General features: G+C 42.2%; 1 non-coding gene and 2 pseudogenes across 1 annotated transcript; all 3 read right to left on the minus strand.

Moving 5' to 3' along the window:
- Nucleotides 1-23654: 23654 nt before the first annotated feature.
- On the minus strand, nt 23655-23738 carry TRNAM-CAU (transfer RNA methionine (anticodon CAU)). Its single transcript is given in 2 exon segments — nt 23655-23690; nt 23701-23738. It is a non-coding gene; the product is annotated as a tRNA-Met (tRNA).
- A 206-nt stretch (nt 23739-23944) lies between these two features.
- Nucleotides 23945-25356, minus strand: LOC123080046 (photosystem II reaction center W protein, chloroplastic-like; annotated as a pseudogene).
- A 2464-nt stretch (nt 25357-27820) lies between these two features.
- LOC123095946 (cortical cell-delineating protein-like) lies at nt 27821-28171 on the minus strand (annotated as a pseudogene).
- Nucleotides 28172-72089: the final 43918 nt, after the last annotated feature.

Here is a 72089-nt window from a genome sequence, read left to right on the forward strand (position 1 = left end):
ATTTTCGGATTTAGGAAGAAATCAACAAAATCAAGCTAGAAAACACGGAGTAGGGGCTCCAAAAACGTGATCAACGTGGCTCATGATACCAAGATGATGTATGGTGGAACCCTAGGGGCCGATCTTTCACGTTTGGAGTGGATCCTACGGGGAAACACGAAGAACACACGAAAGAACACGAGGGAAATCACGAGGACAAACAAGATAAACACTCAACCGACAAGTGATTGATCACACAAGGGCTAGATCACCGAAAGCACAAAGTGACACGAGATCCAAAGCCAACAAAGGAAGATACAAGAGTAACCGTTCTTCTCCGTGAGGAGGTCTTGATTGTCTTCTCTGGATGGAGGCCTTGAATCCGGATGGATCTTCTCCGAAGAGGCGCGGTCCCTCACGTGGAGTAGATCCGGTACGGATGAGCAATGCTCTATCTCAAATGAGCTATCACAATGCTAACCCTATCTAGGAGGTGGGAGTGGTCTATATATAGTCTTAGTGCAAAAGAGGGGCGAAGTGAAGGGGTACATGGGCCTCAACCCGTAGCTGGACGCAGCCAGGGTCCGGACGTCCGTGGGGCGCCGGTCGTCCGGAGGCTTGCGGGGTCCCGGACGTCCGGGCTTCCTCGGATGTCCGCAGATTCTGTTCTGTGGTCGCTGGCACAGTCGTCCGGACGCCTTTGGATTTTCGTAATTTCCGTTCTGTGGTCGCTGGCACGGTCGTCCGTAAGGGCTCGATCGTCCGGAGCCTGGGAGTGGCCGGTCGACCGGGCTGGGCCGGTCATTCGAGGCTTGTAGCTCTGGCCTGCCTTTCTCTTCTCGGCTGTAGCATCCTCCAGGGGTCGGACGTCCGTGCCTGGCCGGTTGTCCGGGTCCTATAGCTTCCAAAGCAGTCCTTCCTCTTGATCTTCACACTTGGTGTTCTCGCCATCTTGGCCATTGAGTGTAGCTGTCCCATGGCTCTCCTCCAAGTACCTGATCACACACAGAGTCTCCGCATGAGGTAGTAGCCATGTCTCATGAGTAGAAAGCGGAAGTTCAGAGAGGAGCGAGTTCACCTTATCTTCGATAGCCTTTGCTCGAGCTCTTGTCATGGGTCCAAGTGGTGTTGAGGGAGATGTAGGTACGTCCATGAGGATGAGCGAGGGATGCTCTGCATCAAGATGCCTCAAGAAAATATCAAATTATGTGATTTTTCCAATACTAATAATAGTGATTTTGTTAGTATTCCGATTGCTCCTCCCGCCACTAGTGCGGAGTCTTGTGATACTAATGCCGCTTTGTTGAATCTTGTTATGAATGACTAATTTTCCTGTACTCCTAATGAGGATGCCGCGTCCCATCTAAACACATTCATAGAATTGTGTGACATGCAAAAGAAAAAAGATGTGGACAATGATATTGTGAAATTCAAATTATTTTCTTTCTCCTTGAGGGATCGTGCAAAAAATTGATTTTCTTCTTTGCCTCGCAATAGTATTGAGTCTTGGGATAAGTGCAAAGATGCTTTTATTACTAAGTATTTTCCACCCGCGAAAATTATTTTCCTAAGAAACCAAATCATGAATTTTAAGCAACTTAAGCATGAACATGTTGCACAATCTTGGAAAAGATTGAAATTGATGCTAAGAAATTGTCCTACTCATGGTTTAAATCTTTGGATGATTATACAAAATTTTTATGCGGGATTGAATTTTGTCTCTAGAAATCTTTTAGATTCCGCCGTGGGTGGTACTTTTATGGAGATTACTTTGGGTGAAGCTACTAAATTGCTAGATAATATTATGGCAAATTATTCACAATGGCATACCGAAAGGGCACCTACTAGTAAAAAAGTTAATTCGATTGAAGAAATTACTACTCTGAATGAAAAAGTTGGTGCTCTTATATAATTGGTTGCTAGTAAAAATGCTCCTATTGATCTTAATGATATGCCTTTGTCTACTTTGATTGAGCAAAATAGTGATCCCGTAGATGTGAATTTTGTCTCGCGAAACAATTTTAATAACAATGCTTATAGAGGTAATTTTAATCCTAGGCCTTCTCCTGAAAATTCCTCTAATAATTATGGCAATCCCTATGGTAATTCTTCTTACAATAATAATAGGAACCCCTCTGATCTTGAGAATAATATGAAAGAATTTATCAATGCTCAAAAAGTTTTCTATACTACGATAGAAAAGAAAAGTTGAATAAGATTGATGATATGTCTAGAAGTATTGATATAATTTCGCATGATGTAGAGATCTCAAGATTAAAATTTTTCCACAAGGTTGATGTGAATGAATCAATTAAAGTTTTATATGTTTCTGTGGATGAAAGTAAGAAAATAACCGCTATGCTTAGAGCGAAAAGAGAATTTTTAGAAAGATTGTTTTCTACTGATTGCTTTCATAACAATGATGAAGATCTTAAAATGATTGGTGTTTCTTCTATTGATTCCTTGTTTATTAATATTAAACTTGATGAAAAGAGGACTGAAGAAGAGTCAACTTTAGCTAGAGGGCGCCCTCATAATTCGGAGGGTGAAAATCTTGTTGAAAATATTGATAAAAGTGGGTTTGGAGAGGTCAAAACTTTATCTAGTGATGTGCCCACTCTTTTGGATTACAAAGACTTTAATTATGATAGTTGCTCTTTAATTGAATTTATTTCTTTGTTGCAATCCATGATAAATTCACCCAATGCCTATGAACAAAATAAAGCTTTTACTAAACATATTGTAGAAGCGATGATGAAAGGTTTAGAAGAAAAGGTGGAATTAGAGATTTCAATTCCTAGAAAATTATATGATGAATGGGAACCTACCATTAAAGTCAAGATTAAACATCATGAATGTTTTGATTTATGTGATTTGGGTGCTAGTGTTTCCACAATTCCAAAATCTGTATGTAATGTGCTTGGTCTTACCAATATTAAAGAATGTTCTGTTAATTTGCATTTGACAGATTCTACTATTAAGAAGCCTTTGGGAAGAATTAATGATGTTCTTATTATTGCAAATAGGAATTGTGTGCCCATAGATTTTTATTGTTCTTGATATTGATTGCAATTCGTCTTGTCCCATCATACTTGGTAGATCAGTTTTTTACGCACTATAGGTGCCGTGATTGATATGAAAGAAGGCAATATTAAATTTCAATTTTCACTAAAAAAGGGTATGGAACACTTCCCTAGAACAAGAATTAAGCCACCATATGAATCAATCATGAGGGCAACCTATGTACCAAAAACGAAAGACGACAATACTTGAATCTATGCATTATGCCTAGCTAGGGGCATAAAACGATAGCGCTTGTTGGGAGGCAACCCAATGAATAAAATTATTTTTACCTTTTTCTTTCTGTTCTTTAGTGTTTGCACAATTATGCTACTTTTATTACTGTGTTTTTATGTATTAATTAGTGTTTGTGCCAAGTAAAGCATTTGAGATCATGTTGGGTGATAGTTGAGTTGATCTTGTTGAAAAACAAAAACTTTTGCGTCCAGTATCTGAATTATTAAAAATCACGGAAGGTCCGACAAATTCTGAACTTTTTACACAATATTTATATACAATTTTCCTACGTTTTCCTAATTTTTCATAATTTTTGGAGTTACATAAGTATGGTCAAAGTCCAGATTACTACAGATTGTTCTGTTTTTGTCAAATTCTGTTTTCCTTGCATTATGTGCTTATTTTGATGAATCTATGGATTGTATCGGGGGTATTAGCCATGGTAAAGCTAGAATAAAGTAGGTATAATACAATGATAAAATATGTATGGGTTTGCAACAATACTTAAAGTGGTGATTTCCTTTATCATACTAACAGATCTCACAAAGGTTTTATTAAATTTTGTGTGATTGAATTTTTCATGTTTTGGGTGAGATCACGATGGATGAAGGAACAAGAAGTGAAAAGAGCGTAAGCTTTGGGATTCCCATGGCACACCAAGTTAATATTCAAGGATAACCAAGCAACTAAGCTTGGGGATGCCCCGGAAGGCATCCCCTCTTTCTTCTAATAACCATCAACAGTTTTACTTGGCGCTATATTTTTAATCGTCACATATCATGAGTTTTGTTTGGAGCGTCTTGTATTATATGAGTCTTTGCTTGTTTTGATATTTAGTTTGTCGCAATTATCCTTGCTGGACACACCTATTTGAGAGAACCGAAATTATGCTATGATTTGTTAGAATTGCTCTATGTGCTTCACTTAAATTTTTTGAGCTATGAAATTGCTCTAGTGCTTCACTTATATCTTTTTGAGCACGATGTGCATTAATTTTTTTTGAAGAAATACTCTCATGCTTCACTTAGATTAATTTGAGAGTTAGTAAATATTTGAAGAAATTCTCTCATGCTTCACTTATATTATTTTGAGAGATGATTTTTTATGCTCATGTTCTTCACTTAAATTTATTTGAGTTGTCAAAAGCAATTGCAACATATGAAATTAGTCCCAAAGTGATAGATATTCAAGATGGATATAATGAAAACTTTCATGAAGATCATTGTACAAAATAAACTTTATTCTTTGTAATAGTTTTGAGATATGATGATAGTAATATGTGAGTCATGTTGGTGAGTAATTATGCTTTAGTAAGAATATTGGTGTTAAGGTTTGTGATTCCCTATGCAAGCACGAAAGTCAATATTTATGCAACGAAATTACATCCTACTTGTGGTGCATTATTTGGTGTTAGTTATGCTCAATGCTCGTTTATGTGAATTTTCGTTTCTTGGTTGGTTGCTTCTTAATCTATTTGCTAGCCTCCATTTGTACTAAGTGGGAATACTACTTGTGCATCCAAAATCCTTAAACCCAGTTATGCCATATGAGTCCACCATACCTACATATATGCGGTACTTCCGTGCCGTTCCAAGTAAAATTGTACGTGCCATCTCTAATTTTCAAAATGAATTTCCTTTTTGTGTGTCCGTACCGCTCATCAAACGGCAGGGGGTGGCCAATATTTTTCCATGCTAGATGTGTTATTCTCAAGATAAGTGTTTATTCACTTGTCACTGCACAAGAGTATGGCGGTAATAGGGATGCACAATCCTGAAATGAAAAAGAAATTTACTTTATTTTGTCAAATAATAAATTCTTTGAAAAGTGTTGGTATGGAAGACACCCGTCGATACAGCTAGCCATGGAAAAAGGAATACACTTTATGTTATGTTTGGAAACCACCTATGATGTATCTAGCATGGAAAGTATTGGGAACTACTCGGTCATTTTCGTTGACGGGAAAAGTATGCCTCCCAAAATTTTTTATCTCTCAATTTAAGCTTTGAGTTCTGGCACCTCTACAAATCTCTACTTCCCTCTATGAAGGGCCTATCCTTTAACTTTATGCAATTTTTATTTTTATTTTGAGTCTCCATATTCTCTTATAAAGCGCCAACTAGGTAGCACTACGATCATACTTGTGCATTGGATGTAGCTAATATTCGGGTGTATTTCGTGAATGGATCAATGATTGAGCATGATGGTCTAGGGATAACTTTATTTAGTGTTGATATTTTGAAAGACATGGTTACTTGTTGATATGCTTGAGTATTGAATGCTTCATGTCAAATATAGACTATTGCTTTGAACCATCTAAAAGTCCAAATGTCCATGCTACAAAAGAAAATAATATGTGATGAACATGTTAGGCAGCATTCCACATCAAAAATTCTAATTTTATCATTTACCTACTCGAGGACGTGTAGGAATTAAGCTTGAGGATGCTGATACGTCTCCAGCATATCTATAATTTTTGATTGTTCCATGCTGTTATATTATCATTCTTGGATGTTTTACATTCATTTTATAACAACTTTATATCATTTTTTGGGACTAACCTATTGACATAGTGCCAGTGTCAGTTGCTGTTTTTGCTTGTTTTTTACTTCACAGAATATCCATATCAAATGGAGTCCAAACGCAGCAAAACTTTTTGGAGATTTTTTTTGACCAGACGACAACTTGGGAGCCAAGGAAGTGGACGAGTGAAGGCCCGTGGGTCCCATAACCCACTAGGGCATGCCAGGAGGCCCAGGCGTGCCCTGATGGGTGGTGGGGCCCATAGAGCTCTGTTGCACCGCCTCTCAGCTCTATAAATACCCAAATATTCCAGAAGCCATAGGAGAGCAATCAAAACCCAATTCCAGCCGCCGTAAGTTCCAAAACTATGAGATCCAATCTAGGGGCCCTTTCCGGCACTCTGCCGGAGGGAGCACGATCACAGAGGGGGTTCATCACCCTCATTGGTGCTCCTCCGATGACGCGTGAGTAGTTCACCATAGACCTATGGGTCTGTAGGCAGTAGCTAGATGGATTCTTCTCTTTGATCTCTTATATGCATGATTGTTATAGCCTCGTATTTCTTCTCCGAATCTTTGGTTTAGTTAAGCCAACTCGATTGATTTTTCTTGCAATGGGAAGAGGTTCTTTGTGATTGGTTCGATCTTACGGTGTCCTCACTGCTACCTCTTGAGCATGCATTGGTTTTCCCTTGAAGAGGAAAGGGTGATGCAACAAAGTAGCATAAGTATTTCCCTCAGTTTTTGAGAACCAATGTATCAATGCATTAGGAGGCTACACTCAAATCCCTCGTACCTGCACAAACAAATAAGAGCCTTGCAACCAACGCGATAAAGGGGTTGTCAATCCCTTCACGGCCATTTGCAAAAGTGAGATCTAATAGAGATAATAAGATAAATATTTTTGGTATTTTTATGATATAGATTGGAAAGTAAAGATTGCAAAATAAAATAGATCAGAAACTTATATGATGGAAAATAGACCCCGGGGCCATAGGTTTCACTAGTGGCTTCTCTCAAGATAGCATAAGTATTACAGTGGGTGAACAAATTACTGTCGAGCAATTGATAGAAAAGTGCATAGTTATGAGAATATCTAGGCATGATCATGTATATAGGCATCACATCCACGACAGGTAGATCGAAACGATTCTGCATCTACTACTATTATTCCACACATCGACCGCTATCCAGCATGCATCTAGAGTATTAAGTTCATAAGAACAGAGTAACACATTAGGCAAGATGACATGATGTAGAGGGATAAACGCAAGCAATATGATATAAACCCCATCTTTTTATCCTTGATGGCAATAATACAATACGTGCCTTGCTGCCCCTGCTGTCACTGGGAAAGGACACCGTAAGATTGAACCCAAAGCTAAGCACTTCTCCCATTGCAAGAAAGGTCAATCTAGTAGGCCAAACCAAAATGATAATTCGAAGAGACTTGCAAAGATAACAAATCATACATAAAAGAATTCAGAGGAGATTCAAATATTGTTCATAGATAATCTTAATAATAAACCCACAATTCACCAGATCTCGACAAACACACCACAAAAACAATTACATCGAATAGATCTCCAAGAAGATCGAGGATAACTTTGTATTGAGATCCAAAGAGAGAGAAGAAGCCATCTAGCTAATAACTATGGACCCGAAGGTCTGTGGTAAACTACTCACACTTCATCGGAGAGGCTATGGTGTTGATGTAGAAGCCCTCCATGATCGATTCCCCCTCCGGCGGAGCACCGGAAAAGGCCCCAAGATGAGATCTCACAGGTACAAAAGGTTGCGGCGGTGGAAATAGGGTTTCATGGTGCTCTTGGATGTTTTCAGGGTATATGAGTATATATAGGCGAAAGAAGTCGGTCAGGGGAGCCACGAGGGGCACACGAGGGTGGGGGAGCGCCTCCCTGCCTCGTGGCCACCTTGTTGCTTCCTTGACGTCCACTCCAAGTCTCCTGGACTGCGTTTGGATTCCGTTTGGTATTCCTTTTCTACGAAACACTGAAATAGGCAAAAAACATCAATTTGGACTGGGCCTCTGGTCAATAGGTTAGTCCCAAAAATAGTATAAAAGTGTATAATAAAGCCCATTAAACATCGAAAACAAATAATATAATAGCATGGAACGATCAAAAATTATAGATACGTTGGAGACGTATCAAGCATCCCCAAGCTTAATTCATGCTCATCCTCGAGTAGGTAAATGATAAAAATAGAATTTTTGATGTGGAATGCTACCTAGCATAATTCTCAATATAATTTTCTTTATTGTGGCATGAATGTTCAGATCCAAAATATTCAATATAAAAGTTTAATATTGACATGAAAATAGTAATACTTCAAGCATGCAAACCAAGTAGTTTATGTCTTATCAAAATAACATAGCCAAAGAAAGCTTATCCCTACAAAATCATATAGTTTGGCCATGCTTCATTTTCGTCACACAAAATGCTCCCATCATGCATAACCCTGGTTTCAGCCAAGCAATTGGTTCATACTTTTTAAAGCGCTTCAGCCTTTTCAACCCTCACGCAATACATGAGCATAAGCCATGGACATAGCACTATGGGTGGAGTAGAGTATGATGATAGAGATTATGTGAGAAAACAAAAAAAGGAGAAAATCTCACATTGACGCGGCTAATCAACGAGCTATGGGGATGCCCATCAATTGATGTCAATATGAGGAGTAGGGATTGCCATGCAACAGATGCACTAGAGCTATAAATGTATGAAAGCTCATCAAAAAGAAACTAAGTGGGTGTGCACCCAACTTGCCTGCTCATGAAGACCTAGGGCATTTTGAGGAAGCCCATCATTGGTATATACAAGCCAAGTTCTATAATGAGAAATTCCCACTAGTATATGAAAGTGACAAAATAAGAAACTCTCTATCATGAAGATCATGATGCTATTTTGAAGCACAAGTGTGGACAAAGGATAGTAACATTGTCCCTTCTCTCTTTTTCTCTCATTTTTTATTTGGGCTTCTTTGGCCTCTTTTTTTTTCCTTTTTTTATTTCGTCCGGAGTATCATCCCAACTTGTGGGGGAATCATAGTCTCCATAATCCTTTCCTCACATGAGAAAAATGCTCTAATAATGGAAATCATCACACTTCTATTTATTTACAACTCAAGAATTACAACTCAATACTTAGGACAAAATATGACTCTATGTGAATGCCTCTGGCGGTGTACCGGGATATGCAATGAATCAAGAGCGACATGTATGAAAGAATTATAAAGGTGGCTTTGCCACAAATACGATGTCAACTACATGATCATGCAAACCAATATGACAATGATGGAGCGTGTCAAAATAAACAGAACGATGGAAAGTTGCATGGCAATATATCTCGCAATGGCTATGGAAATGCCATAATAGGTAGGTATGGTGGCTGTTTTGAGGAAGATATAAGGAGTTTTATGTGTGATAGAGCGTATCGTATCACGGGGTTTGGATGCACCAGCGAAGTTTGCACTAACTCTCAAGAGGGCAATGCACGGTACCATAGAGGCTAGCAAATTGCGGAAGGGTAAGAGTGCGTATAATCCATGGACTCACATTAGTAATAAAGAACTCATATACTTATTGCAAAAGTTTATTAGCCCTCGAAGCAAAGTACTACTATGCATGCTCCTAGGGAAAGGGTTGGTAGGAGTTAACTATCGCGCGATCCCGACCTCCACTCATAAGGAAGGCAATCAAAGAACACCCCATGCTTCAAATTTGTCACACAACATTCGCCATACGTGCATGCTATGGGACTTGCCAACTTTAACACAAGTATTTCTCAATTTCATAATTACCCAACTAGCATGACTCTAACATTACCACCTTTATATCTCAAAACAATTATCAAGTATCAAATTTATCATAGTGTTCAATGCACTCCATATGAAAGTTTTTATTATACCTATCTTGGATGCTCATCATATTAAGACTAAATTTTTTAACCAAAGCAAATTACCATGCTGTTCTAAAGGACTCTCAAAATAATATAAGTGAAGCATCAATGATTAATAATTTCTATAAAATAAAACCACCGCCATGCTCTAAAAAGATATAAGTGAAGTACTAGAGCAAAATTATCTAGCTCAAAAGATATAAGTGAAGCATATAGAGTATTCTAATAAATTTCGATTCATGTGTGTGTCTCCCAAAAGGTGTGTACAGCAAGGATGATTGTGGTAAACTAAAAAGAAAAGACTCAAATCATACAATACGCTCCAAGCAAAACACATATCATGTGGTGAATAAAAATGTAGCATCAAGTAAAGTTACCGATGGACGAAGACGTAAGAGGGGATGCCTTCCGGGGCATCCCCAAGCTTAGGCTTTTGTTTGTCCTTGAATTTTACCTTGGGGTGCCTTGGGCATCCCCAAGCTTACGCTTTTGTTTGTCCTTGAATTTTACCTTGGGGTGCCTTGGGCATCCCCAAGCTTAGTCTATTGCCACTCCTTATTCCATAATTCATCAAATCTTTACCCAAAAACTTGAAAACTTCACAACACAAAACTCAACAGAAAATCTTATGAGCTCCGTTAGCAAAATAAAACAAACCACCATTTTAAGGTACTGTAATTAACTCATTCTTTATTTATATTGGTGTTAAAACTACTGTATTTCAACTTCTCTATGGTTCATACCCCCCGATACTAGCCATAGATTCATCAAAATAAGCAAACAACACTCGAAAAACAGAATCTGTCGAAAATAGAACAATCTGTAGAAATGTGTAACTTTTGAATACTTCTGGAACCACAACAATTCGACCAAAATAGGAAGTCCTATATAATTTGTTTATTAATATTCTTCAAAAAGAATCAACTGAAATAACGTTTCTGTGATTTATGAAAATTATTCTCGTGCGTGCGAAAGTTTATGTTTTTCAGCAAGATCAAACTAACTATCACCCAAGAAGATCCTATAGGTTTTACTTGGCACAAACACTAATTAAAACATAAAACCACATCTAACCATAGGCTAGATGAATTATTTATTACTAAACAGGAACAAAAAGTAAATAACAAAAATAAAATTGGGTTGCCTCCCAACAAGCGCTATTGTTTAACGCCCCTAGCTAGGCATAAGATTTCAACGATGCTCACACGAAAGATAATAATTGAAACACAAAGAGAGCATCATGAAACATGTGACAAACACATTTAAATCTAACATACTTCCTATGCATAGGCATTTTATAAGCAAAAAAATTATCAAGGCAAGCAAAAACTACCATATGCAAGGAAGAATAGAGAAACAATAGCAATCTCAACATAACGAGAGGTAATTTAGTAACATGAAAATTTCTACAACCATATTTCCCTCTCTCATAGTAATTAAATGTAGGATCATAAGCAAATTCAACAATATAGCTATCACAAAACATATTCTTAACACGATCCACATGTATGCAAAGTTGACACTCTTCCAAAATAGTGGGATTAACATTAACTAAAGTCATGACCTCTCCAAACCCACTTTTATCAAAAACTTCATAAGATTAAACATTCTCCAAATATGTGGGATCTAAAGTTGACACTATTCCAAACCCACTTTCAATATTATTGCAAACATTATTATCAATCTCATATTCATCATGGGGCTTAAATAAAATTTCAAGATCATAAGAAGAATCAACCCAATCATGATCATTGCAACAAGTAATAGACGTAGCAAAACTAGCATCCCCAAGCTTAGGGTTTTGCATATTATTAGCACAATTGACATCAAGAGAATTTATAATAACATCATTGCAATCATGCTTTTCATCGAAGGAACTATCAAGTATGGGTGCAATAGCAACGATCTCATGTTTAACATAAGGAACTATAGCAAATTCATCTTCATAAATATTGGCATCATGGCCACAAGAATAGCAAGCATCATGTTCATCAAGGGATATTTCAATCAAATCATCGGAATCATAATTATCTATAGATTCATGTATATCATTATTTTCTTCCAAAGCAACGGTCATTCTCTCAATAAATTCCTTAACATAGGCATTATGAGCATAGTTTTCATAGCAATATTTAAGTATGTCAGAATTTTCAGATTTGTAGAGAGTAATATCATACTTTTCAATCAAAGAAGCAACTTCATGAGCACCCTTAAATATGACAAATTCTTCAATTTGTTAGATATCATAGTAACTATAAAACCCCTTTCCAAAAGAAGATAACATTTCATTATCATTAAACTCACATAGGTAGGGAAGGTGTTTTTTAGGGTTCTTAGAGCAACAAGTAAAATCATAAATTTCACAAAGATTCCAAGCATAGCATAGCAAACTATTTATTTGATACCATAAGAGCTTCCCCTTTTCAGACAAACGGTGACGCACAAAATGAGCATGCTCATCTAAAGATTTCCAATCAACTAGGCTAGTTGGGGTTTCAGCACGAGCGCATAAGGATCGAAGATGATCCAAGTAGAACACTTTAAGTGGATCCATATCAATAGATTTTAGCAAGCAAAGATGCGAGCAAATAGAAGGCACGTGGAAACACAAACAAAAAGACATACGAGAAGAAGGCGAAGAAAAGGCAAATGTGAAGTGGGGGAGAGGAAAATGAGAGGCAAATGGCAAATAATGTAATGCGAGGGATAAGAGTTTATGATGGGTACTTGGTATGTCTTGACTTGTGCATAGACTCCCAGGCAACATCGCCAGAAATTCTTCTTGCTACCTCTTGAGCATGCGTTGGTTTTCCCTTGAAGAGGAAAGGGTGATGCAACAAAGTAGCATAAGTATTTCCCTCGGTTTTTGAGAACCGAGGTATCAATCCAGTAGGAGGCTACACTCAAATCCCTCGTACCTGCACAAACAAATAAGAACCTTGCAGCCAACGCGATAAAGGGGTTGTCAATCCCTTCACGGCCACTTGCAAAAGTGAGATCTGATAGAGATAATAAGATAAATATTTTTGGTATTTTTATGATATAGATTGGAAAGTAAAGATTGCAAAATAAAATAGATCAGAAACTTATATGATGGAAAATAGACCCGGGGGCCATAGGTTTCACTAGTGGCTTCTCTCAAGATAGCATAAGTATTACGATGGGTGAACGAATTACTGTCGAGCAATTGATAGAAAAGTGCATAGTTATGAGAATATCTAGGCATGATCATGTATATAGGCATCACGTCCGCGACAAGTAGATCGAAACGATTATGCATTTACTACTATTACTCCACACATCGACCGCTATCCAGCATGCATCTAGAGTATTAAGTTCATAAGAATAGAGTAACACATTAGGCAAGATCACATGATGTAGATGGATAAACTCAAGCAATATGATATAAACCCCATCTTTTTATCCTCGATGGCAACAATACAATACGTGCCTTGCTGCCCCTGTTGTCACTGGGAAAGGGACACCACAAGATTGAACCCAAAGCTAAGCACTCTCCAATTGCAAGAAAGATCAATCTAGTAGGGCAAACCAAACTGATAACTCGAAGAGACTTGCAAAGATAACAAATCATACATAAAAGAATTCAGAGGAGATTCAAATATTGTTCATAGATAATCTTAATCATAAACCCACAGTTCATCGGATCTCGACAAACACACCGCAAAAAGAATTACATTGAATAGATCTCCAAGAAGATCAAGCAGAACTTTGTATTGAGATCCAAAGAGAGAGAAGAAGCCATCTAGCTAATAACTATGGACCCGAAGGTCTGTGGTAAACTACTCACACTTTATCGGAGAGGCTATGGTGTTGATGTAGAAGCCCTCCGTGATCGATTCCCCCTCCGACGGAGCACCGGAAAAGGCCCCAAGACGGGATCTCACGGGTACAGAAGGTTGCGGCAGTGGAAATAGGGTTTCGTGGTGCTCTTGGATGTTTTCAGGGTATATGAATATATATAGGCGAAAGAAGTCGGTCAGGGGAGCCACGAGGATCCCACGAGGGTGGGGGCGCGCCTACCCCCTGGGCGCGCCTCCCTACCTCATGGCCGCCTCGTTGCTTCCTTGACGTCCACTCCAAGTCTCCTGGATTGCGTTTGTTCCAAAAAAGACTCTCCCAAAGGTTATATTCCATTTGAACTCCGTTTAATATTCCTTTTTTGCGTAACACTGAAATAGGCAAAAAACAACAATTTGGACTGGGCCTCTGGTTAATAGGTTACCAAAAATAGTATAAAAGTGTATAATAAAGCCCATTAAACATCCAAAACAGATAATATAATAGCATGGAACAATAAAAAATTATAGATACGTTGCAGACGTATCACTCACCCAGTGACAGAAGGGGTAGCGACACATGTATGTATTGTTGCTATTAAGGATAAAAATATGGGGTCTATTCGTACATGAATAGATCTTGTCTACATCATGTCATCGTTCGTATGGCATTACTCTGTTTCTTTATGAAGTTAATACACTAGATGCATGCTGAATAGCGGTCGATGCGTGGACTAATAGTAGTAGATGCAGGAAGGAGTCGGTCTACTAATCTTGGACGTGATGCCTATATACATGATCATTGCCTTGGATATCTCATAATTATTTGTTATTCTATCAATTGCCCAACAGTAATTTATTTACACACCATATGCTATTTTCTCGAGAGAAGCGTCTAGTGAAATCTATGGCCCCCAGATCTATCTTTTTATCATATTGTTTTCAGATCTATTATTCCAAAACCCAAAAATACCTTGCTACATTTTTTCTTTACTTTTTTTGTGTGTTTTTGCAAGATCTATTTATCCATTCTACCATAATTTTATTTATTTATTTATTGTAGAGGGATTGACAACCCCTCTTCTGCGTTGGGTTGCAAGTATTTGTTCTTTGTGTGCATGTATCATTTACATAGTGTTGCTTGGTTCTTCTACTGGATTGATTACCTTGGTTTCACAACTGAGGGAAATACTTACCATAGCTATGCTGCATCATCCTTCCTCTTTGGGGAAATACCGACGCAGTCTACGCCACGTTATGGTGCCAGTTGCATTGTAGTGCATGTCATACAAACGAGGAACTACATGCTCCAGGAATGCAAAAATCATGCGTCAGCGAGACGTCACTCACATGCACATCGGGTGCATCATGGTGGTATCAACTCATTGGGAACTGATACGTCCTCAACGCATCTATAATTTTTGATCGTTCCATGATGTTATATTATAATTCTTGTATGTTTTACAATCATTTTATATCATTTTTTGGTACTAACCTATTGACATAGTGCCCAGTGCCAGTTGTTGTTTTCTGCTTATTTTTTTACACCACAGGAAATCAATACCAAACAGAGTCCAAACACAACGGAACTTTTTATGGCTTTTTTCTGGACAAGAAGACACAAGTTAGGCCGAAGAAGTACCAGAGGGGTGCCCCGAGGGGGGCACAACCCATCAAGGTGCGCCGCCTCTTTGCTCTATAAATACCCCAATATTTCAGAAACCCTAGGGGAGTCGACGAAAATTAATTCCAGCCGCCGCAAGTTCCAGAAACACCAGATTTAATCTAGACACCATCACATAGGGGTTCATCATCTCCATTGGTGCCTCTCCGATGATGCGTGAGTAGTTCTTTGTAGACCTACGAGTCCATAGTTAGTAGCTAGATGGCTTCCTCTCTCTCTCTCTCTCTCTCTCTCTCTCTCGATTCTCAATACAATGGTCTCTTGGAGATACATATGATGTAAGTCATTTTGCGGTGTGTTTGCTGGGATCCGATGAACTTTGAGTTTATGATCAGATCTATGTTTTTATCCATGAAAGTTATTTGAGTCCTCTTTGATCTCTTATATGCATGATTGATTATAGGCTCGTACTTCTTCTCCGATATTTGGGTTTTGTTTGTCCAACTTGATCTATTTATCTTGCAATGGGAAGAGGTGCTTTGTGATGGGTTCGATCTTACGGTGCTTGATCCCAGTGACAGAAGGGGAAACGACACATATGTATCATTGCTATTAAGGATAACAAGATGGGGTCTATTTCTACATAAATAGATCTTGTCTACATCATGTCATCGTTCTTACGTTTTTTCCATGAACTTAATACACTAGATGCATGCTGGATAGCGATCGATGTGTGGAGTAATAGTAGTAGATGCAGGCAGGAGTCGGTCTACTAATCTTGGACGTGATGCCTATATAATCATCATTGCCTGGATATCATCATGATTATTTGAAATTCTATCAATTGCCCAACAGTAATTGTTTTCCCACCGTTTACTATTTTTCTCGAGAGAAGCCACTAGTGAAACCTATGACCCCCGGGTCTCTTCTTTATTATAATTGCCTTCGCGGTCTATTTTATTTGCTTTTATTTTCAGATCTATTAAACCAAAAATACAAAAAATACTTTGCTGCACTTTATTTCATTGCGATCTATTTATCCAATATATTACAACTTTATCCCGTTTCCGTGCCAATTTCTGGCGCCGTTACCCGAAAGGGATTTTCAACCCCTTTAACACGTCGGGTTGTGAGTATTTGTTATCTGTGTGCAGGAGCTGTTTACATTGTGTTGCATGGTTCTCCTACTGGTTCGATAACCTTGGTCTCATCACTGAGGGAAATACCTACGGTTGCTGTGCTGCATCATCCCTTTCTCTTTGAGGAAATACCGACGTAGTTCAAGCAAACATCAGGAACACATGCGTGCACTGTCTCCCTAGGGTGTAGTCAACATGTTATTTGTAGATACAAGACTGATCTATATTAGGAAACTAGGGCCAACACCTCCTTAACCCTATCCATTTTCATATACGAAACCTAGGAGCAATTAACTGTACACGGGATCAATTATAAATAAGAAAAGCTCAGGATTTCATCCTTATTTCTTTGTGTGTCAAATTACTTTCTTTTTACGTTGGCGTGATCGACTATTTCCACCACAAGCTCTGACTCCTCAACCCTTGACCGTATTAAATGCCGACAAAGCTTGCTTATGAGTATGTCATCCCAACTAACTCATCTCTGAGCCTTCGTCGAGTGGGCTCTCTTCAATCTTTCTAGTACAATGCATTTTCTTAATTCCCGTGTCTTTTGTATTGTTGCCTATGGCGTAGACTTTTCATTGCAGTTCATCGTGGATTTAATGCCGTCGTCGAGTTTTTTTCCCACCTACTGAAAACAAGCATATGTTGTTTTAACTTGGTCGCCGCCTACACTTCTTCTTTTACCTTTTCTTTGTCCTTCCACTCCCACCCGTGCATGCTAACCTTGTCTCCTCCTACGGTAACTAGACTTCTTTCTGGCCCATGTTCTTTTAATAGACCGTTCATCGCTACTCCACCGCACCTCTCTCCTTGACTACTGTTACCCCCTTGCGTTCCTATCTTAGTGTACCCTCCACGCGCCTCGCCTCCAACCATGGCCGTGGGGATCTCTTTCCTTGAAGAGTCCCTAATTTATACCAAACAATTTTACCTATTTACAGTTTATTCTACAACTAAACCTTAATTAGTATTTTTGTTGGTGCATTTTTCAACATACAATTTAAGCTAGTATAATTATATCTTATTTAACAACTTTTACCATTGAATTATTCAAATGCATATAAATTAATTGTTTATCATTACACAATTACATATGTAACATCATGAATATCCTGGTTTTTAAGTACATGCAAATTGCATTATTTTTTCAGAATTGAGTATGCAACATTCGAAAGAATCTTTTGTTAATATGGCTTTAATATAAACGTAAGGGGAAAAGGTCACAACCGTACACGTTTCCTCTGAAAACACAGCTTAATCGCAGAGGCTCACATACATGTTCTAGTTAGTTTCACTATCATGTTTTTTTTAGAAAAGGGGTGACTCCCCGGCCTCTGCACCAGAACGATGCATTCCACATTTATAGATAAAAAAGGTTCAACAAGGTCTCAAAGTCTAGAAAAGTAAATAAAGGCGAGCTCACACAGAGCCTCAACTCTAAAGACAAAAATGCCACAGAGCCACAACCGGCTGGCAAGAAAAAGATAGGAAAACTAATCGCCTATCCTATTACATGACCGCCATCCAAACCGGTTGAAGATATCCCGCGCTACCATCTCCCAGCGGACAGATCCAGTAACCAAACGCTCCTTGGCCTCCGTCGGAGTGAGTAAGGACCACAAACGGATCAGCGCCGTAGCTCGGAAAAGAACCTGCAAAAAATGAATAGTTGTTGTTCTGTTAAAAGCCAAATCATTCCTGCAGTTCCAAATTGCTCATAACAACGCACATAGTCCAACACGAATGTGACTAGCTGTATCGGACTCTATCCCAGCAAGCCACATTCCAAACAACGAACCAACCGTATTCGGAGGAGTAATGTTAAAGGCAATTTGCACAGTGCGCCACAAAACTCTCGCCAACGGGCACTCAAAGAAGAGATGCTTAATGGTCTCGTCCCGATCACAGAAACTACACCTAGTAGAGCCTGTCCAATTGCGCTTAACCAGGTTGTTCTTTGTCAAAATGACTTGTTTATGTACAAACCACATAAACACTTTAATCTTCAAAGGAACTTTAACTTTCCAAACATGTTTGGAACTAGGAATAACACTAGAGTTAATGACATCGATATACATCGACTTAACCGTGAACACTCCAGACCTAGTAAGTTTCCAGCACAACTGATCGGGCTGATGATCTAACTGAACCTCCATCAGTCTAGTCACCAAATGAAGCCATGCTTCCCACTATCACCAACAAGCACCCTCCAAAACTGGATATTAAGGGGGAGTATAATGTGAGTACGTGTGTGTTTAGTATTAATAGAAGTTTTGCTACATGGTTCTACAATGTTTGAGTCTGACGGACATACTCACCGTGATTTGGAGGATATTAATGTCCGACTTAGTTATAACTAAATAGAGGATTTTATTATATGCCATGTGTCTATTGGTTGTTTGCTCTTGTCTTCCCCTGCCACACTCACTCCTCGTGTTTTGGTCAACATGTTATCTATGGTTCTTAGGGCCGACAATTCATACATGCATGCTTCTCCATGGACTTGAAATGAGAATATTTATTACTTACATGAGTATCTGTTAAATGTTCCTACGTTGGAGCATTGTTCGCCTAGTTTTGATTTAGTTCACATAAAGCCAGGGTACCCAATGTCATTACCTTGTTGTAGGTGTTGTCTCCGTGCTGATGTTTTGACCTTGATTTGTGGTGGTTAGTCTCAACATTCCTGATCAAAATCATTGTCTTGTTTGTTTGCTGGACGCGATGGTGGCAACCCGAGTGTGTTCATCTCTTCTTTAAGATTTGCCACGGAAGAAGTCCGACTTATTCATAGGCGTGACTTCATATTTTAATGGTTCTGGATAGTTATCCTCGTCTTGCAATCTGCTAGTTGATAATTTTCATTTCATTGTCTTGCATCAACTTTAATGAAGATGACTATGTGTATCACAATGACCTTGATTTATGGTGGTTAGTCTCAGCATTCATGATGAAAATCATTGTCTTGTTTGTTTGCTGGACGCGATGGTGACAACCTGAGTGTGTTCATCTCTTCTTTAAGATGTTGCCGCGGAAGAAGTCCGACTTATTCGTAGGCATGACTTCATATTTTAATGGTTCTGCATAGTTATCCTCCTCTTGCACTTTGCTAGTTGATAATTTTCATTTCGTTGTCTTGCATCAACTTTAATGAAGATGACTATGTGTATCACAATGCTGCTGGCGGCTTGCAGTGCCAGCTCACTTGTCCTAGGTACTGTGAGTATTATTTTATCCTTTTGAAAGGTAGCCCAGTTGGAGAAATGCCCTTTGGTTCCTAAATATATCCGATATGAGGAAAACATATTAATAGTTTTAAAAAGTCAAAGAAGTTAAAAAGTTATTTTTGAATAAACTTGACTTTCTTTTGCACTACTACAAAAAATTAGCCTAATGTTTTTTATTTTTTGCCCTAAAGTCAATGGCCTTTTTCTTTCATGGATTATTTTATGGATACAATGGTAGGTCAAATTTATTTCAAAAACTTTTTCAGAATTTGTATTTTTCTGATTATTAATTCTTTTTCCATATATGGTGTATACACACCCAGCAATCGTCCGCCCAGTTGAATGTTACACGTGTAAAGATACATGTTCCCTCACTCAAAAAAAAAAGTCTGGGAATATTTGTTACTTGAACCACCAATTTAGTATACGCACTGCTTCGTCCAATCATATACTGTATTTAAAACCAATGAAGTAATAAAGTAACTAAATCACCCACGAGTATCCATTTCCGAACCCGGGCTCATCTGCACCCGGTGAACAGTAAATTTCTAAAAACACTAAAAGTATTCAAAAAAATCTGATTTTTTTTGCATGTAAGTTGATTGAGTGCGTGATGTGCGTGCCAAATTTCAAATTACTTGGACATCTCAGTTGTTCTCGGCAAAAAAAGAACCAGGTCCAAACCGTGCACAAACAATAATTCTTTTAACATACCTTAAATTTGTTTTTTTTTGCTGAGAGCTACTCAAACCTCCAAATGCTCTAAAAATTGACACAGACATCACGCACACAGTGATCTTTCTCCCCAATTTATTTCGGAATTTTCAATATTTTTAATGATATTATTGTTCACTCCTGAGCCTGGCACCCAGGGGAATCGTCTGAACAATATACCCCGTTCTCTTGGAGTTAATTGCTACAGAGTCCTAGCTCCTCTCCCCCAAAAAACTTAGGGTTCCTCTGCCTCTTGCCGGCGCCGATGCCGGTCCGACTCGTCTTGGTTTTTAGATATTTCTTTGAGTTATGTTAGTGTTTTTTTCCTGCTCAGGAAGGCGAGAGAACGACGACTCTTCGAAGATGGAATAAGGTTCTCCCCACCTAGCCCCGTTCCAACGACACATCTAGCATAGTGTGTTGGCGTGTGGAGGTGTGTCTCCAGTGGATCTGTCTTTGGTGGATCTACTCCGATCTGATCGTCGGTCGTCTATGTTCATCTGTCTTAAGGTTGGATCCTTCCGATCTATGCTACTCTTCATTGACGATGGATGCTGTTCTGGTGCGCTGGTCCTATGAGGTCTTAGCACGACAACTTCCCGACTGTTTACTACAATAAGTTTTGCTCTGCTTCGGCGAGGGAGGGGCGATAACGGTGGTGAACATTCGTCTTGCTTCAGTGGTTGTAGTCGTCGCTAGATGATCTATGGATGCGGATGTAATTTTTATTATTTTCGGTGTTCGTTGTATTAAGATGAATAGATTGGAAGTTTTCTGGAAAAAAGTTGATCAAACAACACATGATACAAAGTGAGGTTCCATGAGAACGTTGCAGTGACTATTTTGTTTTGCTTCTTCTTCCAAATGATAAGATCCACGTGGAATATAACAATTGGAAAAAGTTGGAACATCAAAATTACCGAGCTTATATGAGCACCGCTAAAACATAATAACTCTAAAAAACCATGATAATCATGTACAGCCCCTCAATAATAAAATTACAGAGTAATAGTAATCATGTAGCACTGTTTTCGCTTTTTATTTTTTGGTCTCTTTTCTTTAATAGGAAACTGATAAGAGAATTCACATATGGTAGTCCCCACTTAAAGCAGCAACAATTTTTACAGTCTCCCCCGGCTGCTTGAAATGCATACACAACTCATGGCCGTGAGTAGCCATATTAAGAAAAGCGAGCTTCTAATAGGCATCTCGCTTGAATGAATTCTGCAAAGAAACCCAGATGAATTGTTTACTTGCAGAGTTGCAGGGCGGTAAAGAGGGACGCGCGTAGTAGTAACACAGCATTTGAGAAGGCGATTCAGTTTGAAAGGCATGCGTTTTATACAGCAATAGAGCCGTCAGAGAGCAGGATGTACATATTTGGCACTTCCAAGGCCGGGAGCTAAGTGAACTGAATACTTGTTCGGATCATGCACTTCAAAACAAAGATGCATAGTTTTCCTAATCTACAGTATTGAGCATGGATGACGATTTCAAGATGCGTAGACTTGTTCTTATTGCAGTCAAAATTCGATTGGACCGTGCTTGCGCATACAACGCACGGCCGTACAGTTAGCACTTCAGAGAACATATACTTCTGCTGTTACACAACATCGCATCATTGGGCAGGATTCAACTGAATCATGAGGATCGAGCCAAAGTATATCCAATGCTGAATCATGAAGATCTCGACAAATATTGGACACAACACAAATACTACTCAGTAGCAATGGTCAAATGAGTCGTCAGAGCTCACCCCCCTTCCCCTCGCGTGACCCTCGCGTGGTCTCTCTGAGGCGACTCGAGGGTTCCCAACCCTAGCGCCGCCACCCCCCTTCCCCACTCCTCCTTCCACTCCGCCGTTGCCGCCTGAGGTGCGCCCCTGGCTCGCGCGCGCGTCATCTATGATGGTGGCGGCGGGGATCTGGCTGCTCTGCATCTCGTGGAGGGCCTAGGGCACCGGGGCGGCGGCCCTGGATGGTGTGCCCGGCGTGGATCCCTCGGAAGGTGGCGCCGCTGGGCGCTGGATGGCTGTCCTCTTGGCTGCGTGGGTAGCAAGGGGGCAGCGGACGTGGGTCGCGACGCGGTGGTCTCCTCGCGGACCGCATCGGCGTCTTGTGGAGAAGGCCCGCCTCATCTTGCCCGATCTGCTCGATCCCCTTCTGATTCCGGTGGCCGGCGTCCCTCTTGGTGCTGTCCTTCGGCTCGGGTGGTTTGGAGTTCGAGGTTGTGAGTTGGAACCGGGGTAACCCCTCGGCCAGCGTGGCGGCCACAGCGAAGTCGACGCCTTTGGCGCCGATCCCCTCCTTGGAGGCTTCGGTGAGGTTCCCCTCCTCCTCTTCCTGCCCCCTGCTTAGTGAAAACTTGGTCCCCTGGTTGGGCGGCGACGGCGTTGCGACGTCGTATTCCTTCTTGGAGGCGTCGTCCGGGGATAGCAGTGGTGGCGGGTGTGCAGTGGTGGTTCTGGTGGCGGCGGCTGGTGGCTTGTGCCGGCCTTGTTCACTTGCGGCTGCTTCAACGGCTTTCGTCCTGCGCCGTGTGTAGGGTGATGGCATTAGCGCTGCTTCGCAGCTGCTGTTGCCTTTGAGCTGTTCTGTCTAGCGCTCTGTATCAGTACATGCCGTGGTGGAGCGGTACTTCATCTCACTCATTGTTGGCGGCGAAGATCGGCGGCATGGCGCTGTGGAGGTGCGCCGCCCAATGCGCGGAGATGAACTCGTGCAGGAGGAGGTTGTTGTCTGGCGTCATGGTGACGTCGATGGCGGAGTGGCCTACACAAGGTAGAAGACTCAATATATTCTGAAGACGGACCTGTGGAAGATGGCTGCGAGGACACAAGAGTGTGTCTGACCGGATTGTGCCCCAGATTCGGTATGTGGCTCGGCTGGGGCTTCCGGCTTTTGATGTTAGGTTTAGGTGAGTGGTTTTGGTAGTGGCCCAACTAGCATCCCTTCATCATATGGATAAGAGTAGCGGCATATGTTGTCGAGATGGTGGATTCAGGAATATTGTTTGTAATACTTTATAAGGTCCTCGAGAATAATTTAAAAAGTGGCCTTATGCATTTCCCAGATGCAGAGGCCGGGGGTCATCCTCCTTTTCGAAAAAAAAGCAATGAACAATGTGACCCATAGGAGGTTAATACGAAGCAGGCTTTCAGGCCTGGATTTTTCGTTCATTGCATATCAACCGTTTTTATAGGTTAAAAAAGAATACCATTGACATTGGGTCACATACTCACATCTTCAGTGATATGCACTGGAGTGATCGGAACCATGGAATGTGTTTTCCAGTTGCACCAACAGGCCAAAAATAAAAGAAGACCATGGTTCAGACATGCTCGGTTTCACCTGACGAATCAGATGTACCATGTGGCGACCCAAGTTGACATCAAGCGTTTCATCACTACGATGGTCTTTCTATATATTGTGGGGTGAGAGAGGCTCGAACTCTCGACCTCAGGATCACTCTCAGCTATGAGACCTACGCGCTAGCCAACTGCGCCACCACCCCACTTGTTGCACAGGAAGCGAAACAAACATCCTTGTTAAGCAAACCCAATAACGACCGCAGTTATTTGACACTAGTACCATACATGCTTCAGTTTTCCGGTCGTAATCAGTAGCCCAGTGTTCATCCATGCTTGTTGCTTGATAGATTCGAGGTAACTACGCAAAGCTTTCACGCATCAGGCAGGCAAAAGAAGATGATGGAGGTGCTCAGAGCGTGATGCCGCCGCCGCCACCGGACTGGTCGTCGTCGTCAAAGGTGGAGGAGTAGACGGCGTAGAAGGCTAGAAGCACCAGACGAGGCCGATGGAACCCAGAAGGACCCACCCCAGCAGGTCGTTGCTCAGCCCGGTGGCCTCACTTGACATCCGCTCGTCCACCAGCGCCAGCGCCGAGGCCAGCATCGGGGCTGCTGACGCCGCCGTGGTGCTCGCCACGGCGAGCAGCGGCACGCCCTTGGCCACCACCGGAGCAAGAGCCGAAGACACCCTCTTGCTGCACCTGCACCTCAGCCTCTCGGCCCTGGCCACTCTCAGCTGAGGTAGCCCTGCGGTGTCGTCTCAGTGTTAATCGTAGCTACTTAACATCTCCAATGGGGCTACTAATTGGCACCTTTGACATCACAGATTTCGTGTTGGAAAATTCGACAGAGGTTAGTTAGACTCGTTCAGACACTGAATCACACAATCAACTTGACTCCCGGAGGAAGCAACTGTGCACGCCGGGCGTCAGGCATGAACGCAGCGTACCTCCAACTTGTGTTTCTCCAAGGAAAGCCAACAGACATAAGTATCAGAAGTGTAGGGTTGCACTATACAACAAAAGAGGGTTATTTATAGATTTGGCACGGCAAGAACCTATGGCTGCAGAAAGATAGATAGACAAAATGTGCATTTTTATTTGGCGGCATAGGTTCCCTTGGATTTCCATCAATGAAAAAAATAACGTGCTATAACAAAATAGCGTGATGTACTCCCTCTATTTTTATTTACTCCGCATATTAGCTTTGGTCAAAGTCAAGCTTTGTAAACTTTGACAAAATTTAGACAAAAAATATTAACATATACAATAACAAATCAATACATTTGGATTCATTATTGAATGTACTTCCACATCATATAGATTTGTTATGATAAATATTTATATTCTTTTCAAGTTGCTCAAACTTTAGAAAGTTTGGCTTCAGTCAACTCTAATATGCGGAGTAAATAAAAGGGAGGGAGTACTATTTTGTATGGTTTTTATGAATAATTAATAAAATGGTTACATGCATCAGGCCATGACATGCTATTAACGAGACATTGTACATCAATTTATTTAGCATGACATCGCTCAAAACGCTATGGCGCGTTATTTTTTCACAGATTTTCATGCACACAGGTTCTCTGACTTCTCTCCTCCAGTTCCACTCCACCTCAAACAAAACAAACAAAAATAAGTCTAGGGAATTCTTTGGCACATGCTCATCCTTCACTCAAGGAGTGGGTAGTAGCACACATACCTACCTTCCGTGCTTGACGCGCGGCGATGACAATCATCTGGTTCAAGTTTTCACTTTTGTACACTACTGCAATTTGGTTGTCCATCATCTCTGGCATGAAGATCATGTTGCCAGTCAACATAGGCGCTGGCTTCTTACCAGCATATACCTTTGAGTGTCTGCGTCTGTATCGACTCAATTCAATAACAATCAAAGAACATATGTACTCAGAACTTTATATCATACATTTACGGAGCCGCTATGAGACCATGGGTAGCCCCCCCCCTCTCCGAAAATAATAGGGTCGACCCTGCGCCATCATATCGGTGGCGCATCCATCCGCTAGCAACAATCTCTCAACATCGGCCAGGCCAACATTGTCGTCATGGCCAGAGATCCACCACGCTAACATCCCCATTCGTAAAGATGGCGCCCCTCTGCCTGCAGCAGAGTTAGACATTGAATCGGTGGTCTGGGTGCGTCCTGTAGGGCGCTTCGGTCCTCCAAGGTTGTGGCAGCTCGATGGTCATCGTCACGAGAGGCATCCAACGCGGCGGTCATTTGGATGCATGGGTTCGATGGATCCAACACATGGTTCTTGCATTGCAGTATGACTGTTCGCCAGGGGTGATTGACTCGTTTTTTTTTAGCATCAGTACAGACACAAGCGCTTATATACACGCGCATACACTCACCCCTAAAAACGCACACACGCACACACTACCCCTATGAGGACCTCCGAGAGACTGAGCCGACATATCATCTTGAGATTTATGAAGCAACCGTAGGCGCCTCGGCATCGACGGGAACGTCTCCTCCCACTGAAAGCGCATCGCTGGAAATCCTAAAATAAATCCAGGAATAATGCGAGCACCAGGATTTGAATCCTGATGGGTTGGGGATACCACTGTCCACCTAACCATCTCAACCACAGGTTGATTCGCGGTGATTGACTCGTTGGGTTGCGTGCTCAAGCAGCATGTTGGGCAACCCTGACGAGCACAACTGTGCATAGATCCAGCACCGGCCCAGAGGTGGCGACACAATTGTGGTGCGATCACTTGGAGGTGGCACTAAGGAGGATCCAGGCCGGAGATCGACCTTGGCATGTGTCCCCTCCCAGGCGTCCATGGGTGAACCCCAGAGCTGGTGGTGAATGTCTCATCGGTGGTGGTCGGCTCGGATTTAGCATTCCTATGTGCAGACCAAATTCAACGGTGTGCTGTTTGGTTCAGGTTGGTAGCAACGAGGTTTGCCGGATCTGGCGCGATGCACCAAGCATTGGCTCAGTTGCATTGGGTGTATGTGCAAGGTGCAACCCTCCTCTCCTTCACTACACCGGCAAACGTCGCCGAAGCGGCACATCTAGTTGTGACGACTACTAGACCCTACCGCCAGGGTCTACGGCGGTAGATTGTGAAAACCTACGTATTTTTTTTTTGCATTTTCAAGCATTGTTGAGGAAATCGTTAACTGGTAGCTGCTCGGTTGGCTGACGAGTAGGGGATTAATAGGCTAATCGCCAAGTTAATCAGCCATTTAATCAATTAATTAGACGATTTATCGGTTTATCGGCTACTCGGTAACCCTACGAATAGGGATTAATCGGCAAGTTAACTGGTTAAGTAGACGAATTCTTGAACAGGGTTTTCAAGTAATAGAATAACCTTGCATTGGCGAAGGACCCTACCGCCAACGAACTGGGCGGTGGGTTATTGCACCCTACCACTGTGTAGAGCCATTATGCCACGTCAGCGAGGAACCCGTGACATGATGGCGGTTGCCTTCCTCCTGCCAGGTTTTCGGCGGTAGGAAAATGGCCAGATCCCGAAATATTATCAAACGTGGGTTATATCCGGCTAAACTTTGTGCAAAGGATCATAACACCGGACTGTGCATCTACCGATAAACTAGTGATCTATATCCACGTCATGTTGTTGGTCCGTGCAGTAGAATTTTTGTTTGGATCATTTTTTTTGAGCATCAGTACAGACACAGACGCTCATATACACGCGCATACACTCATCCCTATGAACGTACACACGCACACCCTACCCCTATGAGCACCTTCGAGAGACTGAGCCGGCATATCATCTTGAGATTTACGAAGCCACCGTAGGCGCCTCGTCGTCGATGGGAACGTCTCCTCCCACTGAAAGCGCATCGCCGGAAATTCTGAAATAATCCAGGAATAATGCGAGCTCCAAGATTTGAACCCTGGTGGATTGGGATACCATTCTCAACCACAGGTTAATTCGCGTTCGGATCATTTTTGTTTGCTGCGCACCACGTGCCCCACTGCGAGCGTCTTTAGGTGGATTCTTTGGGCAGGACACGTTCCTTGTCATGCATGTTGCTCACATTTTTCACGCACGCATGAGCGTTGGTCTGGTAAATCAACGATGGCCATGTCCAAGAGTGCCAAAATCCCAACCTCACGATACAAAACAAAAAGAAACACAGCTTCATTTTATTTGATTAATCATAAGGGAAACAAAAAGAAAAGTGAAAACAAAAGATTGCGACATCAGTTGTAGCAAGAAATAAACAAACCGCGCTCAAAAATTCAGACAAGACAACATCACGATACTCAGACGAGACGCCTTTCAGTGGCGTGGTGGGCACCGGAAATCGGTGGGGCAGACCTTGCCGCAGTTGTTGAGGACGAGGCGGAGGTTGACGGGGAGGTGGAGCTTGAGGCCGAGCACATCGGCGTCGATATTTGCGCAGAGGGAGAGCGCCGCGTCCAAGCCGATGAGCCCGTCGAGGAGCGAGCAGCAAGTCTCATCGCGCGGCACGTTCAGCTTGAGCTTGAGCAGGCCCAGCACGTCCGCGCACGCCTTCAGCTTCAGCCCGTCCTTGGGGCACGACCCCTCTTAGCCGCCGTGGGAGCTCGCTGAGGCCACGATCACCAGCCCGACGGCCAGGAGGAGCAGCGCTCTGGGTGCCATGGCCATCTGCGACGGAGCAGGTGGTAGCGTAAGTGCAAGCTAGTGCGTGCGATCGAGTTGTGCTTGTGCTTGTGCTTGTGCTGTGCGCTTGCTCTGTGTGTGAGTGAGTGTGTGCATGGCGAGTGGTATTTATAGATGGAGATCCTGTGTGAGGCTGCTCGCCTCCGGTGGGAAAGCGGTGTGAGATGAGATGGTGCGTGCCTGCTCGCCTCCCTCGATTTGGACTCGTATGCACATATGCATCCGTGACTGCTTCGAATGTGTTTATCTTCCGACTGCATGTTACCTCCAGTGTTCATGTGTTTGTTTGCTTACTGGGTTAAGCATGTGGCATCGGTCGGCATGCAGTTAGTGGTGACTGCGTAAATTTGGTGATCCAGGAAGAGAGTTGGTTCAGAATTTAGATGATGGCGACCAGGGGATGGGGATCAATCGCATCAGGGCTTCAACCTAGCTACAAAGACAGAAATAATATCACGGCCTGGTACCATATGTTAGCTGGTACCGAACTTCCATCTGTTGATGTAGTTCTAGCTGTGGAAACACTCCAATGCGTCCCTCAAAACGTTTAGTGCTGTAATTCCTTGCAGTTTCCGTAAACAATTTTAGAAGATTCATCCGCGACAATGTCAAAGAGAGGAGAAATGTGGCCATCTTGCCAAAGACCCTTTTTATTATTCCTAAGGACATCTCCAATGCCAACCCTCAAACCGCACGCATAAGTTTGAACCGCGTTGTTCGGACGTGTTTTACCATCCAATGCGGCCCTGCATCGGTCCGCCGGGCGGTCTGGACATGTTTTTTTTCCCGCAAACCGGACAAACTAGAAGGACTTTGCGGGCGTCCGGATCGCTGCCACGCTCGCTCCTGGCCGCCCTGGCCCACAAAAAACCCTTCTCCCTCGCCCGTGTGCGTTCCCACCCTGCGTCAACGGCCCGCATTCATGCCGCTGTAGAGCGGCCGCTCCGCAATGATGCCAGCCCAGAGCGGGAGCAACCTCTCACTGGCGTCGACATTGGAGTGTCCTGCCGGCCGAGGGAGATGCCCGTGACGCATCCCCGGTGTCTGCGCCTGTTCAATGCCGGAGCGGTGTTTGTTGTACGGGACAAGACGGGTATGTACCACACCCATTCAATACCCGTCCATACATGTGCCGCCATTAAGCAGACTTGCCGACCGAGAAACCAACATAACCCACAAGTATAGGGAATCGCAATAGTTTTTGAGGGTAGAGTATTTAACCAAAAGTTATTGATTCGACACAAGGGGAATGATACGTCTCGAACATATCTATAATTTTTGATTGTTTCATGCTATTATATTATCTATTTTGGATGTTTATGCATTAATATGCGATTTTATATTATTTTTGAGACTAACTTATTAATCTAGTGCCCAATGCCAGTTGCTGTTTTTCCTTATTTTTGGCTTTTAACAAAAATCAATATCAAACGGAGTCCAAACGAAATAAAATTTTACGATGATTTTTGTTGGACCAGAAGAAACCTAGGAAGCTTCGGGAGGAGGCCAAAAGACCTATGAGGAGGCCACAAGCCCTAGGGGGGCGCCCGAGGGGGGGGGGCTAGGCTTGTGGGCCCCTCGAAGACCTTCCAACCCTAACCCACCACTATAAATTATCAAATATTCCCCCTACGTCAGAGGGCACATCAAAAATACTTTTCCGCCGCCGCAAGCTTCTGTTCTCTTGAGATCTCATCTTGGAGCCTTTTTTGGCACTCCGCCGGAGGGGGATTCGATCACGAAGGGCCTCTACACCAACCTTGCTGCCCTTCCGATGGTGCGTGAGTAGTTTACCACATAATTAATGGTGCATGGCTAGTAGCTAGATGGCTTCTTCTCTCTCTTTGGTCTTGAATACAATGCTCTCCTCGATGTTCTTGGAGATCTATTCGATGTAATCTTCTTTTGCGGTGTGTTTGTTGAGATCCGATGAATTATGAATTTATGATCAGATTATCTATGAATATTATTTGAGTCTTCTCTGAACTCTTTTATGCATGATTGAGATAGCTTAGTATTTCTCTTTGATCTATCGATTTGGTTTGGCCTACTAGATTGGTTTTTCTAGTAATGAGAGAGGTGCTTTCTGATGGGTTCAATCTTGTGGTGTCCTCACCCAGTGAAAGTAGGGGTAGCGAGGCACATATTGTATTGTTGCCATTAAGGATAAAAAGCTGGGGTTTATATCATATTGTTTGAGTTTATCCCTCTATATCATGTCATCTTGCTTAAGGCGTTACTATGTTCTTATGAACTTAATACTCTAGATGCAGGCAGGAGTCGACCTATGCGTGGAGTAATAGTAATAGATGCAGAATCGTTTCGGTCTATTTGTCAGGGACCTGATGCCTATATTCATGATCATTTCCTTAGATATCATCATAACTTTGTGCTTTTCTATCAATTGCTCAACAGTAATTTGTTTAGCCACCGTATGTTGTCTTCAAGAGAGAAGCCTCTAGTGAAACCTATGGCTCCCGTGTCTATTTTTCATCATATATTTTTAGATCTATAAAACTAAAAACCCAAAAATACCTTGCTGCAATTTATTTATATTTACTTTATTTTTCCTTTTACTTATCTTTTATATCTATCTCTATTAGATCTCACTCTTGCAAGTGACCTGAAAGGATTGACAACCCCTTTTTCACGTTGAGTGCAAGTGTTTGTTAGTTTGTGCAGGTGCTTATATTGGGGACTTGTTTGTGCCTCCTACTAGATTGATAACCTGGTTCCTTACTGAGGGAAATACTTATCTCTACTTTGCTGCATCATCCTTTCCTCTTCAAGGGAAAAATCAACGCAAGCTCAAGAAGTAGCAGGGAGGCAAAGAATATTTGAGAGTATTAGTAGTTGAGTTGTTAATTCAACCACACTTGGAGAACTAAATATCTGCAACAAGGTGATTGGTAGCACAATAGTATGATAGTTTGATAGCAGTACTAACAGTAGCAATAGTAACACTAACAACAGTAGTAGCAGTTTTTGTACTAATTGTAACATCAGCAACAGTGAAGTAACTTAGCAAAGATCAATATATGAAAAGCGCAGGCATTGGATCAGTGATGGATATTTGTGCTGGATGACATTCATCATATAACAGTCACAACCTAGAGCGATACACAATAGCACCAATTCATCAATGTAATGTAGGCATGTAGTTCATATATAGTCATACGTGCTTATAATAAAAACTTGCATGCCATCTTTTGTCCTGGCAGCGGGGTCCATAAGGAAACTAAGGGATATTAAGGTCGCCTTTTATTAGAGAACTGTAACAAAGCATTAACATATACTGAATACATGAACTCATCAAACTACGATAATCACCGGAAGTAATCCCAACTATTGTCACTTTGGGGTATGCGGATCATAACACGTAATAGGTGCATATAACTTGCAAGACAGGATCAAGAACTCAAATATATTCATGAAAACATAAAGGGTTCAAATATGAAATCATGGCACTCGGCCCTAGTGACAAGCATTAAGCATAGCAAAGTCATAGCAACATCAATCTAAGAACATATAGTAGATGATGTCGCTTGAAACTACGTCGGTATTTCCCCAAAGAGGAAGGGATGATGCAATACAACTATAGTAGGTATTTCCCTCAGTTATGAAACCAAGGTATCAATCCAGTAGGAGAACCAAGCAACACTATGTAAATGGTACCTGCACACAAAGAACAAATACTTGTAACCCGACGCGTAAGAGGAGTTGTCAATCTCTCCTCGGGCAAAAGATAGATTGGTGTGCATGTTTTGGATAAATAGATCTCACAATAACAAAAAATAAAATAAGTAAAGAAAAAGTGTAGCAAGGTATTTTTGGGTTTTTGGAATAATAGATCTAAAAATAAAAGCGAATAAAAATAGATCTCAAAGCAAATATAATGAAGAATAGACCTGGGGGCTGTAGATTTTACTAATGTCTTCTCTCAAACAAAGCACACGGTGGGTAAACAAATTACTGTTGGGAAATTTATAGAAGATCGAATGATTACGACGATATCCAAGGAAATGATCATTATATAGGCATCACGTCCAAGATTAGTAGACCGAATCCTGCCTGCATCTACTACTATTACTCCACACATCGACCTCTATCCAACATGCATCTAGTGTTGGAGAACGTAGTAATTTCAAAAATTTCTCCTACGCACACGCAAGATCATGGTGATGCATAGCAACGAGAGGGGAGAGTGTTGTCCACGTACCCTCGTAGACCGAAAGCGGAAGCGTTATGACAACGCGGTTGATGTAGTCGTACGTCTTCACGATCCGACCGATCCAAGCACCGAACGTACGACACCTCCGAGTTCAGCACACGTTCAGCTCGATGACGATCCCCGGACTCCGATCCAGCAGGGTGTTGGGGATGAGTTCCGTCAGCACGACGGCGTGGTGACGATGATGTTCTACCGATGCAGGGCTTCGCCTAAGCACCACAACAATATGACCGAGGTGGAATATGGTGGAGGGGGGCACCACACACGGCTAAGGAACGATCACGAAGATCAACTTGTGTGTTATGGGGTGCCCCCTGCCCCCGTATATAAAGGAGGGAGGGGGAGGTGCGGCCGGCCCCTAGGGGTGCGTCTGGAGGAGTCCTACTCCCACCAGGAGTAGGACTCCCCCCTCTTGCCTTGTAGGAGAAGGAAAGGGGGAAGGGGAAAGAGGAAAGGGGGGCGCCGCTGTTGGGGAACGTTGCAGAAAATTAAAAATTTTCCTACGGTTTCACCAAGATCCATCTATGAGTTCATCTAGCAACGAGTCATGGGAGAGTGATTGCATCTACATACCACTTGTAGATCGCGTGCGGAAGCGTTCAATGGAACGGGGATGATGGAGTCGTACCCGCCGTGATTCAGATCACCGATGACCTAGTGCTGAACGGACAGCACCTCCGCGTTCAACACACGTACGGAGCGGATGACGTCTCCTCCTTCTTGATCCAGCAAGGGGGAAGGAGAGGTTGATGATGATCCAGCAGCACGACGGCGTGGTGGTGGATGCAGCAGAACTCCGGCAGGGCTTCACTAAGCAACTACGGGAGGAGGATGAGGTGTTGCAGGGAGGAGGGAGGCGCCAGGGCTTATGGGTGCGGCCACCCCTCCCTCCCCTCCCTTTATATAGGTGCAAGAGAAGGGGGGAGGGCGCAGCCTTGCCCCTTCCTCCAAGGAAGGGGTGCGACCAAGGGGGGAGGAGTCCATCCTCCCCAAGGCACCTCGGAGGTGCCTTCCCCTTTTAGGACTCTCCCTTCCCCAAGTCTCCTTGGCGCATGGGCCTCTTGGGGCTGGTGCCCTTGGCCCATATAGGCCAAGGCGCACCCCCTACAGCCCATGTGCCCCCCCGGGGCAGGTGGACCCCCGGACCCCTTTCGGCACTCCCGGTACAATACCGATAAAGTGCGAAACTTTTCCGCGACCAAAATAAGACTTTCCATATATAAATCTTTACCTCTGGACCATTCCGGAACTCCTCGTGATGTCCGGGATCTCATCCGGGACTCCGAACAACATTCGTTTTGCTGCATACTCATATTCATACAACCCTAGCGTCACCGAACCTTAAGTGTGTAGACCCTACGGGTTCGGGAGACACGCAGACATGACCGAGATGGCTCTCCGGTCAATAACCAACAGCGGGATCTGGATACCCATGTTGGCTCCCACATGCTCCTCGATGATGTCATCGGATGAACCACGATGTCGAGGATTCAATCAACCCCGTATGCAATTCCCTTTGTCAGACGGTATGTTACTTGCCCGAGACTCGATCGTCGGTATCCCAATACCTCGTTCAGTCTTGTTACCAGCAAGTCACTTTACTCATACCGTAATGCATGATCCCGTGACCAGACACTTGGTCACTTTGAGCTCATTATGATGATGCACTACCGAGTGGGCCCAGTGATACCTCTCCGTAATCCGGAGTGACAAATCCCAGTCTCGATCCGTGTCAACACAACAGACACTTTCGGAGATACCTGTAGTGCACCTTTATAGTCACCCAGTTACGTTGTGACGTTTGGTACACCCAAAGCACTTCTACGGTATCTGGGAGTTAAACGATCTCATGGTCTAAGGAAGAGATACTTGACATTGGAAAAGCTCTAGCAAAACGAACTACACAATCTTGTGCTATGCTTAGGATTGGGTCTTGTCCATCACATCATTCTCCTAATGATGTGATCCCGTTGTCATGACATCCAATGTCCATAGTCAGGAAACCATGACTATCTGTTGACCAACGAGCTAGTCAACTAGAGGCTTACCAGGGACGTATTGTGGTCTATGTATTCACACGTGTATTACGATTTCCGGATAATACAATTATAGCATGAGTAAAAGACAATTATCATGAACAAGGAAATATAATAATAATCCTTTTATTATTGCCTCTAGGGCATATTTCCAACAGTCTCCCACTTGCACTAGAGTCAATAATCTAGTTACATTGTGATGAATCGAACACCCATAGAGTTCTGGTGTTGATCATGTTTTGCTCGCGAGAGAGGTTTAGTCAACGGATCTGCAACATTCAGATCCGTATGTACTATGCAAATATCTATGTCTCCATCTTGAACATTTTCACGGATGGAGTTGAAACGACGCTTGATGTGCCTGGTCTTCTTGTGAAACCTGGGCTCCTTGGCAAGGGCAATAGCTCCAGTGTTGTCACAGAAGAGTTTGATCGGCCCCGACGCATTGGGTATGACTCCTAGGTCGGTGATGAACTCTTTCACCCAAATTGCTTCATGCGCTGCCTCCGAGGCTGCCATGTACTCCGCTTCACATGTAGATCCCGCCACGATGCTCTGCTTGCAGTTGCACCAGCTTACTGCTCCACCATTCAACATATACACGTATCCGGTTTGTGACTTAGAGTCATCCAGATCTGTGTCGAAGCTAGCATCGACGTAACCCTTTACGACGAGCTCTTCGTCACCTCCATAAACGAGAAACATGTCCTTTGTCCTTTTCAGGTACTTCAGGATATTCTTGACCACTGTCCAGTGTTCCTTGCCGGGATTACTTTGGTACCTTCCTACCAAACTTACGGCAAGGTTTACATCAGGTCTGGTACACAGCATGACATACATAATAGATCCTATGGCTGAAGCATAGGGGATGACACTCATCTCTTCTTTATCTTTTGCCGTGGTCGGGCATTGAGCCGAGCTCAATCTCACACCTTGCAATACAGGCAAGAACCCCTTCTTGGACTGATCCATTTTGAACTTCTTCAAAATCTTATCAAGGTATGTGCTTTGTGAAAGACCTATGAGGCGTCTCGATCTATCTCTATAGATCTTGATGCCTAATATATAAGCAGCTTCTCCAAGGTCCTTCATTGAAAAACACTTATTCAAGTAGGCCTTAATGCTGTCCAAAAGTTCTATATCATTTCCCATCAAAAGTATGTTATCTACATATAATATGAGAAATGCTACAGAGCTCCCACTCACTTTCTTGTAAACGCAAGCTTCTCCATAAGTCTGCATAAATCCAAAAGCTTTGATCATCTCATCAAAGCGAATGTTCCAACTCTGAGATGCTTGCACCAGCCCATAAATGGATCGCTGGAGCTTGCATACTTTGTTAGCGTTCTTAGGATCGACAAAACCTTCCGGCTGCATCATATACAGTTCTTCCTTAAGATGTCTGTTAAGGAATGCCGTTTTGACGTCCATCTGCCATATCTCATAATCATAGTATGCGGCAATTGCTAACATGATTCGGACGGACTTCAGCTTCGCTACGGGAGAGAATTTCTCGTCGTAGTCAATCCCTTGAACTTGTCGATAACCCTTAGCGACAAGTCGAGCTTTATAGACGGTAATATTACCATCCGCGTCCGTCTTCTTCTTAAAGATCCATTTGTTTTCTATCGCTCGCCGTTCATTGGGCAAGTCTGTCAAAGTCCATACTTTGTTTTCATACATGGATTCTATCTCGGATTTCATGGCTTCTAGCCATTTGTTGGAATCTGGGCCCGCCATTGCTTCTTCATAGTTCGAAGGTTCACCGTTGTCCAACAACATGATTTCCAGGACAGGGTTGCCGTACCACTCTGGTGCGGAACGTGTCCTTGTGGACCTACAAAGTTCAGTAGCAACTTGATCCGAAGTACCTTGATCATCATCATTATTTTCCTCTTCAGTTGGTGTAGGCATCACAGGAACATTTTCCTGAGCTGCACTACTATCCCATTCAAGAGGTAGTACTTAATCGAGTTCTACTTTCCTCCCACTTACTTCTTTCGAGAGAAACTCTTTTTCCAGAAAGGATCCATTCTTGGCAACAAAGATCTTACCCTCGGATCTTAAGTAGAAGGTATACCCAATGGTTTCTTTAGGGTATCCTATGAAGAAGCATTTTTCCGACTTGGGTTCGAGCTTTTCAGGTTGAAGTTTCTTGACATAAGCATCGCATCCCCAAACTTTTAGAAACGACAGCTTAGGTTTCTTCCCAAACCATAATTCATACGGTGTCGTCTCAACGGATTTAGACAGTGCCCTATTTAAAGTGAATGCAACTGTCTCTAGAGCGTATCCCCAAAATGATAGCGGTAAATCGGTAAGAGACATCATAGATCGCACCATATCCAATAGAGTGCGATTACGATGTTCGGACACACTGTTACGCTGAGGTGTTCTAGGCGGCGTGAGTTGTGAAACAATTCCACATTTTCTTAACTGTGTACCAAATTCGTGACTTAAATATTCTCCTCCACAATCCGATCGTAAGAATTTTATCTTTCAGTCACGTTGATTCTCCACTTCATTCTGAAATTCCTTGAACTTTTCAAAGGTCTCAAACTTGTGTTTCATCAAGTAGACATACCCATATCTACTCAAGTCATCAGTGAGAGTGAGAACATAACGATATCCTCCGCGAGCCTCAACACTCATTGGACCGCACACATCGGTATGTATAATTTCCAACAAGTTGGTTGCTCGCTCCATTGTTCCAGAGAACGGGGTCTTGGTCATTTTGCCCATGAGGCATGGTTCGCATGTGTCAAATGATTCATAATCGAGAGACTCTAAAAGTCCATCAGCATGGAGCTTCTTCATGCGCTTGACACCAATGTGACCAAGGCGGCAGTGCCACAAGTATGTGGGACTATCGTTATCAACTTTACATCTTTTGGTATTCACGCTATGAATATGTGTAACATTACGTTCGAGATTCATTAAGAATAAACCATTGACCATCGAGGCATGACCATAAAACATATCTCTCATATAAATAGAACAACCATTATTCTCGGATTTAAATGAGTAGCCATCTCGTATTAAACGAGATCCAGATACAATGTTCATGCTCAAACTTGGCACTAAATAACAATTATTGAGGTTTAAAACTAATCCCGTAGGTAAACGTAGAGGTAGCGTGCCAGCGGCGATCACATCGACCTTGGAACCATTCCCGACGCGCATCGTCACCTCGTCCTTCGCCAGTCTCCGCTTATTCCGCAGCTCCTGCTGTGAGTTACAAATGTGAGCAACAGCACCGGTATCAAATACCCAGGAGTTACTACGAGTACTGGTAAGGTACACATCAATTACATGTATATCAAATATACCTTTAGTGTTGCCGGCCTTCTTGTCCGCTAAGTATTTGGGGCAGTTCCGCTTCCAGTGACCCTTCCCCTTGCAATAAAAGCACTCAGTTTCAGGCTTGGGTCCATTCTTTGACTTCTTCCCGGCAACTGGCTTACCGGGCGCGGCAACATCATTGCCGTCCTTCTTGAAGTTCTTCTTACCCTTGCCCTTCTTGAACTTAGTGGTCTTATTGACCATCAATACTTGATGTTCTTTCTTGATTTCAACCTATGCTGACTTCAGCATTGAAAATACTTCAGGAATGGTCTTCACCATCCCCTGCATATTGTAGTTCATCACAAAGCTCTTGTAGCTTGGTGGGAGCGACTGAAGGATTCTGTCAATGACCGCCTCATCCGGGAGGTTAATGTCCAGCTGGGACAGGCGGTTGTGCAACCCAGACATTTTGAGTATATGCTCACTGATAGAACTATTTTCCTCCATCTTACAACTATAGAACTTGTCGGAGACTTCATATCTCTCGACCCGGGCATGAGCTTGGAAAACTAGTTTCAGCTCCTCGAACATCTCATATGCTCCGTGTTGCTCAAAACGCTTTTGGAGCCCCGGTTCTAAGCTGTAAAGCATGCCGCACTGAACGAGGGAGTAATCATCAGCGCGAGACTGCCAAGCATTCATAATGTCTTGGTTCTGTGGGATGGGTGCATCACCTAGCGGTCCTTCTAGGACATATTGTTTCCTGGCAGCTATGAGGATGATCCTCAGGTTCCGGACCCAGTCCGTATAGTTGCTGCCATCATCTTTCAGCTTGGTTTTCTCTAGGAACGCGTTGAAGTTCATGTTGACATGAGCGTTGGCCATTTGATCTACAAGACATATTTGCAAAGGTTTTAGACTAAGTTCATGATAATTAAGTTCATCTAATCAAATTATTGAATGAACTCCCACTCAGATTTGACATCCCTCTAGTCATCTAAGTGTTACACGATCCGAGTCGACTAGGCCGTGTTCGATCATCACGTGAGACGGACTAGTCATCGTCGGTGAACATCTCCATGTTGATCGTATCTTCCATACGACTCGTGTTCGACCTTTCGGTCTCTATGTTCCGAGGCCATGTCTGTAAATGCTAGGCTCGTCAAGTTAACCCTAAGTGTTTTGCATGTGTAAATCTGTCTTAGACCCGTTGTATGTGAACGTAAGGATCTATCACACCCGATCATCACGTGGTACTTCGAAACGACGAACTTTAGCAACGGTGCACAGTTAGGGGGAACACTTTCTTGAAATTATTATAAGGGATCATCTTATTTACTACCTCCGTTCTAAGTAAACAAGATGCATAAAACATAATAAACATCACATGCAATTATATAGTAGTGACATGATATGGCCAATATCATATAGCTCCTTTGATCTCCATCTTCGGGGCTCCATGATCATCTTCGTCACCGGCATGACACCATGATCTCCATCATTGTGTCTTCATGAAGTTGTCACGCCAACGACTACTTCTACTTCTATGGCTAACACATTTAGCAATAAAGTAAAGTAATTTATATGGCGTTCTTCAATGACACGCAGGTCATACAAAAAATAAAGACAACTCCTATGGCTCCTGCCGGTTGTCATACTCATCGACATGCAAGTCGTGATTCCTATTACAAGAACATGATCTCATACATCACAATATATCATTCATCATTCATCACAACTTCTGGCCATATCACATCACATGACAATTGCTGCAAAAACAAGTTAGACGTCCTCTAATTGTTGTTGCATCTTTTACGTGGCTGCAATTGGGTTCTAGCAAGAACGTTTTCTTACCTATGAATAACCACAACGTGATTTTGTCAACTTCTATTTACCCTTCATAAGGACCCTTTTCATCGAATCCGCTCCAACTAAAGTGGGAGAGACAGACACCCGCCAGCCACCTTATGCAACTAGTGCATGCCAGTCGGTGGAACCGGTCTCACGTAAGCGTACGTGTAAGGTTGGTCCGGGCCGCTTCATCCCACAATACCGCTGAAGCAAGATAAGACTAGTAACGGCAAGCAAGTTGACAAGATCTACGCCCACAACAAAATTGTGTTCTACTCGTGCAATAGAGAACTACGCATAGACCTAGCTCATGATGCCACTGTTGGGGAACGTTGTAGAAAATTAAAAATTTTCCTATGGTTTCACCAAGATCCATCTATGAGTTCATCTAGCAACGAGTCATGGGAGAGTGATTGCATCTACATACCACTTGTAGATCGCGTGCGGAAGCGTTCAATGGAACGGGGATGATGGAGTCGTACTCGCCGTGATTCAGATCACCGATGACCTAGTGCTGAACGGACAGCACCTCCGCGTTCAACACACGTACGGAGCGGATGACGTCTCCTCCTTCTTGATCCAGCAAGGGGGAAGGAGAGGTTGATGATGATCCAGCAGCACGACGGCATGGTGGTGGATGCAGCAGAACTCCGGCAGGGCTTCGCTAAGCAACTACGGGAGGAGGAGGAGGTGTTGCAGGGAGGAGGGAGGCGCCAGGGCTTATGGGTGCGGCCACCCCTCCCTCCCCTCCCTTTATATAGGTGCAAGAGAAGGAGGGAGGGCGCAGCCTTGCCCCTTCCTCCAAGGAAGGGGTGCGGCCAAGGGGGGGAGGAGTCCATCCTCCCCAAGGCACCTCGGAGGTGCCTTCCCCTTTTAGGACTCTCCCCTCCCCAAGTCTCCTTGGTGCATGGGCCTCTTGGGGCTGGTGCCCTTGGCCCATATAGGCCAAGGAGCACCCCCTACAGCCCATGTGGCCCCCCGGGGCAGGTGGACCCCCCGGTGGACCCCCGGACCCCTTTCGGCACTCCCGGTACAATACCGATAAAGTGCGAAACTTTTCCGCGAGCAAAATAAGACTTCCCATATATAAATCTTTACCTCCGGACCATTCCGGAACTCCTCGTGACGTCCGGGATCTCATCTGGGACTCCGAACAACATTCGGTTTGCTGCATACTCATATTCATACAACCCTAGCGTCACCGAACCTTAAGTGTGTAGACCCTACGGGTTCGGGAGACACGCAGACATGACCGAGACGGCTCTCCGGTCAATAACCAACAGCGGGATCTGGATACCCATGTTGGCTCCCACATGCTCCTCGATGATGTCATCGGATGAACCACGATGTCGAGAATTCAATCAACCCCGTATGCAATTCCCTTTGTCAGACGGTATGTTACTTGCCCGAGACCCGATCGTCGGTATCCCAATACCTCGTTCAGTCTCTTACCAGCAAGTCACTTTACTCATACCGTAATGCATGATCCCGTGACTAGACACTTGGTCACTTTGAGCTCATTATGATGATGCACTACCGAGTGGGCCCAGTGATACCTCTCCGTAATCCGGAGTGACAAATCCCAGTCTCGATCCGTGTCAACACAACAGACACTTTTGGAGATACCTGTAGTGCACCTTTATAGTCACCCAGTTACGTTGTGACGTTTGGTACACCCAAAGCACTTCTACGGTATCCGGGAGTTACATGATCTCATGGTCTAAGGAAGAGATACTTGACATTGGAAAAGCTCTAGCAAAACGAACTACATGATCTTGTGCTATGCTTAGGATTGGGTCTTGTCCATCACATCATTCTCCTAATGACGTGATCCCGTTGTCAATGACATCCAATGTCCATAGTCAGGAAACCATGACTATCTGTTGACCAACGAGCTAGTCAACTAGAGGCTTACTAGGGACGTATTGTGGTCTATGTATTCACACGTGTATTACGATTTCCGGATAATACAATTATAGCATGAATAAAATACAATTATCATGAACAAGGAAATATAATAATAATCCTTTTATTATTGCCTCTAGGGCATATTTCCAACAGCCGCCCCCCCTTCCTTGTCCTATTCGGACTAAGGGGGGAGGGGGCGCGCGGCCTGCCCTGGCCGGCCCTCCTCTTCTCCCTTAGGGCCCATGTAGGCCCATTAACCCCCGGGGGGGGGTTCCGGTAACCCCCCCCGTACTCCGAAAAAATCCCAATTTCTCCTGAAACAATTCCGATATCCAAATATAGGCTTCCAATATATTAATCTTTATGTCTCGACCATTTCGAGACTCCTCGTCATGTCCGTGATCACATCCGGGACTCCGAACAACCTTCGGTTCATCAAAACATATAAACTCATAATGAAACTGTCATCATAACTTTAAGCGTGCGGACCCTACGGGTTCGAGAACTATGCAAACATGACCTAGAACAGTTTCCGGTCAATAACCAATATGGAACCTAGATGCTCATATTGGCTCCTACATATTCTACGAAGATCTTTATCGGTCAAACCGCATAACAACATACGTTGTTCCCTTTGTCATCGGTATGTTACTTGCCCGAGATTCGATCGTCGGTATCCAATACCTAGTTCAATCTCGTTACCGGCAAGTCTCTTTACTCGTTACGTAATGCATCATTCTATAACCAACTCATTGGCCACATTGCTTGCAAGGCTTATAGTGATGTGCATTACCGAGAGGGCCCAGAGATACCTCTCCGACAATCGAAGTGACAAAACCTAATCTCGAAATACGCCAACTCAACATCTATCTTTGGAGACACCTGTAGAGCTCCTTTATAATCACCCAGTTACGTTGTGATGTTTGGCAGCACACAAAGTGTTCCTCCGATAAATGGGAGTTGCATAATCTCATAGTTGTAGGAACTTTGTATAAGTCATGAAGAAAGCAATAGCAACATACTACGATCAAGTGCTAGGCTAACGGAATGGGTCAAGTCAATCACATCATTCTCCTAATGATGTGATCTCTTTAATCAAATGACAACACATGTCTATGGTTAGGAAACATAACCATCTTTGATTAATGAGCTAGTCAGGTAGAGGCATACTAGTGACATTAAGTTTGTCTATGTATTCACACATGTATCATGTTTCCGGTTAATACAATTCTAGCATGAATAATAAACATTTATCATGATATGAGGAAATAAATAATAACTTTATTATTGCCTCTAGGGCATATTTCCTTCATCTAGTGTATTAAGTTCATGGAGAAACAGAGTAATGCAATCAGAATGATGACATGATGTAGACGAGATCTATTCATGTAGGAATAGCCCCCATCTTGTTATCCTTAATAGCAACGATACATGCGTGTCTTCCTGCCCCTTCTGTCACTGGGAAAGAAAACCACAAGATCGAACCCATCACAAAGCACCTCTTCCCATGGCAAGAAAAATCGATCTAGTTGGCCTAACTAAACCAAAGATTCGAAGAAGAAATACAAGGATGTAAGTAAACATGCATATAAGAGATCAAAGAAGACTCAAATAATATTCGTGGATATAGATCTGATCATAAACGCAAAGTTCATCGGATCACAACAAACACACCACAAAAAGAGTTACATCAAATAGATCTCCAAGATACCATTGTAATGAGAATCAAAAGGGAGAGGGGAAGCCACCTAGCTACTACCTACGGACCCATAGGTCTATGGTGGACTACTCAGGCATCATCAGAGAGGCACTAACATGAGGATGATGAACCCCTCCATGATGGTGTTAGATTGGATCTCGTGGTTCTAGAACTTGTGGCGGCTGGAATTGTGTTTCTGGAATATTTTGGTATTTATACGGTGAATAGGCGGTGCAGAGGGGCTTTGTGGGGGTCACAACCCCCTGGGCACGCCTAGGCTCCTGGGCGTGCCCTCGTGGGTTGTTCTCCCCATGGGGCTCCCTTGTGGTACTTCTTTGGCCAACTGGGTGTCTTCTGGTCCAGAAAAAATCTCTAAAAAGTTTTGTTGCGTTTGGACTCCGCCTGGAACTGATATTCTGCGAAGTAAAAAACAAGCAAAAAATAGCAACTGACACTAGGCACTATGTCAACAGGCTAGTCCCAAAAAATCCAAGAATGATAATATAACAACATGAATGATAAAATTATTGTAAAACATCCAAGAATGATATAACAACATGGAACAATAAAAAATTATAGATACGTTGCAGAAGTATCAACATCCCCAAGCTTAATTCCTGCTCGTCCTCGAGTAGGTAAATGATAAAAACAGAATTTTTGATGTGGAATATGGCCTAACATGGTCATCACATAGCATGGACATTTGGACTTTTATATGGTTCAAAGCAATAGTCTAGTTTTGACATGAAGATTTCAATACTCAAGCATATCAACAAGCAACCATGTCTTTCAAAATATCAACACTAAAGAAAGTTACCCCTAGCCCATCATGCTCAATCATTGATCCATTTATGAAACAAACTCGCATATTAGCTCCATCCAATGCTCAAATATGATCATAATGCTCCGTAGTTGGTGCTTTATAAGAGAACATGGAGACTCAAATAAAAAATAAAAACTGCATAAAGTAAATAGATAGGACCTTCGTAGAGGGAAGTAGGGATTTGTAGAGGTGCGAGAGCTCAAAGCTAAAATTGTGCAATAATTTTTTTGAGAGGCATAATTTTCCCGTCAACGAAAATGACTGAGTAATTCCCAACACTTTCCATGCTAGATATATCATAGGTGGTTCCCAAACAAAAAAATAAAGTTTATTCCCTTTTCCACCATTCTTTCACAATCCATGGCTAGCCATATCCATGGGTGCCTTCCATAACAATACTTTCCAAGGAATTTATTATTTGACAACATAAAGTAAATTTCTTTTTCATTTTGGGACTCGACATCCCTGTTACTGCCGTATTCTCGTGCAATTACAAGTGAATAAACACTCATCTTTAGAATAACACATCTAGCATGGAAAATATTGGCCACCCCTGCCGCTTCATGCGCGGTATAGGCACACAAAAAGGAAATTCATTTTGAAAATTAGAGACGACACATACAAATTTGCTTAGAAAGGCACGAAAATACCACATAGAGGTAGGTATGGTGGACTCATATGGCAAAACTGGGTTTCAAGATTTTGGATGCACAAGTAGTATTTCTACTTAGTACAAGTGAAGTCTAGCAAATAGATTGAGAAGCAACCAACCAAGAAATGAAAAATCACATAAGCAAGCATTAAGCATAACTAATACCGAATAATGCACCATAAGTAGGATGTAATTTCATTACATAGCTATTCAATTTCGTGCTTGCATAGGGAATCACAAACCTTAACACCAATATTTTTACTAAAGCATAATTATTCACCAACATGACTCACATATCACTATCATCATATCTCAAAACTATTACAAAGAATCAAGTTCATTTTTTCCAATGATCTTCATGAAAGTTTTTATTATATCCCTCTTGAATATCTATCACTTTGGGACTAGTTTCATATGTTGCAATTTCTTTTGAATAGCTCAAACAAATTTAAGTGAAGAACTTGAGCATAAAGTTTTTTCAATCTCTCAAAATAATATAAGTGAAGCATGAGAGAATTTCTTCAAAAATTTACTAACTCTAAAATAAATCTAAGTGAAGCATGAGAGCATTTCTTCAAAAATATTAAAGCACGCCGTCTCAAAAAGATATAAGTAAAGCACTAGAGAAATTCCATAGCTCATAAAATTTAAGTGAAGCATAAAGAGCAACCATAGCATAATTTTGGCTCTCTCAAATAGGTGTGTCAGGCAAGGATACTTGTGAAAAACTAAAAGGAAAAACAAGAAAGACCCATATAATACAAGACGCTCCAAGCAAAACTCATGATATGTGACGAATAAAAATATAGCTCCAAGTAAAATACCGATGGTTGTTAGAAGAAAGAGAGGATGCCTTCAGGGGCATCCCCAAGCTTAGTTGTTTGGTTCTCCTTGAATAATAACTTGGGGTGCCATGGGGCATCCCCAAGCTTAGGCTCTTTTCATTCCTTATTCCTTCATCCATCGTGATCTCACCCAAAACTTGAAAACCTGGATACGTCTCCAACGTATCTATAATTTTTGATTGTTCCATGCTGTTATATTATCATTCTTGGATGTTTTACAATCTTTTTATAGTCATTTTATACCATTTTTTGGTACTAACCTATTGACATAGTGCCTAGTTGCTGTTTTCTGCATGTTTTTTACATCGCAGGAAATCAATACCAAACAGAGTTCAGACGCAACGAAACTTTTTGAGGATTTTTTTGGGCCAGAAGACATCCAGTGGGCCAGGAAAGCACCTGGGAGGTGCTCCAAGGGGAGCACAACCCACCAGGGCGCGCCTGGAGGCCTAGGCGCTCCCCGGTGGGTTGTGCCCACCTCGGGTGCCGCCTGAACCGCCTCTTTGCTCTATAAATACCCCAATATTCTAGAAATCTTAGGGGAGTCGACGAAAATCAATTCCAGCCGCCGCAGAGTCCAGAATCACAAGATCCAATCTAGAAACCATCTAGGAGGGGTGCATCATGTCCATTGGTGCCTCTCCGATGATGCGTGAGTAGTTCTTTGTAGACCTACGGGTCCGTAGTTAGTAGCTAGATGGCTTCCCCCCTCTCTCTCTTGATTATCAATACAATGGTCTCTTGGAGATCCATATGATGTAAGTCTTTTTGCGGTGCGTTTGTTGGGATCCGATGAACTTTGAGTTTATGATCAGATCTATGTTTTTATCCATGAAAGTTATTTGAGTCTTCTTTGATCTCCTATATGCATGATTTCTTATAGCCTCGTATTTCTTCTCCGATATTTGGGTTTTGTTTGGACAACTTGATCTATTTATCTTGCAATGGGAAGAGGTGCTTTGTGATGGGTTCGATCTTACGGTGCTTGATCCCAGTGACAGAAAGGGAAACAACACATATGTATCGTTGCTATTAAGGATAACAAGATGGGGTCTATTTCTACATAAATAGATGTTGTCTACATCATGTCATCATTCTTATTGCATTACTCCGTTTCTCCATGAACTTAATACACTAGATGCATGATGAGTAGCGGTCGATGTGTGGAGTAATAGTAGTAGATGCAGGCAGGAGTCAGTCTACTAATCTTGGACGTGATGCCTATATAATGATCATTGCGTGGATATAGTCTTGATTATTTGAAGTTCTATCAATTGCCCAACAGTAATTGTTTTCCCACCGTCTGTTATTTTTATCGAGAGAAGCCACTAGTGAAACCTACGGCCCCCGAGTCTCTTTTCATCATATTTGCCTTTGCGATCTATTTTCCTTTGCATTTATTTTCAGATCTATTAAACAAAAATACAAAATACCCTGCTGCAATTTATTCGTTCCGCGATCTATTTATCCTATCTACACTTTTACCTCACATTATTTGCCTATCTTGAGGCACCGTACCCGAAAGGGATTGACAACCCCTTTAACACATAGGGTTGCGAGTATTTGTTATTTGTGTGCAGGTGCGGTTTACGTGGTGTGATGAGGTTCTCGTACTGGTTGGATAACCTTGGTATCATCACTGAGGGAAATACTTACCGTCGCTATACTGCATCATCCCTTCCTCTTTGGGGAAATACCGATGTAGTTCTAGCAGGCATCAAACTTCAATCACATAGAACTTAACAAAACCTTCGTGAGATCCATTAGTATAAGAAAACCAATCTTTATTTTCAGTATTGTTGCAAACCCATTCAATTTTTTATCGCATTATACGTATTGTATTCTAACTTTACCAGGGCTTATACCCCCCGATACAAACCATAGATTCATCAAAAATAAGCACACAATGCAACGAAAATAGAATCTGTCAAAAACAGAACAATCTGTAAAGAAGTGAATTGTTCTCATACTTATGTAATTCAAAAAGTTCTGAAAATTTAGGAAAACGTAGGCGATTTGTATATCAATCTTGTGTAAAAAATTCAGAATCTTTTGTCTCTTATGTGAATTTGAACAATTCTCTTGCTGCACGCAAACATTTCTATTTTTCAACAAGATCAAATCAACTATCACCAAACATGACCCTAAAGGCTTTACTTGGCACAAACTCTAATTAAAACATAAAAAACACAATAATCACAATAGCATAATTGTGCAAACACTCAAGAACAGAAAGAAAAAGGAAAAATAAAAGTTATTCATTGGTTGCCTCCGAACGAGCGCTATTGTTTTACGCCCCTAGCTAGGCATAATGCATAGATTCAAGTATTGTCATCTTTAGTTTCCAACTCCTCAATAACACAACTAGAATTCTTCAAAGATTTAGCGCTCAAGTTTTCGATAATAACACTTCTAGGAATAGGATTGAAGAATTCATTTTTGCAAGTAGAGTCATTTATAACTTCAACAAAGTCAGGGTGAATACTAATCATCTTAAGATCTTCTTTGTTATTATTAGAAGTTGCACCCTTTTTCTTAGTGACTGATGTCTACTACGCAACTTTATTCTTGTAGACTTGTGTTGGGCCTTCAAGCGCAGAGTTTTGTAGGACAGTAGCAATTTTCCCTCAAGTGGATGACCTAAGGTTTATCAATCAGTGGGAGGCGTAGGATGAAGATGGTCTCTCTCAAACAACCCTGCAACCAAATAACAAAGAGTCCCTTGTGTCCCCAACACACCAAATACAATGATAAATTGTATAGGTGCACTAATTCAGCGAAGAGATGGTGATAAAAGTGTAATATGGATATCAAATATTGATTTTTGTAATAGGAACAATAAAAAACAACAAGGTAGAAATTGATAAAACGGAGCACAAACGTATTGCAATGCTTGAAAATGACGCCTAGGGTCCGTAGTTTTGCTAGTACAATCTCTCAACAATGCTAATCTAATTGGATCATATAACCATCTCTCAAAGTGAGATAAAGAATCACTCCAAAGTTCCTATCTAGCGAAGAACATAAGAAGAAATTGTTTGTAGCTATTCTTTCCGATCGATCTATCCAAGAGTTCGTACTAAAATAACACCAAGTTATTCTTTCCGATCAATCTATCATGAGTTCGTACTAAAATAACACCAAGTTATTCTTTTCGATCGATCTATCAAGAGTTAGTACTAAAATAACACCAAAGAAATTCATATTCATAATACTCAATCCAACACAAAGAACCTCAAAGAGTTCCCCAAGATTTCTACCGAAGAAAGTAGGATGAAAACGTGCATCAACCCCTATGCGTAGATTACCCCAATGTCAGCTCGAGAATCTACGAGTTAAGTGCCAAAATATATCTCAAGTGAATCAATATAATACCCCATTGTCACCATGGGTATTCATATGCAAGACATATATCAAGTCAAATCCATAAAAGTATTCAATCCGATAAAACGAAATCTCAAAGGGAAAACTCAATTCATCACAACAAGATAGAGAGGGAGAAACACCATTTGATCCAAGTATATTAACAAAGCCCGCGATACATCAAGATCGTTCCATCTCAAGAACACGAGAGAGAGAGAGAGAGAGAGAGAGAGAGAGAGAGAGATTAAACACATAGCTACTGGTACAAACCCTCAGCCCCGATGGTGGACTACTCCCTCCTCATTATGGCGGATGCTGGGATGATGAAGGTGGCCACCAGTGATGATTTCCCGCTTCGGCGGAGTGCTGGAACGGGGTCTAGATTGTTTTTTCGTGGCTACAGAGGCTTGCAGCGGCAGAACTTCAGATCTAGGGTATCCCCTAGGGTTTTTGGAGTATGTGGGAATTTATAGGGCGAAGAGGCGGTGCGGGAGGCCACCGAGGTGGGCACAACCCACCTAGGCATGCCTGGGCCCCCAGGCGTGCCCTGGTGGGTTGTGCTCCCCTCGGTTCCCCCTCTGGTACTTCTTTGGCCCACCGGGTGTCTTCTGGTCTAGAAAAAAATCTCCAAAATATTTCGCTGTGTTTGGACTCCGTTCGGTATTGATTTTCTGTCATGTAAAAAACAAGCAAAAAAACAACAACTGGCACTGGGCACTATGTAAATAGGTTAGTCCGAAAAAATGATATAAACTTGCTATAAAATGATTGTAAAACATCCAAGAATGATAATATAACAACATGAATACTTCATAAATTATAGATACGTTGGAGACATATCAGCATCCCCAAGGTTAATTCCTACTCGTCCTCGAGTAGGTAAATGATAAAATAAATAATTTATGAAGTGTGAATGCTAGCAAAGTGCACAAGTTTGATCAATGATAATTTCAATCACTTTTCCTAGCATCATAACAACAATTCTTTCTCGTAAAACTTCTCATGTTAAAATAGCAACCAATTCACATGTTAAGGTTCAAACAATGAATTCTCTTGAAACTCAACAACCTATATTCTTAGTCACCAAACAATTGCAATTCAACTTATTCAACAAAGTCTAAGTAAGAGCTCCACATACTCAATCATCATATAGTCTTCCATGATAGCAAGTACTCAAAGCATATTCTTACAACAAATGGCATCCACCGAACACAGAGAAAGATAGGTGCGACGCCCCCGATTCAATCATACACTAATCATACACGCAAATGTGTACGATCAAGATCAGGGACTCAGGGGAAGATATCACAACACAACTCTAGACACAAATAAAATAATACAAGCTTTATATTACAAGCCAGGGGCTTCGAGGGCTCGAATACATAACTCGATATATAGGAGTCAACGGAAGCAACAATATCTGAGTACATACATAAGTTAAACAAGGATGCCTTAAGAAGGCTAGCACAAAAGCAACACGATCGAAGAGGCAAGGCCTCCTGCCTGGGACCTCCTAACTACTCCAGGTCGTCGGCGGTCTCCACGTAGCAGTATCTGTCAGCGGTGGCATCTGGCTCCAGGGATCCACCATCTGGTTGCATCAACCGGAAAAAAGAAAGAAGGGGGAAAAGGGGTAGCAAAGCAACCGTGAGTACTCATCCAAAGTACTCGGATAATAATGATAAGTCTTGTGAAATCAATACCGCTTTGCTGAATCTTGTTATGAAAGATCAATTCACCGGCCTTCCTAGTGAAGACGCCGCTACTCATCTAAACAATTTTGTTGATTTGTGTGATATGCAAAAGAAGAAAGATACGGATAACAATATCATCAAATTGAAGTTATTTCCGTTTTCACTTAGAGATCGTGCTAAAATTTGGTTTTCGTCTTTGCCTAAAAATAGTATTTATTCTTGGAACAAGTGCAAAGATGCTTTTATCTCTAAGTATTTTCCTCCCGCTAAGATCATCACTCTTAGGAACAATATCATGAATTTTAAACAACTTGATCATGAGCATGTTGCCCAATCTTGGAAAAGAATGAAATTGATGCTTCGCAATTGCCCTACTCATGGTTTGAATTTATGGATTATCATACAAATTTTTTATGCCGGATTAAATTTTGCTTCTAGAAATCTTTTAGATTCGGCTGCGAGAGGCACGTTTATGGAAATTACATTAGAAGATGCTACAAAATTGCTTGATAATATTATGGCTAATTATTTTCAATGGCATACCGAAAGATCTTCTGGTAAAAAAGTGCATGCTATAGAAGAAATCAATGTTTTAAGTGAAAAGATGGATGAACTTATGGAGATGTTTGCTAATAAAAATACTTCTCTTGATCGCAATGATATGCCTTTATCTACTTTGATTGAGAATAGAATTGAATCTATGGATGTAAATTTTGTTGGTAGGAATAGTTTTGGAATAACGCGTACAGAGGGAATTTTAATCCTAGGCCTTATCTATACCTATACTAATTTGTGACTTCCTAAAAATTTCCACGTTAATCAGTAATTAAGAACTGTTAATCTGGTGGGGCCGAGTTATTACGGTGCAAATCTGGCCATATGATTCTGGCTTCAAAGTTAGCTCAATTGAGAAAAAAAATGGTATTAATCTACCAATTCTTCCCCCCCTCCCATAAAGAAAGCAGTCTATCTCTTCAAAAAAGAACTCTATCTACTCATAAGCTCTAACTGTCTCCTTCGGGAAAAAAGGAAAAAAAAACTAATCTAATTGTCTTCTCGCCCAATCTTGCCGTGTTCCTACCCGACAGTCGCAGACCTCCTGCAATCTCCCGTCATGTCTTCTTTGGCGGCGCCATGGCAATGAATCCATCTCAACGGCTCATGACCTGCAACTCCGAGGCCGACGACTTCGAGATGAGCCGGGGCGTTGCCTTCACGCAGCTCGAGGGGGCGCCAGTACCAGCACCGGTGTCTTCATCGGCATCAGGTAGCTGCAGGTCTTCCCCGTGGCTCAGTGCAGCTCATGAGGAAAGAGTTCCCTGCATGGCCCCCAGCCAGGTAATGCTATCTTCACTATCCCTTAATTTCCCTAATAAATCAAGCATTGATTTGTTCAAGGGGAATCTCATAGTACTATATGCTTGATACCACACTACATACACAGATTTATCAAACTGGTCTCGGCAACGTCAAGAAAGCTTTTGTCTGATTTTTTAAGCAATCTTGTATCTTTCATAGATGTTAATATCCCTTCGATTGATTGCCTACTCCGTACAGGACTCAGCCTTCTCCACGCGCAAGATTGATCTCTTACGGTTCAGGATTGGATTTTACGATCTTCACCTTACTAGAACTTAAGCAATGATCTCTCCCTGCATGCTGTGCCCTCCGATTTGTCGCCGTCGTCGACTTCCTAGCGCTGAAATATGGATCTCTCTTATGAGTCCCATCGGTATCCTTCGATTCACCGCCGCCCATGTTAGCAGCCGGCCATGCAGAATACACCAGACTCTTGCGTACAAGTGATGGAGATTGATCCATTGTCCTCCACTGCAGAACGGTTCACGGCGAGTCCCGCCGGTGTCCTCTGATTCACCACTCCTGGGCCGTCTGATTTGTCGCCGCCGTCAACTTCCTAGCGCTTAAATATGGAACTCTCCTTTGAGTCGCTTATGGTATCCTCTGATTCACTGCCGCCAACGTTTAGCAGTCAACCATGTAGAATACACCAGGCTCTAGCGTCGAACTGATGGATACTGATCCATTGATCCCCCACTGCAGACCGGTCCGTGGCGTGTCCTGCCCGTGTCCTCCGATTCACCACCAACGATGTTAGAAATAGGCCATGTACAGAACATCAGCCTCGCATGTACAAGTGATGGAGATTGGTACATTGATCCTCTATCGCATAATTGTCCACTGTAATGCATGAATGCGTAGTCGGAATTGGCATGATGCATCATACTGCAAACCAGGGCAGCGCCCTCTCAGCCTGTGACACTATCCATTGTTTGTCTGGCTGTATGTTCACCCTCATTGTTGCTCCTATTTCACCCATATACAAACAAGACTCAGAAGAAGCTAGATTGGTACTAGACTGGGTGCTCCATGTTTCAGTCCTGATCATGGATGTCATGTGATGACGTGATGTGATCATCATATTCCACTGGTGCTCCACGTTTCAGTTCCAAACATGGATGCCATTTGATCAGCACGCTCAGCCTATTTACACACATCTGTTCAGTATGCATATTGGTGTTGGTCTGATTGCTCCAAGTTTTGCTTTAAACAAATACTCAGTGCTACAAATTTGCAGTGGCGATCCATCCTTAGCTAAAGAGTACAGTTGAAATTACACTTCAGTCTATATATGTTGATTGTACAGTGATGTTTTCCTTCTCTGTTTTCAATCAGCTTTTAAGCGTGTACTGACATCTTAATTAACTTGCTTTCTGAACTGATTGAAAACGGAGAAGGAAAAAATATGTGGCAATTAACACTCAATACATTTTCATAGCATCTAAGGATACATGTTTTGACCACTGTTTGACTTTAAGTTAGATGTTTTACCATGCTTTCTAAAACCAACGTAGGTGCTTATATATTACTGTTGCATTGGCAGATGGAGTATTGGCCATCGAGTGGGGGCACAACACATTGCTTAACCATCGTTAAAATTTGTTTTGTGGTTTTAATTTGCGAACAATTTTTTGTTTTGACTTTCTTTGTAATTATTTATTGTTGTCACGCCATACGATTATCCAATACCGATTCTAATCTATCTTCATATGCCTTTTCAGCAAACCAGGAGAAAGTGTAATTACGTTTCCGTTTTGACTGCTTTCTGTGATAATATGGAGAATGTGGAGCTACATATTGGTATTTAAAATGTAGTTTCTCAATAAATATTTCAATCTTCCGGTCATGCTTGCTATTCAAAATATTTTCTTCTTGATAATTAAAGATCAAAATAGTACACCCTCTATTTCTCAGTATAAGACGTTTTGGCAACTCCCAAAACACCTTATATTTAGGAACGGGGGTAGTATTTTTTATTGGAGTTATCATTTCTTGGTACTTCTGTAGATACTTTTCTCAAGTTACTTCTTTGCAGGGAAAGTCCATCAGCGAAACATAAGAGTTTCTTTCATTTCTTTCCTCTCTCAGGACATCATTTGTCAAGATTCTATCGTATGAGTGTGCTTATCAGACGTAAAAAATACATCATTTATATTTGTTTGTTATTGAAGATACTACCCTTGGGAAGGAAAGAATGTAGTTTCCTTCGCCAAGGTAAACATTCTTTACTTCTGATTGGTTGTATTTGATGTTGAATAGAAGAAATAGTCGATTCTCCATCGTTAATTTGAAGAATGGACATGTATAACATACTGGATGGTACTACTATATATATGTGGCTATTTCAGCTTTTTACTTTCCACATGTAGGATTATATATTACTAAGGTTGACTGAATGCTCTAATACGAATGAGTAGAAATTGTTGATTACATTGTGTTGCACACATGCTTTGCAAATAGCAAGTGTCACTGTGATATAGCTTATTTTAAATTTAAATATTATCGACACATGAAAGTTAAATACATGAAGAAACCATGGTTAGGATATTTGGACACATAACACTAAAAAGTGAGAACATTAACATAAGCTTTTGTATCCCGGTTGGTTAATTTTACAGTCTCACTATGTGCATTATGAGTAATAGATTTTTGATACATACGCGATTATTAGTGCTTACATAATATTAAAGGGGGTTATAGCAAAGCATAATATTAATTTATGGACATCTTAGTTTTCCTTTATCCACAAAGTGATTTTGAATGATTGTCAATATTATGGATTTTCATCGTGAAATTAAAAACAAATACCTAGCCCGCGCAAGTGCACGGGTTGACGACTAGTCCTAGTAATCCTTCTAATAATTATGGAAATTCCTACAACAACTCTTATGGAAATTTTAATAAGATGCCCTCTGAATTTGAGAGTAGTGTCAAAGAGTTTATTAATTCACAAAAGAATTGTAATGCTTTGCTTGAAGAGAAATTGCTTAAAGTTGATGATTTGGCTAGGAACGTTGATAAAATTTCTCTTGAAATTGATTCTTTAAAGCTTAGATCTATTCCTCCTAAGCATGATATCAATGAGTCTCTCAAACTATGAGAATTTCCATTGATGAGTGCAAGGAAAGAACCGCTAGGATGCGTGCTTCCAAAGACGCCTTTATTAAAGCGTGTTCTTCCAATTCCTATGAAAATCAAGATGAAGATCTAAAATTTATTGATGTGTCCCCCATTAAATCTTTGTTTTGCAATATGAATCTTGATGAAACTGAATATGATCTTACTTTACCTATAAGGCGTGCTAAGAATTCGGAGTTTCTAGATCTTGATGATGAAATTGATGAAAGTGGGATTGAAAGAAATAAAAATCTTGATGTTGCTAAACCCACTATTTTGGATCTCAAGGAATTTAATTATTAAAATTGCTCTTTGATTGGTTGTATTTTCTTGTTGCAATCCATGCTGGATTCTCCTCATGCTTATAGTCAAAATAAGGCCTTTACCGAACACATTGTTGATGCCTTGATGCAATCGTATGAAGAAAAACTTGAGTTGAAAGTTTCTATCCCTAGAAAACTCTATGATTAGTGGGAACCTACTATTAAAATTAAAATTAAAGATTATGAGTTTCATGCTTTGTGTGATTTGGGTGCTAGTGTCTCCACTATTCCCAAAACTTTGTGCGATTTGCTAGATTTCCGTGATTTTGAAGATTGTTCTCTAAACTTGCATCTTGCGGATTCCACTATTAAAAAGCCTATGGTAAGAATTAATGATGTTCTTATTGTTGCAAATAGGAATTATATGCCCGTTGATTTTATCGTTCTTGATATAGATTGCAATCCTTCATGTCCTATTATTCTTGGTTGACCTTTTCTTAGAACGATTGGTGCAATTATTGATATGAAGGAAGGGAATATTAGATTCCAATTTCCCTTAAAGAAGGGTATGGAACACTTCCCTAGAAAGAGAATAAAATTACCATATGAATCTATCATGAGAGCCACTTATGGTTTGCCTACCAAAGATGGCAAAACCTAGATCTGTCCTTGCTTGTATGCCTAGCTAAGGGCGTTAAACGATAGCGCTTGTTGGGAGGCAACCCAATTTTATTTTTTGTTCTTTGTTTTTGTTCCTGTTTAGTGTTAAATTTTGTTTCTACTTTTTGTTTAGATGTTTTTTTTATGTTTTAATTAGTGTTTGTGCCAAGTAGAACCTATAGGATAAGCTATGATGATAGTTGATTTGATTCTGCTGAAAAACAAAAACTTTGTGCTCACGAGAAATAATTCAATAAATCACATAAACGTGCTTTTGCATTGATTATTTTTTCTGCTGATCAATAAACGAGTTGTCCAGTACGTAATATTTTGGTAGAATTTTTAGAGTTCCAGAAGTTTGCGTTAGTTACAGATTGCTACAGACTGTTCTGTTTTTGACAGATTCTGTTTTTCGTGTGTTGTTTGCTTATTTCAATGCATCTATGGCGAATAAATTTGTTTATAAACCATAAGGAAGTTGGAGTACAGTAGGTTTAACACCAATATAAATAAAGAATGAGTTTATTATAGTACCTTAAAGTAGTCTTTTGTTTTCTTTCACTAACGGAGCTCACGAGATTTCTATTGAGTTTTGTGTTGTGAAGTTTTCAAGTTTTGGGTGAATTCTTTTGATGGATTATGGAACAAAGAGTGGCAAGAGCCTAAGCTTGGGGATTCCCATGGCACCCCCAAGATAATACAAGGACACCAAAAAGTCAAAGCTTGGGATGCCCCGGAAGGCATCCCCTCTTTCGTCTACTTCCATCGGTAATTTACTTGGAGCTATATTTTTATTCACCACATGTCGTGTGTTTTGCTTGGAGCGTCTTGTATTATTTGCGTCTTTGCTTGTTTACCACAATCATCCTTTCTGTACACACCTTTTGAGAAAGCCATACATGATTTAGAATTTGCTAGAATACTCTATGTGCTTCACTTATATCTTTTGAGCTTGATAGTTTTGCTCATAGTGCTTCACTTAAACCTTTTTGAGCGTAATAATTGTTGCTCTAGTGCTTCACTTAGATCTTTTAGAGCATGGTGGTGGATTTGTTTTAAAGAAACTATTGATCTCTCATGCTTCACTTAGATTATTTTGAGAGTCGTTAATAGCATGGTAATTTGCTTAAAGATAATATACTTGGTATTCAAGATATGTGAAACTTTCTTTTGAGTGCGTTGAATACTAAGATAAGTTTGATGCTTGATAATTGTTTTGAGATATGGAGGTGATAATATCAAAGCAATGCTAGTTGGGGTAATTATGAATTTAAAGAATGCTTGTATTGAAGTTTGTGATTCCTGTAGTATGCACGTATGGTGAACCGCTTTGTGATAAAGTCAGAGCACAATTTTATTTATCGATTGTCTTCCTTATGAGTGCCAGTCGGGGACGAGCGATGATCTTTTCCTACCAATCTATCCCCCTAGGAGTATGCGTGTAGTGTTTTGGTTTTTGATGACTTCTAAAATTTTGCAATAAGTGCATGAGTTCTTTTGATTAATGTTGAGTCCATGGATTATACGCACTCTCACCCTTCCACCATTGCTAGCCTCTCTAATACCGTGCACTTTTCGCCGGTATCATACACCCACCATATACCTTCCTCAAAACAGCCACCATACCTAACTATCATGGCATTTCCATAGCCATTCCGAGATATATTGCCATGCAACTTTCCACCGTTCCATTCATATGACACACATTACTTTTGTCATATTGCTTTTTGCATGAACATGTAGTTGACATTGTATTTGTGGCAAAGCCACCGTTCATAATTCTTTCATACATGTCACTCTTGATTCATTGCATATCCCGGTATACCGCCCGAGGCATTCATATAGAGTCATATTTTGTTCTAAGTATCGAGTTGTAATTGTTGAGTTGTAAGAAAAATAAAAGTGTGATGATCATCATTATTAGAGCATTGTCCCAGTGAGGAAAGGATGATGGAGACTATGATTCTCCCATAAGTCAGGATGAGACTCCGGACGAAAAAAAAGAGTGGCCATAAAAAAAGAGAGAAGAAAGGCCAAATAAAAAGAATTGAGAGAAAAAGAGAGAAGGGACAATGCTACTATCCTTTTTCCACACTTGTGCTTTAAAATAGCACCATGATCTTCATGATAGAGAGTCTCATATGTTGTCACTTTCATATACTAGTGGGAATTTTTCATTATAGAACATGGCTTGTATATTCCAATGATGGGCTTCCTCAAAAGTGCCCTAGGTCTTCGTGAGCAAGCAAGTTGGATGCACACCCACTTAGTTTCTTTTGTTGAGCTTTCATATACTTATAGCTCTAGTGCATTCGTTGCATGGCAATCCCTACTCACTCACATTGATATCTATTAATGGGCATCTCCATAGCCCATTGATACGCCTAGTTGATGTGAGACTATCTTCTCCTTTTTGTCTTCTCCACAACCACCATTCTATTCCACCTATAGTGTTATGTCCATGGCTCACGCTCAAGTATTGCGTGAAAGTTGAAAAAGTTTGAGATTACTAAAGTATGAAACAATTGCTTGGCTCGTCATCGGGGTTGTGCATGATTAAATACTTTGTGTGATGAAGTTAGAGCTTAGCCAGACTATATGATTTTGTAGGGATAACTTTCTTTAACCATGCTATTTTGAGAAGACATGATTGCTTTAATTTGTATGCTTGAAGTATTATTACCTTTATGTTAATATGAACTTTTGTCTTGAATCTTTCGGATCTGAATATTCATGCCACAATTAAGAAGATTTACATTGAAATTATGCCAAAGTATCACTCCACATCAAAAATTCTTTTTTATCATTTACCTACTCAAGGACGAGCAGGAATTAAGCTTGGGGATGCTTGATACGTCTCCAACGTATCTATAATTTTTGATTGCTCCATGCTACTTTATCTACCATTTTGGACTATATTGGGCTTTATTTTCCACTTTTATATTATTTTTGGGACTAACCTATTAACCGGAGGCCCAGCCCAGAATTGTTGTTTTTTTGCCTATTTCAGTATTTCGAAGAAACAGAATATCAAACGGAGTCCAAACGGAATAAAACCTTTAGGAACGTGATTTTCTCACTGAACGTGATCCAGGAGACTTGGACCCTGCTCCAAGGAACATCCGTGGAGGTCACGAGGGTGGGGGGCGCCCCACCCCCCTGGGCACGCCCCCTGCCTCGTGGGCCCCCTGTTGCTCCACCGACGTACTCCTTCCTCCTATATATACCTACGTACCCCCGTCAGATCAGAGACAGAGCCAAAAACCTAATTCCACCGCCGCAACCTTCTGTATCCGCGAGATCCCATCTTGGGGCCTGTTTCGGAGCTCCACCGGAGAGGGTATCTACCACGGAGGGCTTCTACATCAACACCATAGCCTCTCCGATGAAGTGTGAGTAGTTTACTTCACACCTTCGGGTCCATAGTTAGTAGCTAGATGGCTTCTTCTCTCTTTTTGGATCTCAATACAATGTTCTCCCCCTCTCTTGTGGAGATCTATTCGATGTAATCTTCTTTTGCGGTGTGTTTGTTGAGACCGATGGATTGTGAGTTTATGATCCAGCTTATCTATGAACAATATTTGATTCTTCTCTGAATTCTTTTATGTATGATTGAGTTATCTTTGCAAGTCTCTTCGAATTATCCGTTTGGTTTGGCCAACTAGATTGGTAGTTCTTGCAATGGGAGAAGTGTTTAGCTTTGGGTTCAATCTTGCGGCGTCCTTACCCAGTGATAGAAAGGGTTGCAAGGCACGTATTGTATTGTTGCCATCGAGGATAACAAGATGGTTTTTTTTATCATATTGCATGAATTTATCCCTCTAGATCATGCCATCTTGCTTAAGGCGTTACTCTGTTTTTAACTTAATACTCTAGATGCATGCTGGATAGCGGTCGATGAGTGGAGTAATAGTAGTAGATGCAGAATCGTTTCGATCTACTTGTCTCGGACGTGATGCCTATATACATGATCATACCTAGATAACCTCATAATTATTCGCTTTTCTATCAATTGCTCAACAGTAATTTGTTCACCCACCATAGAATACTTATGCTCTTGAGAGAAGCTACTAGTGAAACCTATGGCCCCCGGGTCTATTCTCATCATATCAATCTCTATTATTTTATTACTTGCTTTGTTTTTACTTTGCCTTTTACTTTTTACTTTGCATCTCTATATCAAAAATACCAAAAATATTATTTATCATCTCTATCAGATCTCACCCTCGTAAGTGACCGTGAAGGGATTGACAACCCCTAATCGCGTTGGTGGCGAGTAGCTATTGTTTTGTGTAGGTATGAGGGACTCGTGCGTGATCTCCTACTAGATTGATACCTTGGTCCTCAAAAACTGAGGGAAATACTTACGCTACTTTACTGCATCATCTTCCCCTCTTCGGGGAAATCCAAAGTAGTGCTCAAGAGGTAGCAGTCATCATGTTGCATGATAGTATTGTCGAACTAATATGCTCATATTGTTCAAGCTGTATCATGTTTATGTTGGTCATGCCATTTTATTCTAGTGATCTCATGTTAATTCCTCTTTAACCGGTAATTGCCATGTTGTTGTCTGTCTTGAATGCTTCTGGTTATTGTGAGCTTGCAAGTACATCCAATGTACTGACCTGTCGTGTCATGCCAATTTGCAGGTCATTCCGGATTTGATTGCTTGCTTGTCGTGGTTTCTGTTCGTGCGAGCTAGGATAAGCGTTCCAGCCAGAGTCCCTGCGGAGTGGAGTTCACCACCGTCGTCGTTGTTCCGCTGCTAAGAGCTATTCCACTGCTTCGAGTTGTTCTGCTGCTTGCATAGAGCAACTGAGGATGGCGTAGTGTCAACCGTACCGATGTTATTCATTGTAATATCAGAGACCTTGTATTCATATTCGTGTAATAATAGAAGGCTGGTTTGTTCTATGCTAAGCAGTGCCGTATTCCAGAACACTTCATCTCGATCTCTGGGCTGGAATACGGGGTGTTCTGGTTTTCTCTGAGTTGGGGTGCCACAGGCTTGGTATCAGAGCAGGTCTAGCTGTAGGATGCCCTAGACCACGCGAACGTTAGAAAGCGGTAGTATAGACCCCAGTTGGTTTTTTACATTTGGTTGCTGCATTTGTTTGATTGCATAGCATGCATATAGCCTTAGTATTTGTGATAATGGTTTACTGGTGAGTGTAGCTGGCATCGGTTCGGATCCACTACAGCTCAACCTTTGCATTTCTCCAGTTCCTTTTTTTCGTTCAGCGTTTGGTATCATTTCTGTCCCAGCAGAGTGATGTCAAGTGATCCCAACACTGTTTGAAAAAAATGGTGCTCAGGTATCGCGCCGTTGTCTTTCTTTCAGTCCTGCCTATCATTTCGGTGATGGACATGCGTCTATCCCGGATCGTTCTTTTATTTTGTCGTGTTGGCAACCCTTAATGATCTTAGTTATCAAGAAAGGGAAATGTTAGCAGCCTCAGCTTTTCCCCGCTATCCTATTTCTTGGACGAGTATAGATATTTTTCCGTTCGCTTGATAATAATGTGGTTGCGACCTTCGTGTCCCACTACATGATTACTGAGTGCGTCCTCACCTCCGAGCTAGTTCAGGTTGCCACCTGGCTAAGCTAGCACTTGGTGTAGCGCTGTTTACACCAATTCTTCCACACATTTATTCGTCATCGTGCACATCATCACATCATATTAGACCGCAATACCGGAGTTTCCGCGAGATTTGTGTGCTTAGGTGTGCATGCATATTATTGTGTGAGTAGCAGTAATATGGGATGATTGCTTGATTAGTTATATTAGTGGTATGCTTGTGTGCTTTTGTTTTAGTCGTTTCTGTTGTTCCTTCCTTTAGGCCTTCAGTGTTACAAATTTTCCCCTATTAAAGTTGCTCGTTAGCCGACACTAGACCCGAAGAGTCAGCAAGAAATGCATATATTTGGAAACTCAGCTAACTAGAATGGAATTATCAGCTGACTGCAGCGAAATTGGGAATATCTTGTCTGGATGCAAAAGAAATCCTGGATGGACCGTCAGTATCAAGTTTGCATTAGCATGCACTCATCACAACAAAATGATTAAATCAGCAAGAAGATAAATTGTGTGCAAGGTTGACAGAATATTATCAAAGGTATGGCTCAGATACAAGTTTAATTTTTCGTTGAGGATGATTTTGGAACTCGATGTACCTGGAAGAAAGCAAAAATATGGCATGTACTCAGAAAGGAGAATAGTCCTGCAAAACCCTATTTCATACAAGAAATCAACATCAGAAATATTAAGATGGTATGTATATGTGGAAATCGGTCCGCATATCACAATAAGAAGTTTCTGGTGTAAGCAACCCACTTTTCCCTTGCAAGATACCAGAGAAGCTTCCAAGGCAAAATTCATCTATCTTCCTTTGTACGATACATGAATGACTTCTCGCTCAAGGTACTCTGCCTTATTTAGTAAAGAAACCTCAAAAGCTTCCAACATAAGGTACTGAGTCTTTCCCTAGCAAAGTCTTTAAGGGGGTAAGCGTCTGAAGCACGATATTCGGTCTTCTTCAGCAAGCTGTCCGATGAAAGTTTCGAGCACAAGCCAGCAAATATTCCTCAGTAAGACATTGGTACAAGGTAGTACACTGTGAATTGACAACATATGGCAGTGTATCCCAAGAATCAGATCGACAACATTTTGGTCAGAATCAAGAATCAGTCAGAATACACATTTGTCTTGGAATCAGGTCCTCATATATATGCAAGGAGCATACCACAAAGATCTTACAAATCACTCGGATGAGGATCTGACAACCACGTGAGGATGGTTACAAGAATAAAGCTAGTATACACTGCCGTGTGACAAAGGATTATGAGGATTGACGACATCAATGAGCTCAATACAAGTACCCGTGAACCTGGAAAATGATACTGATGAGCTCTTGTCCCCTTTTTTCTCCAATGACGGCACCACGCCTGTGATCTGAGCTGTTTCTAGCTATCCAGGGTGGATGCCGATTTTTGTTTCTCTCTTCAACGACTGTCACGAGTCTGAGCTGCTTTTTGGTCGTCTCGTACAACTGTTGAGTTCCTTTTTGTGACAGTAGCCCTATAGCTGCTTTTTGGCTATTTTAGGGAGCTTCCACCTTCTTATTATCGACCCGGTCTCAAGCTCTGAGATGTTTTTCGGCTGTCCTGAGCTGGGGTTGAGTTATTTCAGTAATGTCCCAGATCTGAGTTGGAAAGACCATTCTGGTGGCTACTGATTTATTTACCGGTTTCTTGCAAGGGTTTCAGATGATCATTTCCCAACGATCAAAGCTTGAGAGGTGTTGAACCTGCCATTTAATGGGTTACCCTATCAGAAAAATGAGGATAAACTTCGATTGCTGAAAAATTGCACCGACAATACCTATGGTCATACAAAGAAACAATATGGCCCAACTCTTTCAGCCAAGGATCCAGACCAAGAAAACAATAATGAAGGAGCAAGACCAGTGATGCAAGTATGAAAATTGTACACGACCCCCATGGTGCAGATCCCCCGGATAGTCTAAGTCAGTATTGATCTACATGGGTATGCCTACAGCATGAGTAATCGGCACGAGGAATAACAGTCTGGAAGTCTGAGTCCTCGCTTAAATGAATCATCATGGATATCGTGTCATGAACAAAAAAAATCCATCAGTCAAGTTTGCAGATATTATCATACGGGCCAAACCCTTTATGCTGGCCGCGATAGGAGACAGTCAAATATTTGGTACAAATCCGATACTGACGATAGTGGAACAGGTTAAGATGATTCAGAAACTTTTGTGATGAGTCAGAATCTGTCAGGAAACGGTTATGTTTTAACTCACTGTTTGGAACCCAAAGGACCTGCATTTAGTGGAGAAACCCAATGCAATGAGTCAGAGCTTGGATTTTCATCAGAAAATTCTTGTCATCATTACATGAAAGGTTGTCAGTGCCGGGTGGCACACCCAGTGGAAATCACTTTTGGATTTGTGAGACGGACATATATTTCAGTCGTGATAATTAAGTCACACTCAGCTAGTCAGCAGACCTAAAAACAAATTGGAGCCTATATAAGCATGGGCAAGCCAGGTAAGATCCGTCAGAATGTGGATACAGTAAAGCAAACCACCCAGGGCCAGTCAGATAAAAAATTAGTTGGGAACATCAATAAAGGAAAAAGGATACCCGAGTTGGAAACGGTTTCCTTAAGTCAGAATATTCATACTAGTTCCCTGAGCAACCAAATCTCGAGGACGAGATTTCTTTAAGGGGATAAGGTTTGTGACAGCCTGATTTTTGGCCCTTTCTTTTTCTTTTGTTTTTCCGAGGTTTTTACCTGAGTTTTTCTTTTTCGTGGCTTTGTGGTCTGGAAACTGAAGAAGATGCCCTCTTCTTTGTTTCCAGAGTGGCTTGTCATTCCCAAATCTTACCACTAGATAACATTGGCCAGCTGTTTGCCTCCCACATATGCCAGCACTGGTGGTGACCACCGTTTTGGCATGCCATGAGCGCGTCCAGTGACTGTTTGTGCTGGACCCCCTTCCCCTCTCGTCGGCTTCGCGCCCGTGAGCATGTCTAGTGGCTTCCTCTCCTCGTCGCCGTCCCCCTGGACCCCTCTCCCCCTCCGCCCGCTTGCTCACCGACGCTCGCCGCCGTGTGCCCACGGACGAACAGTGGCGTTTTGGCTCGGTTCGTCGCCGTCGTCTTCCTCCCTGCGTCACTCGACCTCTTCTACCCCGTGAGCTCCTCCCTGTGCATCGCCGTCGCCTTCCCTGAGCCCATGCACGAGCACACGCGTCCGCGATGCCATCCACGCGTCCGCGGTGGTGCCAGCTCGGCCACCTCGCCCCGCGGCTATTTAAGCCATCCCTGGCCTCGTCCGAGCTCACGTAGAGCCTTGCCTCTCTCCGAGCTCCCTCCCCGTCCACTAGACTGAGCTCCAGGAGCTCCCGAGCCTCCAATGGTCGCCATGGCCACCGCCTCTACCCCTCCTTGATTCGGTTAAACCGAGCCCTTCCCCTCCGTTCCGCCATCACCAGCAGCCTCCCCAAGTCCCCTAGATCCACCCCAGTGCCCCATTCCTTCTCCGGTGGCCTCTGGCCACGAGTTCGCCGGAGCCCGGAGAGCCCCGTCCGCCGCGGCCATAGTCCCGCCCTGCCCGAGTCTCCCCGATGTTCGTGTGGTGGTGGGACGGGTGCGCCTCGCCGTCCTGAGCACTCCGGTGGTCCAAGCTTCGCCGGAGGTGGCTCGAGTGGCCAGAGCGAGCGCCGGTGCCGGCGGCATCTCCTCTGTCCTGCGTGCGACGTCGGGAGAAGGAGAGAGGAAGAAGAGAAGGAAGGAGAGAGAGGGAGTGGATAAGGTGGGACCCGCGTGTCAGTCTCACAACGAACGGCCTCATGTTGACCCCGCTGACGCTGACGTGGATAAGTGGAGGCGTATTCCCCAGAATACGCTTTCCATTTTTCTATTTTGGCCAGTTTGTAAAATATTTTTTTACAAATAGGTCCCTAGCAGTCAAACCCTCATAACTCCGCAACCGTAACTCTGTTTAAGGTGAAACAAGCGCTCACTTCTTCGTTTCATCGAGCCCGTTCTGTTGGTTTCATTTTCACTATGGTTTGACACTATGAAAATGACCTTTTTGCCCTTGCGCGTAAACAGCCCCTCCGAGAGAGAACTGTTTCCGGCAAATCTTTCCGCAGCTTCACCGCACTTCTCCCCGGTGCCTTCTTCATCGCCAGGCAAGCCACAATACCCACTTGCATGATAGTCATGCAGTAGCCATGGGTTTCAACTTGAATCTTTATTAAATGTTTGCTTGTTGAAAAGATGGTTATCGTTGTTTCGGTGATGTTTAGATTTGCATGTTCACTTTTGAGCTATGTTGTCTTGTACTGTGTTATCATGTTCTACCTGCTGGTATTACCTTTCATATGTTTATGCTTGCTAGTAGTACATGGTTATGTTGGTGATGGTCATGCTAGTCAGTATGCCATGCTCAGTGGATATGATTTATTGTTGATATGGTGGATAGTTATGTGATACCCTCATGATTATGTTGATATCATGTTCATGCATTGAAAGTGCGTTATATCGACTAGAGGGGGGGTGTGAATAGGCAATTTTTATGAATTCTTCACTTAGGAATTTGCCGGTGAGGAAATTCCTTAGCGAAGAACTACTTGCAGTGGAATAAGTACTCAAAAGTAAGCATAACAGAATACAGGCATGGTCATCATGATGAAATGAAAACACACACAGAGTACAGAAAGCGTAAACACAGGATAACACAAGATGAAGAAAAACAGACTGAAGAAATTGAACGGAGGAAATTGAAAAAGTCTTCAGTCAAAGTCTTTAAACCCAGATATGAACAATCACTCAACACAGTAATGAGGAAATTAAAGAGTTGAGGGAATAGAACCAGTAAGGTTGGTGAAGACAATGATTTGGTAGACCAGTTCCAACTGCTGCCTCAGTTGTACGTCTGGTTGGAGCGGCTGAGTATTTAAACTCGAGGACACACAGTCCCGGACACCCAGTCGCTGAGCATGCAGCTCAGGACACCAAGTCCTCACCGTATTCTCCTTGAACTAAGGTCACACAGACCTCGTCCAATAACTCGTGGTAAGTCTTCAGGCGACTTCCGAACCTTCACAGACTTGGTCACTCGGCGATCCACAATTCCTCTTGGATGCTCTAGACCATGACGCCTAACCATCTGGAAGAAGCACAGTCTTCAAAGGTAACAAGCAGCGGATCCACGCAGGATCAATCTCTTCAGTGATGCTTAATCACTTTGGGTTTGCAGGTGTTTGGGTTTGGGTTTTTCCTCACTTGATGATTTTCGCTCAAAGTCCTCGGAGGATGGGGTGCTCTCAAATGACAAGTGTCAGTTTCTCTTGGAGCAGCCAACCAGCTAGTGGTTGTAGGGGGCGGCTATTTATAGCCTAGGGAGCAGCCCGACATGATAAGACAAAAATGCCCTTCAATGATATGACCGTTAGGTGGATAAGATATTTTGGGATAGCTGGCGCGCAGCACAGCAACGGTCGGAAATTTGACTCTCAAATTCCTCATGGCTATCATGTTCCTCACTGTGTAGGCAATCCGCACTGGCGAATTCCTCAGCGACCAGAAGAACTTCGTCTCTATCACTGAAGAAATTGACTGAACTTTATGAGATTTCCAAAGGCTTCACTCGAAGGGATTGGTAGGTGTAGGATTTTGAGTTGAGCATCACTTGGAAATTTTTCCTTAGTATTTCCTCGACCCCCTTTAACAGTACGGTGTTTCCTATGACTCAAGAAAGAGAAAAACAAAACTATGAAAACGAAAGTCTTCAAGCTTCATATTCCTCGCATGAATATCAAGTCTTGATGGACACACCAATTTCTTCACTTTCAAAGTCTTCATGAAAGTCTTCAGGAATACCAAAATCTTCAGTCGAAGATATTCATTTTTAGGGGTCGACTTTATTTGTAAATATCAAACTCCTCATAGACTTATAGACCTGTGTACACTCACAAACGCATTAGTCCCTTAACCTATAAGTCTTCAATACACCAAAATCACTAAGGGGCACTAGATGCACTTACAATCTCCCCCTTTTTGGTGATTGATGACAATATAGGTTAAGTTTTCAACGGGGATAAACATATGAAGTGTAAGTACTGATATTGAGGAATTTGATTTCAAGATATAGAAGAACTCCCCCTGAAGATGTGCATAGTGAGGAATTTGCTTTTGAAGCAATGCACACTTGAAGAGTTAAATCATGGAGATCTCCCCCTATATCTTGTAATTCATACACGCATTTGACATATAATTTGAAGAATTTGAAATACATGATGAAATATGGTGCCTGATGAAATTCAGCATGCGTGCAATAATATTAATTAGGAACAAGCATGCAGAATAACGCATCAAGAGTATCAGATCACAGTGCATCAAAAGTATCAGAGCACCATCGGGTTTAAGATTACAACTCAATCCAATAACGTTTCAGAAGAACGAGAGTTGTAACTTAGCAAAAAATGCCCATATAATAGACCCGCTTGAAGACTAACTCAAATTTCTCCCCCTTTGTCATCGAATGACCAAAAGGATCAAAACTGAGGACTAACGCCCCTGAAGAATATCAAGTTGATGAAGGAGTGCCAGCGTTGTCGGGGTCGGTTGTCGTAGTAGGGCCTGTCACAGTGTCGTCCAAGTCTTCATTTTCATCAGTGTCGCACGATCAAGAATAGGAGCTGGCCACAAAGGAAGGAACCTTGACCTTCTTGAATTTCTTCGGTGGAGGTGCAGACCAGTCAAATTCTTCCTTGAGACCCATTTTCTTCAGATCTGCAGCGCTATAGACATGAGATAGAACAGCCCAGGTACGGTGGAAGGTTTCTTGGAGGTAGTAGTGGTTTTTCTTCACTGCATTGTGTGTGGATGTCATGTTGTGAAGAATTGAACCAAACTGACGCTTGACCCATTTATGATTGCGATCAACTTTCTGATGAAGACTGAGGAGTAACTCACGATCAGACATCACCCTGGGTGCTGTGGCTTGAGGATTTTGCTTAGCGTCAGAGTCATGTGTGGCAGAGTCATCATTGGTGGAGTAGGATGCAGCCTTGCAAAATTGACCATCCAATGGACGAATGCCTTCATCTATCACAGCAGTTGCTTTGCCTTTGCCATCGGCTGAGGAAAATGTCCGTTTGAGGACTTCAATTGGAGGCAAGTAGCTGCCGTGGTTCAGAGTATCAGCCTTGTAATTGAGTGAAGACCTTGTCCTGATGAATCTCATAATCCATGGTGCATAAGGCTTCAGCTCAAATGGTGATATAGCAATATTCGCCAGAGTCCTCATGAAGAAATCATGGAAGTTGACGGGAACGCCATGAATGATATTGAAAAGCATATTCTTCATGATGCCAACGACCTCTTCATCATTTGAGTCGTGGCCTTTGATAGGACTCATTGTCTTCATCAGAATGTGATAGACAGTGGAAGGCACATACAGTAATTCCTTGACGAGGAATTTGGTTCGAGGGGCCTGCCCTGGCTTCAAAGGCTTCATCAGCACTTGCATGTAATGATTTGAAAGCTCAGGTTCACTGTAGACGCAACGAGCACCGTCAAGGGGAGGACTGAGTGGTAAGACACGTAGCAATTCAGTAGCTGGTGCCTTGTAGTGAGTATTTTCAGACATCCAGTCCAGCACCCATGAATTCACATCCTTAGAATTTCCTGTGATGTGCAGCGTCGCATAGAATTGAAGAATGAGTTCTTCATTCCAATCATAGATGTCAGTGCAGAAATTTAGCAATCCAGCATCGTGAAGAACACTGAGGACTGGCTCGAAGCACGGCAGAGTTTCCATGTCCACGTGAGGAATGTGTTCATGATCGAAGACTTTGTCTTTGTTGAATAGCACTGAGGAATAGAAATTGGCCTGGCTGGCCATCCAGAAACGCCTCTTCCTTATGCGAGCAGAATCATAGGGGTTGTAGTCTGTGAAGAACACATGCTCGCTGAAGAAATCTTCAGCCTTGAACTTTTGCTTCTTTGAGAATGGATCCGTTGGCTTGGGCATTGGAGTGTCAGTGAGTTGCATCACAACCTCAGGAATCGCAATCTCAGGTTCTTCAGGCTGAGGAATTTCTAGTTCCTCTTCAGTGGCAGTCTGCGTGTTCAAAGGAGCAGCAACATCAGTTTCTTCAGCACTAGCGGCTGGAATTTCTTCATGCACATATGAGGTGGGATGAGTTTCTTCAGAGCCCATTTGAACGGTTGGTGCAGGGGACTGAGGTATTTGTTGTATTGGGGTGAAGAGTGGAGAATTGGGGTGCTGACTTTCCCAAAAGTCATCATTCATCACGGGCGTTGTGCAGCCAATGTGCACGTCTTCATCTTCAATTTCTTCAACGCCAGCCTCTTTAGCTGTGAACTGAGGCATTGGCGAGGAAGCAACAAGCATTGAAGGGATCGTATCCACTTCAATTTCTTCATCAACCTGCTCTGACGAAGCATCAGATTGAGGTTCTTCATCAGATCCGCTTGGGACCACATATTCTTCACCAAAAGGAACAAGGTCCTTTGATGGCATGGTGGAAATTGGAACATCATCAATTGGATTTTCAAGTGAGCTGGTCATAGGCTTCATCTTCTTTGGAGCTGAAGATTCTGAAGCACTTGATGCTTTCCTTTTCTTCACTGCAGCTCGCTCTGCTGCCTTGGTCTTCTTCACATATAATGCAGATGGAAGGATCGGAGTTGGTGTAGGCGCAGGAGGAGCTGAGGAATCTGGTTGATTTTCTTTAGGCGCAACTGATGCAGTTGCCCTGACTTTTTTAGTTTCTTCAGGCGCACCACTAGTGGATGCCCTGGCAATTTCTTCAGCGGCTGGAATGGAGTCATCAGCCCTGGAACTAGCATTTTCATCAGCAGCTTGAATGTCATCAGCGGTGCTGGCATGTTCTTCAGTTGGCTGAGCAGAAGCTTCAGCTTGAGGAATGTCTTGTTGCGATGGGACTGCAACATTTGTGAACTTCTCAGTCAGTTTAATGAACCTGACTTTGGCTCCTTGCCAATCAGCATAGTAAGCATTGAAATCATCGCTGAGGGCTTTGATTTCAGACTGGATCTTGAGGAGTTCATCAGTTGTCATATTGACAATGTTCTTCTTTAGGAACTTCTCCTTTCTGAACTGAGCCTTCTTGATCTGCCTGGCCTTCTCAAATTTCCATTTCTCTTCAGTGATGAAATGGGTCAGCATGTGACTTTGACCAGGGGTCAAATTGAAATCAGGCATAGGAGTATTTGGATCCTTGTGCCAGAGATCAATGTAATCGAGGATCACCCTTGGATCCAAAAGCAGTGGCACATTTGTGCCTTTGGCTCTAGCGGCCCTTTCTTGTCTGTCTTTGATGATTTATGAAAGTTCATCATCATCAGCTTCATCATCAGATGGCACTTGGAAGGCAACCTTTTTCTTCTTCGGACTTGGCCGAGGACCTCGACCAGCCGTTGCCTTTGTCTTCAGCAGAGTGGGGCCTGATGAAGAATCTGGCCGTGAGGGCTTTGAAGATGAGGATTTTGCCGTAATTGCTGAGGCACCAGAGGCAATAGAGATGCCTGTAGTCCTTTGACACGTGGCCAGATGTACAGGTGTTGAGGACTTTGCCGGAGCAGCTGAGGACTTTGGGGGAGGAGCTGAGGATTTTGGAGGAGCTGGAGCAGCATGAGGAACTAGCCGTGAGGGCTTTGAAGAATCTGGATGTGAGGGCTTTGAAGATTCTGGCCGTGAGGGCATTGCTGAGGAACTTGGCCGTGAGGGCATAGTTGGTGAAGCACTTGGCTTGTGAGCGGGCTTCTTTACCATTGATTTTCTAGGCTTGACAGAGGCCTCAGTGGCAGCAGCAGCAGCAGCAGAGTCTTCATTGAATTTCCTCACTACTTCTCTGGCTTTTCTCACCAACTTGGCTTGGCGTTTGGCCCATTCTTCAGGAAAATCCTCACCGCGCTTGATGCTAGTGGGGTCAGCTTCTTGGCCAGGTGCCAATGGAGCTCTTGGGCATGGAGGATTTAGTGCGAATTTCTTCATATACTTCGGAGTTACATATTTGTACTCCCTCCACTCTCTTGCCCATCTCCTTTCAATCCTATGTATGCCCACCTTGCCTGAGTTTTGTTTTCCTTTCTGAACTCGGCCTCATCAGGTGTGCAATAGTCAGCATAGATGTCCTCAGGGATCTCAAAAGCAGTCATGACCTCAGGCTTCTTTCCTCCTTTCTGCGGCTTCTTACCGTCTGCCATATTCTTCAGATGAGGAATTTGAACAATCGAATTCTCTTAAGAGGTATGCAACTTTTCCTCGAGGAACGCTGCAAATGAGTTAGGTTGATGAGAACCTAGTGATTCAGCAGCGGACATGAGTACCGGTGAACAGAGTATAGTTGCGAGGAATTTGGAGAGGTCATATGCGTTCTCAGAAGGTTTTTCAAAAAGAACAAGTTTGAGGAATTTGACCAGATGAGCCTTGAAGAATTTCACTAAGCGTTCTTTGTCTTAGGTTCCAGAGTTGTATAGATCGAGGATCCACACAATTGAGGAATCTTGAAGAAAAATGATGCT

Source organism: Triticum aestivum, chromosome 1B (assembly GCF_018294505.1).
Source record: "Triticum aestivum cultivar Chinese Spring chromosome 1B, IWGSC CS RefSeq v2.1, whole genome shotgun sequence".
Classification (NCBI taxonomy): domain Eukaryota; kingdom Viridiplantae; phylum Streptophyta; class Magnoliopsida; order Poales; family Poaceae; genus Triticum; species Triticum aestivum.